Source organism: Molossus molossus, unplaced genomic scaffold (genome assembly GCF_014108415.1).
Source record: "Molossus molossus isolate mMolMol1 unplaced genomic scaffold, mMolMol1.p scaffold_m16_p_21, whole genome shotgun sequence".
Lineage (NCBI taxonomy): Eukaryota > Metazoa > Chordata > Mammalia > Chiroptera > Molossidae > Molossus > Molossus molossus.
In genome coordinates, this window is record NW_023425357.1 from 40,279,639 (window position 1) to 40,351,727 (window position 72,089).

The window sequence follows — 72,089 nt, forward strand, 5'->3', positions numbered from 1 at the left end:
CTTACAGTGGGTGTGTGTACATGTCAGAGGGAGGGTCTCTGCCCACCATTCTGAAGTCCTCCTGTGCAACAATGACAATTGAAAGAACAGACACTAACACGTCCACAGGTAAATCATTTACAAGTGTACAAAGCCTGATGCTCTTAGAAATAAGAGGCTGATTCAAGAGCACAGAGCAAAGGATACTTTACATACATGACTCCAGACGAGACAGTGAAAGCCAGATGAAAATCTATATTAGGATTGCTGAGCAGAATTAAAGAATTCTCATGAAAATGTTTTAAAAGCTTTGCCATAGTTTTAAGATAATTTGGGCGCAGATCTTGTTATATATGAGATACCTGGCAGAAAGGCTAGACAGAAGTCAAGGGGTCCCAGAAAACTGTGAACATAATTCTCTTCCAAAACATGTTTACAGGAAATTAGATAATATAATTAAAATGTATAAATATTTTATTTTAATTATGTTAATTCATTCACTAAGAAGTTTACATATTTAATATTCTGTGATTTGGATCCTTTAAAAAGTATGTTAAAATGCCCTGGCTGATTTTCTCAGTGGTTAGAGCATCAGCCTGTGAACTGAAGGGTTGTGGGTTTGATTCTGATCAAGGGCACATACCTGGGTTGCAGGTTCAAATTTTGACCTTGGTTGGGGTTGTGTGGGAGGCAAGCAATTGATATGTCTTTCTGACGTTAATGTGTTTTTTTCCCCTCTCTCTGTCCCTCCTTTCCACTCTCTCTAAAAATCAATAGAAAATATCTTTAAGTAGCCCTGGCCGGTTTGGCTCAGCGGTTAGAGCATCAGCCCGCGGTCCAGAGAGACCTGGGTTCGGTTCCCTCTGAGGGCACGTATCTTGGTTACAGTTTTTCCCCGGCCCCAGTTGGGGTTGTATGGGAGGCAGCCACTCAATGTGTTCCTTTCATGTTGACGTCTCTCTCTCTCTCTCTCTCTCTCTCTCTCTCTCTCTCTCTCCCTTGCTCCCTCTCACTCTATCTGAACAAAAATGGAAAAATGTCTTCAGGTAAGGATAAAAAAAATAAGAAGAAAAATATCTTCAAATGAGCAACAAAAAAAGTATAATAAACTAAAGTAAAATATTCTAGGAATTATTTTGGTGACAGAAGAATATTTTAGACACGGCACAAATCATCCCATTTAAAACTGTTAAGTGTACAAAATCGTAAATTAAATTAAAAATGGATCTTGGCTTTTCTGATCTTGGCTTTTCTGGTCATTATTCTCCAAGGGATGAAGTTAAAGTTGGATGAAGATTTAATTTTTAAGAGAAACTTTTGAAGCAATCAAAAGATGAATCAACACAGCTGGTGTGGCTCAGTGGTTGAACGTCGACCCATGTACCAAGAAGTCACAGGTTCAATTCCAGTCAGGGTACATGCCGGGGTTGTAGGCCCAATCCCCAGTCAGGGGAGTGTAGGAGGCAGCCAATTGATGTTCTCTCTCATTGATGTTCTCTCTCACTGATGTTCTCTCTCATTGATCTTCTCTCCCCTTCCCCTTCCTTTCTCTAAAATCAATAAAAAAAAAAAAAGAAAAGATGAATCATAATCACTTCTATCAATACTTGATAGATTGGACCCTCCTCATGGTAAAACTCTTCTGATGCAAACTCAGTGGAAATTAGACAATGTTGGCTGTTAGATTTTAAGTATTGGGTGTTTAATAGTCAAGTTATTTATCTTCTTTTCCTTGCCTTGAGTTTGCTAGGGACAAACCCTGCCATATACCCACGCTTTATGGGGAGAGGGGTGGAAGGACAGGCTGTTCAAGAAGGAACCAGAACCACACCTCCTGCTTGTACAGCACCAAGATAGCCAGCTTTTAAACAGGGTTAGGAGTGTCCTAGATTTTGGTTAATGCCATTGGCAACCCCTCCTACCCACATGGTAAACAAGGCAGAAAATGAAAAGGCAGGTCCGTCCTGGAAAAGGCTGATAATGTCTACCAGACTTTTAAATCCAGGGTCTGCTTGGGCTCTGACGTCAGTCCTACTCTTCTCTATTGCTGCTGCCTCTGGAAAATCTCATCCAGTTGTATGTTGTTCAGTATCCATGTCCTGTGACCCTCAAATTTAAAGCTTTATGCCCTGCTTCTCCCCAAAGTTCAACACTCAGATATCCAACTGCTAGGGATCTGATCATTGTCGCCCAAAAGAACTATTTGTCCTTCTCCAAGTTTATACCCCTCCAAGCTTCCTCTGTTTCAAAAAATGACATCATCATTTATCCAAGTTGCTCAGGACCAAAACTGATCATGTATTTTTACCTCCTCTATTACCTCATATTTCATATACAATTCGTCAAGAAATCCTGTCAACTCCATTTGCCAATCATATGTCAAGTTTGGCTGGTTCTCACCACTACCTCTGCATTTCACCCTAATCTATTGCTACAATTTCTACATAGGGTTTGGTCTCTATTTTTGCCTCCTCCACAAAACAGACAGAATCATTAGATGGCTCCTAAATACTTGCTAAGTCATTAGAAATGATTACAAAATAACCCAAAATTTTACCAAGGTATATAGCAAAGTCTTACTATATGATGACCAATCCCAGGTCTTCTTTAGAAGAATCCTCTTATTATTTTAACTTTATGTCTTTATTTATATTTTAGAATCATCTTATTAAGATCATAAAACCATAATAATATTTTGATTAGAATTTCATTGAATTTGTTGGATTCATTTTGTAAAATAGATACTTTTAAGATATCATTTTATTTTCCTTATATATAATTATTTTCTCATCTATTTAGGTCTTTATGGCCTAGAATACTGTGGTTATTTTAAGACAGGTATACACATTTTTTGACTGTCCTCTGCTAGGTGTACATTATACAGGCTGTTTTGAATGCTTTGGAGAATAGATCATAAAAAGTCAATAGAGCTTCTGACTGTCTCTCTATCTCTTTTTGGCCTTTGGCCTCCTCCAGGTGAGGAGTCCAGCTACTTTGAGCCTCCATGCTGGAAACACAACTTAGTAACATCGCATGGAGATAGAGGTGCCTAAGGAGCCTCTGCTCTCGGCCGTCAAGTCTTCCTAGCTCAAGTGCTGGGTAAGTCTTCATACAATTCCAGCCCCAACCCCATGTGACTGCAGCTACTTTAGAGAACCTATGAGAACATCTAGAACCATGAGACATAATAATAAATGACTTGTTTTAACACATTGAAGTTGGAGAGATTTAATATGCAGAAATAGATAATTTGGAAAAATTACATTTTTGTTGATGTTCCAAGGCAACTTAAGAGCTTGAGAATACTGCATATGTCCCTAATATTAAGTTTATTGATTGTGTTGATCAAATCATTTGTTGTAATATTTTATATTATATATTTGTCTGACAGTTTATCTGATATTGTTAATATGAGGCAAGAACACATAGTTTCATGTCAATGATTATAGAGAAATAAGAATGTAATTCCAACAGTTACTTTTCTGTTTTGTCCTCCCACAGATGGACCGTGGGAAGACAAATCAGAGCAGGGATCTATCATCTTTTTCTGAAAAGGGCTAGATAGTAAATATTTTAGGCTTTGTGGACCATGTAGCTACTGAATATATATCCTCCTCCTCCTTCATCCTCTTTATCTTTGTTGTCTTCTTGTCATCATCATCATCTCCATTCTTTTTTATTTGCTGTTTTCAGAACACTTTAAAACTGTGAAAACAATAAAAACCAACATTTTGTGAACAACGAGGGCTTTGAGCTGAATTTGACCTGCAGGACATAGTTTGGTTGACCCCTGCTCTCAGGATCAATTTGGGTGGAAGAAGTCATCAGGAGTTCAGCATCTTGGAAAATCCAATTCATTTTTGCAGCATACATAGGAAGATTATATTTCCTAGTCTTTCTTTTTGTTAGGCTGGTGCTGTATAACTGGGTTCCTGCCAGTGGAACGCAGGTGGGAGAAACATAACTAGTTTCAGGACTGACCTCTAAAGGATCTTGCATGTTCCTCTACATTTTCTTTCACCCCACTGGTCATCTAGATGAGGAGATACAAAAAGGGACTCTGAGGAGGACCTGCAGGAACAGTGGGGACCACTGAAGAGAGCCACCCATAAGAGTTACTCAGCTCACATTAGCATGGAAACATGAGGGAGACACAGACTCATCTTGGATGAAGTCAGTGTGATTAGGAGGCTGTCAGGGCATGAGTTACTGGTTCTCTAGACTATGACATTTTGTCTATTTCTGCAATCTTATTTGTTTCAGATTTCCTTCTCATGCACCATGTTTCAGTCAAACTGTGTATTTCTCTTCTTTTTTTAAAAAAAATTGTTTTATCCCCACCTGAGGATATGTTTATTGATCTTAGAGAGAGAGGAATGGTGAGGGGAGAGAGAGAAACAGAGAAACCCTGATGTGAGAGAGAAATCTATCAATTGCTTCCTACAGGTGCCCTGACCAGGGATCCAACCCGCAACCCAGGTATGTTTCCTTACTTGGAATCAAACCTGCAGCTTTTGGGTATGTGGGTCATTGTTCCAATCAACTGAGCCACCTGGCTAGGACAACACTCTTCTTTCTCTTGCATATGCTTAGATGGACCCAATTCAGGGGCTCTGCACTGTCTTTTTTTTTTTTTTTTTTTTTTTTTTTAAGTTTAAATCAATTTAGATTTATATTTAAAATTTTTTAAACTAAAGTTTGCACTCAATATTATTTTGTATTTGTTTCAGGTTTATAGCATTGTGGTTGCAAAATTATACTTTACTAAATGTTCCCCCTGATATTTCCAGTACCCATCTGGCACCACACATAGTTATTAAAATATTATTGACTGTTTCCTATGCTGCACTCTACATTCCCATAAGTATTTTGTAACTATGAATCTGTACTTCTCAATCCCTTCACCTTTTTTTACCCAGTCCTCCAAACCCCCTTCCCTCTGGCAACCATCAGTCTGTTCTCTGTATCTGTGAGTCTGTTTCTCTTTTATTTAGTTGTTTATATTCTTTAGATTCCACATATAAGTGAAATAATATGGTACTTGTCTTTCTCTGACTGACTTATTTCATTTAGCATAATACCCACTAGGTCATCCATGCTGTCACAAATGGTAAGATTTCATTCTTTTTATGGTTGAATAATATTTCGTCACCTTTTTTTTTCCCACTTGTTTATTGATGGGTCCTTGGGTTACTTCCATAGCTTGACTGAATATAGGGGTGCATCTATTCCTTTGAATTAATGTATTGCATTTCTCTGGATATGTACCCAGAAGTGGAATCACTGGGTCATAAGACAGTTCCATTTTTTTTTTTTTTGAGGTAACTCCATATTGTTTTCCATAGTAGCTGCACCAATCTACATTCCCACCAACAGTGCACAAGGGTTCCCCTTTCTCCACATCCTTACCAGCACTTGTTTATCAATTTGTTGATGGTAGCCATTCTGGCAGTTGTGAGGTAATATCTCATTGTGGTTTTAATTTCCATTTCTCTGATGAGTAATATTGAGCATCTTTTCATATTTCTATTGGCCATCTGTATGTCCTCTTTGGATCAATGAGTCACTTGTCTAATCTCCTTAGCAAACCCTTGTCCAGCCACAACCTTGGCCCTATTTTCAGAATATACTATCTGGATAAGCTGAGAATTTTTCAAACCTTCAAGTTCTGATTCCCTTTTGCTTACCAATGTTCCCTTTTATTCAGCTCTCCTCTCGTATTTTGCTAGAAACAGCAAGGACAAACCAGGACATGCCTTCAACACTTGACCTAAAAATATCTTCAGAAAAAGTATCCACAATTGTTGCTTACAAGTTCTACATTCTAGAAAACAAGAGAACAAAAATTAACCAAGTTCTCTGCCACTGTATCACCTTTCCCCTAGTTTCCAATAAAACATTCCTGGTTTGTATATGAGATCTTACCAGAAACACTTTAGCATTTAGTTCACGAAAAGCTCCGTATTCGCTAAGGTGACAGAAGGTTTCCCACACCTCTCTTCTCTGAGCTCTCGCCAGAATCACCTTCATTGTCCATACTTCTACCATCAGTCTCTTCCAGGCAACCTAAGCCTTTTCTATCAAGCACCTCAAATCACCCCTCACCAATTACCCAATCCAAAAGCCACTTCCATATTTTTAGTTATTTTTTACAGTAGCACCCCACTTCCCAGTACCCAAATCTGTATTCGTTTTCTAGGGCCGCCTCAATGAGTATCACAATGTGGGTGCTTGAAAAACAGAAACGCATAATCTCAGAGTTCTGGAGGCTAGACGTCTAAAGTCAAGGCATTGGCAGTGTGGGTTTCTCCAGAGGCTATGTGAGGGAAGGATCTATTTCAGGCCTCGCTGTTCAGCTTGTAGATGGCTGTTTTCATGTTCACATGGCATTCTCTCTATATATATATTTCTGAACCCAAATTTCCCCTCTTTATAAGCACACTAGTCATACTGGATTATGAGCCCACCCTAATGGCCTCATTTAAACTTGATTACTGTATCTCTATAAAGACCTTATCTTCAAATAAGGTCACATTCTGAAGTCATGGGGCTTTGAACTTCAACATATACCATTTTTGGAGGGGACACAATTCAACCCATAAATATGTAGAATAGAAGAAATATAGATGGTATTTAAGCATCTAACTTTGACCCATCAATTGTTACATTTGATGTACTCAAAATCCATATGTTACAAAATGGAAATCTAGACATAAATAATAACTTCATTCACATTTATGTCCAATCGTGGACACACTTACTTCAGAAACTGCATGATAAGACAATCTTAATTTTTTTTTTCAATTAGAAGCATCACTTGTATCAAACATTTCTCTTAGTCTATACACACCTGGCTGCAACTGAGCAGCAGTTTTAAATTTGTCTTGCAGTTCCTTCCCACCATTTCAGAGCCTTTGGTAAAGGAATACCACAGACTGCAATGTGGAAATCAGGCTTTGTCACATGCTGTTCAGTGTACACGTCTTAGCCTTATGAGTCATCCTCCACCTCTGTCAATGGTGATGAGCAGTGTCATTTCACATACAAGCCCATGATCATAATTTGCTTCAGGTGGATTGTAACACAAGCACATCAATACATCAACAGACTTGATTCTTAGGCAATTTCTCATATGTATTTTTAAAAGAAGACTTTTTTTTCTTAATTTTTTAAATTATTATTATTATTAATCCTCACTGGAGGATATTTTTTCCATTGATTTTTTAGATACAGTGGAAGGGGGGAGGGGAGAGAGACAGAAACATTGATGTGAGAGAGACACATCAATGGCTGCCTCTCACATGTGCCCCAGTTGGGAATCAAACCTGAGACCCTTCATTCTGTGGGCCGACGCTCTAACCACTGAGCACTCCAGGAAGGGCTTAATTTTCTTTTTAATTCTGCTTGAAAATGGAGGCTAGGGATGGACTCCGCATAACTGCTGACATGTACACAGTCAAAAACTGAAACACATGGTCTCACTAACTGGAGAACAAAGGGGAAGAATATGTGAAATCAGAACAGTATCAAGAAACTCTCAACATGTGATTGCCTTAGCTTTGCACCATCAAAGTGGAGAATAGACATAACTTTAAAAGCACGCATGTAACACAGAATGCAACAATATTAGCTAATTTTGTCATCATCAGGAGACAACTGAGATCTGACTTTCTGCCACCCTGTCAGTGGTAGGATGCCGATTACATCTGAATCAGAACCGCTCCAGGCAACACTGAACAAAATGTTATCTCTGAGGGTGAGTACAATTTTCTTGAGCTGAAAAAATGCCATGGTTAAAATATTTGCATGAGGAATTCAACTTGCATTCAATTTGATGCCTTTTTTTTCTTTGATTATTAAGTATTGATGAAAAATTTATTTTTGTTAAATTTTCTCAACTTCCTTATAAATCCAACCAAAAGCCTGTATGTTCATAATACTCTATTAAGGGTGGGAATATAAAGATTAATATTAGTAGTTACATTAAATAAAAAAGAACCATATGCAAAAATTGTTTTCTTTTACAGTAAAGTAATGTTTTCTTCATGTAAGAGTATTATAATTGAGAACTGATGTTATCAAGGATTTCAGGATAGTAATCTCTCAAGTATTCAAAAAACATTCTAACTTGAATAGTTGACTGAAAATCATAATTGAATTTGAATGGTAGCATCAGCTAATGACAACGTTCATGATGCAGATGTGTTGTCACCCACAAAAAAGTTTGCATTATGAAAGATAAAAAACACGAAGGCTTACTTGACAAGTGTTCATTCAAAAACATATGTTTTCAGAATTGTGAATTTTTTGCAGAGAATTATATGTTAATCATGTTTCTTTATAGAATTTAAAATAGTTCAACAGCATTTTGAAACAAATGTCTTACAAAAGAAATCTGCTGCTACCATGCCTAAGTTATCTCTATTTTTTTAAAAATGTTAAAATATCCTAAATAGTCTTTTTCTTCTGGGGAACAATGGCAACTAAGGACATCTTTCTAGATATCCTTTATATATAAAATGGAGAAAGTAATGGAACATACTTTTTTGGATAGGTATGAGAAGTAAATCAATTAATACAGGTGAGATAGTTAGCCTAGAATACAGTAAGTGCTTAATAAAAATTAACTGCTGTTTCACCAATGTATTGTTATATAATAAATAACATCTTATCTTTTAAAATTAATTTTGTTCAAAGTTTCAGGCAATAAGACTTATTTAATGGGTCATATTTGAACCCCTGTCCCATAAGACATGTGCATACACACACGTGTGTTTATATGTGTGTGTGTATGTTGAAATGTAGGTGGAAACAAGGAGCTTCATTAAAGAAAAAGGCTGTCCAGGTTTCACACAAACTAACAGGGTAGAGTTAGAATAAGAGCTTTCTACTTCAAACAAGAACATTTGTTAGGTTAGGTCAGCATGAATTCAAGAGAATCAAAGGCAGAACTTAATGCAGGCTCATTAAACAAACAGTGAATAAAGAATGGGCCAACAATGGGGAGTCAAAGAAATAAAAATACATCAAAAATTGAGGGCAAGGGAGATAATATAAAGTAAAAATAAATCCAAAACCTATTTTAGGTTGGGGTTCCCTCATCCAAAAATACATGTTACTATGTCATCTTTCAGCAGGAAGTTTACTAGGAAGTGTCATCTGAATGTACATCTATGGTGAGTGAAGAGTAGGTCTGTGAAAAGGGAGCTCTTTAGCTGTGATATAGTTGCAACAAAGGTTTCAGCCACTCATAGCTGGTATTATCCTTCAGACTTGGCCCACCTTATGGTAAGCAGGAAGAGCTTTCTTACCCCATACCACTGAGTAGTCATTGCACACAACCTACCCTTTGTAAGGCAGCTCTCTTCAACTGAGGGCAATTTCAGGGGAGGTACCAACACAGCAGCTGGGAGACTGAATCCCTGAGAGTTGAGGAGAAGAGCTAGTGTATGAAACAGCATCCACTACCCAATTAAACCAAACTCCAAAGTTTGCTTTTCTTGCCCTGTAGCCTTGAGTAGAGAAGGAGATTGCAGCAAGAAGTCAAGAATGGAGTTGAGAGATCACGTGGTCATCTTCAAAATATCTTTTCAGGTTCAAGAAAGTAAAATTTGAGCAGATAATCTAGAAACAGGCAGTGTTCAGAAATTTCCATTTTGATTATAAACTTAGAGTAATATCAGTATTATGAGTGGAATTTGTCAATGAAGATGTATTAATTAAACTGCTTTGAATTATATTGCTTGTGTGCACAGCTGTTTCCAATTACATGATTATAGCTTACAAAACCAACAATGGAAATTATGTTTTTTCCCCCATGCCTGGGAGAAAGTGGCACACTTACAACAACAACAACAAAAGCCCACATTCTGCAAGAGCCTGAAAAGCAGAGGAGGACTACAGTCTCTAGCCATGGGGGAATCCATGCAGAAATGTGCCCTCTGGCATGACACTCATTCTAAACAATAGAAGTTGTCTCAGAACTCCTTTCATCAAGCTGATCTTGAAATGAACCATGGGTCAGATTCAGAAGCATTCAGTTAGGAAGGAGTCAACACAAAACTGTTTCTTTATTTTATTGTCCCATGGCTTGCAAGTCAGGTGTCACCAAATCACTAATGATGCTGTGGAAAGAGGTCAACAGGGCTCCATCACCCTGGTTTTCAGTAATTCTTCTTATGTCCTTGGACTTAGAGCTAAGGAGAATAACATGTGAGGCTCTTGAAGCCAGAGAGTTAAAGGGTTTAGCTCTTGGGCTCTGTGCTCAGACAGATCTGGGTTTGAATCCCAGTTCTTCCACTTAGTCACTGACTTTTAATAATTTGGTTTAAAATAAAATAAAATAATTTTCATCCAAGAAAGTCATTGGAATGATGACAAAAGATATTTTAGACAAATTACTTCTCAGAGATGCTGTTTCATTCTATTAACCTATTAATTAATTATAATTTATATTACAATTTATTGAATGTCTCCTATGTAACAAAACAGTTCATTTTACATTCATTAATTAATTAAATCATCAAGTCAACTTTGCAACTGGGCACTATTATCCTTATTTCACAGATGAAGACTATGGGCTTAGAGAGATTATGGAAGGTGGCTCTGCCAGTAGGTAGTGGTAAATGTTAGGTGCTATGGTCTCTCTGAATTTAAACTCTACATTTCAGATTTCTTGTCTATAAATTTGGAAACTATTACATACCTGACTGCTAATTTAAAAAATAAATGAAATAGCCCTGGCCAGTTTGGCTCAGCGGTTGGAGCGTCCGCCTGCGATTCGGAGAGACCCGGGTTCGGTTCCCGCTAAGGGCACGTACTTCGGTTGCAGTTTGTCCCGGCCCTGGTTGGGTCGTGCGGGTGGCAGCCACTCGATGTGTTCCTTTCACGTCGATGTTTCTCTCTCTCTCTCTCTCTTCCTCTCTCTCCCTCCCACTCTATCTGTGCAAAAAATGGAAAAATGTCCTCGGGTGAGGATAAAAAAATAAAAAATAAATAAATAAATAAATGAAATAACTGTTTACAAAGTGTTTGGCCAAGTGCCTATAGTAATGCTTCAGTTGGGGTTTTTTAGAGACACAGAACCACTAAGATACATATGTCTATAAAGAAAGAGGTTTATTGTGAGAAATTGGATTGTGTGATTATGGAGCCCGAGGGGTCCCCAGATCTGCAGTCAGCAGGCTGGTGATTCAGGAGAGCTGATGGTGCCCAGTTTCAGTCTGAGCCCAAAGGGCGGAGCCCCAGGACTGCCAATGCTGTAAGTTCCAGTCTGAAGACCCTCAGACGTGAGACCAAGGAAGAGGGAATGTTTAGGTTCCAAGGTAGGAAAAGCCTATTGTCCAAGCTCAAAGGAAGGCAGACAGGAGGATTTCTCTTACTCCTGTGAAGGTCAGTCTTTTTGTCCTCTCCAGACCTTCAACGGATTGGATGAGGCCCATCCATATTAAAGAGTGCAGTCTACTTGACTCAGTGTACTGATTCAAATGCTAATGTCATCTAAAAACAAGCTTATAGTCACACCCAGAAAAATCTTTGACTAAATCTGTGGGCTCAGTGACCCAGTAATGTTAACACAAATTAAATCATCACAATTAAATTTCCAACATATGTAATTATAATAATTTTCATTATTAGCATTAGCATATATTGATATTATTAACATTAGGTAATAAGCATTTTGTTGGGCATTTAAATGTATATGATCTTTTCCTTATATCGCTCCTTCAGATTTAGTATTTTAATTATCAAATTGCAAAAAGGACTGCCCTAGCATCTCATCACATTACCTTTAGCATTAAAAAACAAAACAAAAAAACACCTAGAAAGACCCTATCATTTAACCCTGTATCCCTCTGCTGTATTGTACACAGTAGGGGCCATAAGAAGACCTTTGCTGGACATACTTTTCAAAAATCTAGGGCAGAACTCAGGGGCCTTATTCTGGGAAATGGAGTAGTTTAACTATTATCAGAGAAAAGCATGTACTATTTTAGCAAATGCTATTTGCTTTAATTTTTCTTGCCTCTATCCTCTACAAAGTCCATGGGTGAACATTTATTCTTCAAATAGTCAGAGGTCATTGTACAAAAATGACCTCTGTATGCAAGAAAAGCCACACAATGAAACGTCCATGGTTTGGACAGTCAGCATTAATGTAGACTGGAGAAGTAATTTGGCAAGTTCTTCCCCTTTCCTTAGGTAGTTGATGAATGACCATTCCCTTTATTCTGTGTTTGGGAGTTTTATGGGCCATGGAGAGTGCAAGATCAGAGTTATTTGTGCCTGAAATCAAGAGAAGTATTCTTCAGCCACACTTAAATAAATACAGTAAAAGATCTGGACAAAGCATTTTCAAGTACCCCAAATTCTCCTTTTCAGAGAAAATTTCATAGTGTTTGCAAGTAAGTAAGAAACAAAACTATATCTGCAGTTTTAAAGTAAGGTCAAAGCTCCTAGCATTGCAAATTGTTTTAGACACTGGTATTCACTTAGAGCTACACTGAATTAAATTCAAGAGCATGACAAATTAATTACCTAGAGCTCTAATTTGGAGACATTTCTAGATATTTTCAAAGACTTTTGGAAACAATGACATCACCACCAATTTGGTGAAGACAAATCAAAGTTTGGTATGTTCCAGCCTCTGACAGAACAACAGGCAGTTAGAAAGGGGAATGGCCTGAACTCTATGTCTGAGTTTCAAAAGTTCTTTTCACAAAATTCTAGAATTCTGGAACAATAAATATTTTATAAAGATCTCTTCCATTTTTAGACCACATATGTTGAAAACTGATTCACTACTTTAATACTCTCATTTTAACAATCATTCTTATACCTGGCTCCCCAGTGAAAGGTAATACCTTGATTCTTTTCTCCCTAATTTTTTTTTTTTTTTTTTATCCTTACCCGAGGACCTTTTTCCATTTTTTATTCAGATAGAGTGGGAGGGAGAGAGAGGAGAGAAACATCAATGTGAAAGGGACACATCAAGTGGTTGCCACCCACATGACCCAACCAGGGCTGGGGACAAACTGCACCCGAAGTACATGCTCTTAGCAGGAACTGAACCCGGGTCTCTCTGGACCTCAGGCTGACGCTCTAACCACTGAGCAAAAATTTGTTTTTGAACATGTGACTATATTTTGCATCATCTGTTTTTCCTTCTCTTCGATTCCTATATTCAACACATTTTGAAATACAAGTGACTTTGTCCCCTGAATTTCTCTGGAATCCACACTCTTCACTACCTCTCAGCTACCACCTCTTCGCAAGTATAGACCACTCTAAGCTTTCATCTGGACGATCTCCAACATTTCCTGCATAGTTCTCCCCTTGTCGCAGGGCAGCAAAGAGTGATCTCTCTAACTGAAGATGTGCCCTGACCCTGTCATTTCTCTGGCTAAAACCTCCCATGCCTACTCCATAGCTGGTGGTGTAATTCCCAAGCTCCTACAGCTGCCTTATAAGGCTTTCCTGGGGTGGCCACTGCTTGGCTCTCAGCCTCTTCCAAATCCTTGTGTTCCTCTGGACCCTTCAGCCACCCAAGCTTCTTCTGTGCTATGAAGCCACTCACGTTTACTCATAACCAATCACCCCCCCAATGGCATCCATACCCTGACACCTGCTCATGTTTCTGGCCAAAACCACTAGTTCTCTGATGCCTTCCAAGTTGCCACTTCCTTCTCTGATAGCCCAGGAATTGCTGTTGTGCTTTCTTCATGTGTTCTCTTTGTACATGTCACAGTGTAATGCCTGTGTTCTTTAGCACACTGAAAGGCCGATTGTTTTTAGCTGTCTTCCCAACTAGTCTACAAGGTCAAACAGTGACAACTTCATCATTGTAAATTAAGGCTTTATCATAGGCACTGAACATAGAAGTATCTCAATAAATATTTAGGGAAACAAGAAATAAGTTTTGCATAGGGAACAATGGCAGGGAACAAAACTTAGACCAATCTGTTTTCTCCTCTTTGTCACTCCCTTATCTCTGCCCCCTGCCACCTTCCTCTTGACATCTTCCTGAACTCTGTGTACCTTATTCCTTTCTCCTTTTCCATAACAGCATCTTTCTAATGAACTATTTCCAATGGCTTTTGGAGACAAAGGTGGAATAAAAGAAGAGGAAAAGAAGGAAGAAAGGAGAATATGGGAGAGTAGCAGGAAAAGACTTAACATTTGTGAAACACCTACTATGTGCCATACACTCTACCAAGCTCTTCCCTAGCACTTAGCATTACATCCTCACATCAGCACTATGTGAAAGACAGTAATTCTCATTTTATAGAGAAGGAAACTGAGGCACAGTAAGAGACACACCCACAAGGTGAACTTGTGTCTATGAATTCACCTCCCAAGTACACACATTTAATGAAACCATACAATTTTTCTCAATATTTCTTCAAATCACTACATTTGTCCATAGTTCTTGACTGAAACCTTTTGATCTTTTGGCAAAGGTTCTCAACCTGTGGGTCATGACCTCTTTGGAGGTCCAACGACCCTTTCACAAGGGTCGCCTAAGACAAAACAGTAGCAAAATTACATTTATGAAGTAACAATGAAAATAATTTTATGGTTGGGGGTCACCACAACATGAGGAACTGTATTAAAGGGTCACGGCATTAGGAAGGTTGAGAACCACTGCTTTAGACCATGAAGCCAGAACTCGAGATTTGGGGATATTCTCCTAGATGTGGGTCTGGAATTGCTAGAATAAATGAAAGCTTATCTAATTTCCTTAGCCACAGATTTCCCCTGCTCTATGCCAGTATTGTCCTCAGGGACTCTCCTTCCTAATGGCAGTGCAGTGACAAAGATTGGAAGACACTTTTTGTCCTACGGGCACATCACAACACTTGTTAGAAGCCAAAATCTGGGTCCATGAAGCCTCTTCCATGCCATAGCTTTCTCCTGGGGCAATTGCTGGGCTGCTTCATTTGACATTTTGTGGTTCCCCAGAATCTCCAGGGGTTTCTTCCTGTCATGGTTGATGGCTCTCCTGGCAGCTGACAGAGGACAGCCACTGCTACTGCGTCTGGTGGCTCTGAGAGCTGCTGTGGTTTTAGGTCCTGATTACAGTTCCTTCCTCAGGTGCTGTGTGGGAACAGAGCTCCCTCATTCACCGATCACAGGTGCTGCTCCTGGTGTGTTTGAACTTCGCCCTCTGATCCTCTGAGACCAGCACGGGCCAGTGCTGCAGGCATTGCCGGTGTGTGGTAAGTATGAATTATTCACTGAATGAGTGTGAAAATCTGTATAACTTTCTATGACCCTGTAGGAAGGCAACGAGTAGATATCTTTTTCCAGGTTCCTCACGTGCATCCACCTCTCTCTCCTTTGTGTTGACTTCTCTGATACATGGATGGACTTTCAGCTTCACTTTGAGTTACTCGGCTTGACCTAATATTTGAAATTCAGCTCAGAACCTCCCCTGTTGGATGAAACAAGACAAGGTCCACCTCTGATAGCTCACTTACTCATATGTGTGTGCAGTATTCAATTAGTCTGTTTCCTATTCAAAAGCAAGGACCATAGCCCCTCCATCTATTAGTATCTTGTGTTGTACTGGAATCAAGCCTTGTTTCAATATGTTTCAGGTGAGTGAAAAAATAAGAATTCTAAAGCTTTTTACTAAATTCAGGATTAGCATATCAATGCAACCACCTGACATCTAACAGTTTGGTTAAGGGGTTCAGGACATCTGGTTGTATACCATTCACTCAATGTCTCAGTTGTGCCAAAGAACCAAAGTTTGCTTATCCTTTGAAGCTTAGACTGTTTGTGATGTTCTCTCTACAACTGCTGCTTGGATCCAAATGGAGGAAAAGGTTAAAGGATTCTTCTCCCCTTTCCCCATCTGTCCCTCTTCCCCCTTCCTCCTCCTTCTTCTGCATGAAGGGGTGGATGGGGCAGCGATTTGACACACATTTTGAGAGCCGTCATTACCTTTGCTATGTTTTAGGGACTGTCATAAACTCTGATATCTTTTGTTTCTTCATCCCTAAAACAAAAATAGCAGTGCCTTATTTTTTTTTCCCCTCACCTGAGGACTTTCCTCCATTTTTGTTCAGGTAGAGTGGGAGAGAGAGAGAGAGAGAGAGAGAGAGAGAGAGAGAAAGAGAAACATCGATGTGAGAGAGACACATAGATTGGTTGCCTCCCGTACGATTCCAACCAGGGCCAGGGATGAATCGCAACCGAGGTACGTGCCCTTGGCCAGAATCAAACCCGTGACTCATCGGTCTGTGGGTCCGATGTTCTAACAGCTCAGCCAAACCGGCCAGGGCATAATGCCTTCTTTATAAAGGGTTTTTGTTATAATCAAAATATATTATTATTCACATTTCTGCTCCCTGGAAATACTTAAAAAAAAAAAATACAACCTCTCCTTCTACTATCTAGAAGACCTTAAATGTCTCTATCTAACATCTATGTGTGTATGTATACATGCATGTCTGTCTGTAGCTGTCTATCATCTATTTATCTGTATTACAGTTCCCAAATAACTCCAATTTTCAGTTATTAGTTGCCTAAACACAAACTACTGTACTTTAATTATGACCCACTCATATGAAGTACAAAAGTTACTTCACCAAATTGAAGTAAATTTAATTGATTTATAAATTTAAATACAAGTAGAGGGCATTTTAGTAGGATAATAGTATTGTAAAATTATGCTTTTCTTTTTTTTTATCCTCACCTGAGGGCACTTTTTGCATTCATAGAGGGAGAGGGAGAGAGGGAGGAAGAGAGAGAGAGAAACATCAATGTGAGAGAGACACATTGACTGGCTGCCACCCACATGACCCCAACCAGGGCCAGGGACAAACCACAACTGAGGTACGTGCCCTTAGTTGGAACCAAACCCTGGACTCTCTGGACCACAGGCCGATGCTCTAACCGCTGAGCCAAACCGGCCAGAGTTTGCTTTTCCTTCTTTTCAATTTCTTTCTTTCTTTTTTAAAATTAATTTAATTGTTACAGATGTTTCTCTTTTTTCCCCCATTGATACCCTCCTCCTGATCCTGCCACCCCTGCCCCCTGCTCCCCATCGCCTGACAGCATTGTTGTCTGCGTCCATTGGTTATGTATATATGCATATAAATTGTTTGGCTTATCTCTTTCCTCCCCGCCCTCTTACCCCCTAAAATTATGCTTTTCAAATACAGCTGACTCTCAGAATTATCAGCAGAGCTTAATAAAAACCAAACTGACGCCATTCCTAATTTTTTGTCCTTACTGTGACCTGCAGTGGGCCTGCATGACATATCTCCCTGCTGACTCTGATGATGGGTGATCATGTAACACTCATGTTTTGTACCAAAGGTTCTTCATGTTGGCTACAGCTAATTGGACCAGGGAAGTGCCTTCATTCAGTGGAGCTCATTTATAGGCCTCTCAGTGATTTTATTTCTTGGAAACATGGGCTAGTCTCGTTTATTAGGGATCTGGTCAGAAATATCCTAATCCTACCACTTAGTAGTGTGAACTTCATCATGTCACTTAGCCACTCCGAGCCTCTGACCAGAAATGAGAAAACTCAAAATGTGCTACATCTGTCCCTTTGCAAAATAAAGATAACAGTAGCACTTAAGTCACATGCTTCTAGACATTATGACACATAGAAAGTATTGAGACTGTGTGCATTATCTGATGTGTATAAAGGGCTTAGACTAGTTCTCGGTATCTACACTGTTTGAGAGGAGGAAATCATAGGGTGCTATTGTGATTTAATTTGACCAAACTCTTGGTTGTGTGCTTTCTTTCACTTTCTGTAACATGCATTTATAAATCACTGGACCTGTGTGTTCTCACACACTCATTTGGCAAGAGTCCCCTGAACAGCCCTTGTGTGTGAGCACATGCTAAGCCTCTGTGTCTAGAATGTCCTGCTCTGTGTGCTGGGACTGCCTCCCGCTCCCCATTCTCTAGGCCACTTTCCGATGTCAGCTCCACCTCTGCACCTTCACTGACTCCTTGGCCTCCATAGGAAGCCCCTCGTCTGATCTCCATTTGCCCTCTGGGACACACTCTGTGGCCTGTGCTAACCACAGAATATTAGCATCAGTTAGGATCACACAGAGCTACTGCATACAGTTGAGGAGGTTGTGCCCTGTACAAGATCCTATGACAAGTAAGTCATCATTCAAATGCATCCCTCTTATTAGTCAATACTTCTTAGTGTGAAACGGATGTAATTAGTTCTACGAGATCAAGCATGTTTTACAATTTATATGCCTGTATAAGTTGCATTTTATGATTTATCCAAACTAAAGGAGAACACCATTTTCTAACTGACACATTTGGCTGTGGTGGCCCTAAATACATTCCCACTAGCATACATTTCCAGAGGTCTATTATTACGATCATATTTAGAGTTGTTTATTTATGCATCCACTCACGGAATCATTCAACAAATATCTACTGAGAACCTACTTTGTGCCAGTCATTCTCCTAGATTATAGATCCTTGTCATTTTGTCTCTCACATGGTGAATAATATAAATGGCTACAGTTTCTGCATATAGCTGGTAATAATTTTGTTTCCATGTTTGGATGAATGTGAATATCTAACATGCTAGACAAAATTGCCTCTTTACCTTAACCTTTGTTTTCTCACCATTGACTAAAAGTGATTTCTGCATCCTATATGGAAATATTAAATAATAATAATATATAATAATAAAGATAGGTCATAGAAGCTCCAGCTACCAAGAAGTATGTTTATAATGTTGATTCATCCATGAATTCATATTCACTATTTATGTGCAACTACCACATGCCTGGCTTGAGGTTATACCTGGGGGATATATAGGCAATTAATTTAGGTTCTAGCTCTGTAAAGTTTAGAATTAGCATTTTAAAGTAACTAAACAATATAGATCTTTGAGAAAGGAACTTAAATACTCATAAGCAATGGTGATAGAAAGTTGAAGAAGAAACAATTTACACGACTCTAAATTGTCTTATCTCTGAGCTGAGTTTTCAAGGAAAGACAAGTTTACCCTAGATGGAGTTATAGAGACTGGACATTCAATGCAAAACCTGTACAAAAACACAGAAGAATGAAAAATTCAACAACAACAAAATGTGTCCGGGGAAAAATATATGTTTTGGCTAGAGACCAAACTACCTTGCTAGCATTCAAGAAACTATTGTATGGGACAGGGCATTTTTTAAAAATATGTTTTTATTGATTTCTTTAGAGAGAGAGGAAGGGAGAGAGAGAGAAACATCAATGCGAGAGAAAAACATTGATCAGCTGCCTCCTGCATGGCCCCTACTGGGGACTGAGCCTGAAATGCAGGCATATACCCCAACCAGGAATCAAACTGGGACCTCTCATTCCATGGGTTAATGCTCAATCCACTGAGCCACACCAGCCAGGCAGGGTGAATATTTTGTAGAGGGGTCCAAAAATCTCTGATATCTGAGGACTCCCATCAGGCAGAAGCTAGAGAGACAGATTAGTGTTGTTGAGCAGAAGCAAATAAATAGGATGTGTTCCATTTGAAAAGAGCTCTCAGTAACCTGGACAAGCCATGTTGGGATAATATTTTAAGATAACTTTCAACCTGTTTTTTTGTGAAATCTCTTTTTTAAAAGTTGACAACATATTAAAATGTCTATACCTATATTTATAGATAGATAGATAGATCAATCGATCGATCAATCAATAGATAGATAAAACATATAGTCCAAACTAAACATATCTTGATCTGCAGACCTTCATAACTTCTAAGACCAGGGTTCCTTTAGGAATCTTCATCTTGAAGAATTATGGACAAGGAGGGAGTGAGGGAGGATGGGGAGCAATATATATCAGCTGTGCATTTTAAAGCAATCTGACACAGCTTGGTAGTATTGCTCATAATAGAGACATTGGGAATGTGCATTCAAACCCTCAACAGTGCTTGATAAAGGGCTTGTTTCTGGGTCTCATCCATGATGTTTAGAATCAAAGTAGCTGGCGGAACAGGAACGGGGGTGTCACTGTGTGAGTGAAGCCAACCGGTTTTTACCAATCAGGGAAAAATATAATTTTATGCTCTATTATTCAACAGTATAAAATAATTCTTCCTTTCTGCCTATGTATAAAAGGAATACCTCTCCTTTAGGGAATAATGAAGTCTTTGATATATTGGGGACCATGAGCATTGACCTGCTCTGTAGCACCAATATCACTTATTCGTAAATCAGGGCTTTACTTAGTAACTTAATAACTCCTTGGTAATCACTGTCTGTCTGTCCTGGTACAGAGACCTCCTGATTAGTGCATCATTGACCTGGAAGATGATGCTTTTATCTTTCAGCTCAGGCCACTGTGAGTTTCAGCATGCTCGCTCCAATAATCTCCATATTTATTATAGACATCAGCAACACCACTCTCATTAAAATTAATGACTGTTATGCTTACCCATGAAAGGGAGACTCTGTCACTCACTCTGCAGCAGCAAAGGACAGCATCAGATCATTTGGATTGAATATATTAACACATAAGCTCTTACTTTTCCATTTACACAAATAATACAATTATCAAGTGCTATTTTAAATTCCTTCTACTTTTCACTCATGAAGCTTTCCTTTCTATTTCATCCTTTTACTCTATGTACCTACTAATAAAAATTCTACTACATAGCAAATGATGATAAACTCCAAGGTATGTAAAATGTATTTCACAGAATCCTAGAGCCCCAGAATATTGATATTGAGCAACCTTGGACTGGGGTTTCCATTGTCATCAAGTGAAATATCGGAAGGTTCAGGCTTATTGTGGAATCCAAACAAGCCTCAGTTAATGGTAAAGCTGGATGACATTAAGTATCTCACTTAAGAATACAATAACTGAGAAGCTGTACAATGGGAATATAAGATTCAGATATACTTGTATGAATCTTCTGCTTTTCATATCAACTGAGTTACAGGCAGACCAAGTCTTATAAAATGACCAAATGCCACAAAAGGCCTTTGCAAAATTAAAACCACTGTAACATGCATTGTAAAGCAAAAAGGGTTCTTTAGTGTCAAAGAAACACTAGTGGCTCAGTGGTTGAGCATTGACCCATGCACCAGGAGGTCACTGGCTAGATTCCTGGTCAGGGCACATGCCCAGGCTATGGGCCAAATCCTCAATGGGGCGAGTGCAGAAGGCAGCCAATCAATGTTCTTTCTCATTGATGATTCTATTTCTCTCTCTCCCTCTCCCTTCCTCTCTCTCTAAAAATCAATAAAGAAAAAAAAAATGTTGAGAAAAGTGCCTAAACTTACCCTAAAATGACCAAACATTATTGTTTAATTTAAAAATAGTGCCCATTTACAGACTGTCTCTTACTGACAAAGGTCAGATGAAAGGGCTCTCGAGGATGAAAAGATGAAGCAGCATAAAATAGAAACAAAACAGTTAGGCGAGAGCATGAAGCTCTAGTTGTATTTTGACTGTCATAGCATGCATTTCCTTTCACACGGGGAGGCCCACTGCCTAGAACTGACCTCATGAACCCAATAGGTTCCATGTCAGGAATGGTAAGATAAAGGGTAATAGCAAAAAAAAGGCAAAGCCAACTGCATTTACCCTGTCATTGAGACTTAGCTATAAGCCAGAAATTTAAATAAAGTCATAGACAGAAGCCTTTATTTATGCAAACATCTTTAAAACTGCGTTAAAGAATTAAAAGTGTGTGTAATGAACAAAGTATTTTCACGCAAGTTATCTCTTTACATTTCAAAAGTTTTATCTTCCTCTCAGATCTACACTTTAGGCTGATTGCATTTTTGACAATGTAGCTCATAAAATTTAAAAGGACAGAAAACAAAACTTGGAAACTTAGATTGTTCATTCTGTGCCTGAGGCTTGGGTTATAAACCAGGATTATAGGGTCAATGAACATGCGTCAGACCCTCAAGAAGCCTATGGCCTAGTGAAAATGTCTGGCTTGGCCACTTGCATCCCTGAGCCTTCAGGTTACTTCCACTTACCTTGAAAAGGCTGAACAAAATTTCAGACAGAATGTTCAATGAATACTCAAAGGGTTGTGTAGAATCTTTAGTTTACAAACAAAATATATAGATGTTCTCAGTGTAGGGTCAGTGAGGCTGTCGTGAAAATTCATTTTATATCCCTGTTAACAATGAACAAACCTTGCCTTTCTGGTCCTTCCCATGTGGTTAGTTCATTTGATATTCATGACCATTTTCACTTTTATTTAGAGAGTACTGTCTATGTACAGGGTGGTAAATGTACTGGGGCATTTAAATGCATTATCTTGAATTTGATCCCCAATGCATTGTTATTATCTAAACATTACAAATGAAAACAAAACAAAGAAACAAAAAAGCAGGGCTTAAGGAATTTGAGTGACATGTCTAAGGCCATGTAGGAGTCAAGTGACCAGACCAGGATGCTAACACAGAACGCTCAATATTGTATTATAATCATCAAATTCTCTAAGAGGCTATTCTTGCCACACACATAGACACAAAAAGTTATCTGATGTTATAGCGATGCTAACTATTGCTACAGTGGCAATCATATAATATAAAATGTATTAAATCAACAAGGTGCATACCTTCAATTTATACAGTGGTATATGTCAAATATATTTCAATTAAAAAAATAAATAATTCAGAGTGCTGATCCCCTTAACTTTATCATCATTGCATCAGGGCCCTTATTAAAAAACTGCTCCATCTCCCATCATGCTATTATCACTCTAGGAGCCAAGCACTGGCCCTGTTAGACGCATGGGCTCCCACATGTTCCAATATAGCACAGACATCAGCGACTCTAGAAGCATTTCCTGAGACCCCTCCCCAACTCGGTTGAAATTAGAACTTCCTTGTGCTGCTATCAGCATGTAACCATATCTGGTAGTTTTATATTTACTTGTTTTCCCCATTATATTTTTGTCCCCTAAAGAAACTGTTCAAGTTTTTCTCATCTTTATATCTCTAGCTCCTAGAATAGTATGTGACTATGACAAATATACGAGTATGTGTTGAATAAACAAATAAATGGCCATGTGAGCAAATGAATGCAACACTGGCCATTCTGCCTTCCTAACTCTAATTAAACCATATTATTTCACTGGGTCCTGAGATGTTATATTGAGGAATGAGTGAGCTAACTAGAAAAATATTATACTTAAGTTTTATCGGCCTTTATGATGTTCCAATATAATGAAAGAAAACAAAATCCAGAGAGCATAGTAACATTTGGTGTTCCTGGTCACACATTTTGTGGGAAATGACATAGAACAGCATTTCTCACACTAGGGTCCACCACAAGCAGCACCTGTGTCACTTGGAAAGTATGAAATTGAGAAATAGGGGGCTTATCAATCTAAATTTGAAATTCATTGGCAACCATTCCTAGCTCATAGGTACCAGTTAGAGGAACTAACCAACGATATTGTAGTGGCCTTTTGGTCCTTTGTTATATTTCCCTTTGCCTGTGGGGCTGAGCAGGCAATGTTGCTGGCTCTAGGAAGGCTCCTCTGAAGCACAGTCTGAGAGGAAACTCCTGGGCCGCCTGTGTGGACAACTACAGTCACACCGAGTGACATGTTGGTAAAATGTTCCTGGTTGTTCCCACCTGGTTGTTCCAACTACAGCCACACCGAGTGACATGTTGGTAAAATGTTCCTGGTTGTTCCCACCTGGTTGTTCCAACTACAGCCACACCGAGTGACATGTTGGTAAAATGTTCCTGGTTGTTCCTGGCAGTAGGCACTAAGTAAACACTGTTGACGGATTTGGCAATTGACCTGGACTGATGATATAAATCGTTTCAAGGAGTTTCTGTTCTGCTAATGGTTAAAATAATACCCTGTCAGATGAGGAAATGCAGTGTGAGCCTGGAGTCTAACAGCGGATTGTCAGAGTGCACCATCTCTGTCCTCACCCAGTGGACAATCTCCCTCCAGTTGCTTGGGGAAATTCATTTGTAATTATCTATTGGTTATTACCGGGTGAGTAAAACCATGTACCTTTTGTTTATCTTTATTGCTGTATTGTTTCTCCCCCCAAATAAACAAGAAAACAACCCAAAAGCACAGAAGGCAGCATCTGGACGATGTTCTTTATAGATGGATTGCACTGTTTTTGTGTTTGTGGCGAGCTCTATTGTGCAATGCTGGAAGGACTACGGGAGCTCATGCTTTTTATCTACACAGTGAGTGCTTTTATTTCCCTGTCTTCCTCAAGGAGAAGATGGTACAATCCCTGGTCAGCAATGCCAAGTCCGGAGGCGGTAGGAAGGAGAGGTGAACAGTTTGAACAGAACTTCTATCTGACAAGGGCTCTTTCTTCTTCTGCCTCTTTGTGGGTTCAACAAAACGGTCACTCCTGGCTAGGAATGCAACACCACTTCAAGCTTTATGTAAATTATATGTAGATATGAGGTGATGGTGCCTACAACAGCTGCCTCTGAAAGGAAGCCAATTTTCAGGAAATTTTCAGCTGCCACTCATGGCTGATAGAAGCATCAACTCATTGGTGTTAAGACATTCTGGTGATGGGTAATATTCCATTTCATTTTGGAGCATCAATATTGTAAATACATACTCTATATGTGAAACTGGCTAATGCATCTTTAATTTATTCGAAAGATACTGCAAACTATTGATTTCTTTTCTCCTTCCAGAACATAAAAGCAGCGTATCATGTGTTATTGGGCAATTGACATAACTTATGCCTTTCTTTGCTCTTCCGTACCAGGTACAGGTCTGTAAGCTCCTGGCATGGTTCATTTATTTTATAATCATGTGTTGAGTGTATAGTGAAGGTCAAACCACAAGTGAATAATGAGGATGGGAAGGGACAAGAAGGTGGCAGAAGGAACAGAGTGGGACAGGAGGCAAAGGGGAGATGCTCAATGTCAAATGGACAGAATATCCAATGAACACACACTTAAAATAGAAGGACTGCAGTGCAACAAGGAATGCATGTACATGCCAGGGAGTGGGCCATCACAAGCAGTAATAAATAACTCAACCTGAGGGTGTCAGAGACACAGTCACAAAGGAAACAGAAATTGAGTTACTGATGAGGAAATGGCAGAAATGGGACCTCTAAGAGTCAAAAGGGTGAGTGCTTTGTAAGGAGATGATGAGTATTTTCAAAAGGAGAAAACAAAAGAAGGTTGGACCCTATACTGCATAAGGGAGAGTGAAGGAAAATGAGCTTGAGAAATGTATCGTACATCTCTGCAGTCTTGTCCTCTTTCTCATTTCAATGCAGATGGTTAGAGAAAATGCACCAAAATATTAATAGTAATGATCTCTACTTGGAATTGTATAAGCTGATTTTATTTTATATGTCATAATATTTCGTATTTTCCAATTTTTCTGTAGTGAGCATGTATTGTTTTCTAATCAGAATATGTCATCTATGTTACATCTATCACACAGAGTCATGGTGCAGATTAAATGTGACTATGGATTCATTATTATAACCAATGTTTTTATGACTACTATGTAAAATACACTCTGGTAATTTTAAAACCTAAGAAGAAGAAATGAACAGTACCTGTTCTCTTGAAACCCATTATTTTTACACAGAGAAAGAAACACAACCAGATAAAGAGGGGACTCAAGTTTCATGGAAGCGCTGAAGAGTGTCTCCAACTTCAGAACAGAATGAACCAGGGCAATTTATTGAGGTGAGGATGGCCGACTCAACTGCCCGTCTGGAAGGAGAAGGCAGCAGGTACGGTTGCAGAACCGTGAAGTGGTGAGTTTGTAAAGTGTAGGAAAATAAATGTTTCAAAAAATGTTAAAAATAAAGTAGGCAGAGGGAGGTGACGTTTCTAAAATTTTGCTTCAATGACATCTTTTTGTATATTTAATCCCCAACCGAGCCTATGTTTTATTGAGAGACAGAGAGCAAGAGAGATCAATGTGAGAGAAAAACATTGATCAATTGCCTCCCATACATGCCCTGACTGGGGATTAAACCCCTTAACTGGGAATCAAACCCACAACATTTTGGTGTAGGGGATGATGCTCCATCTGAGCCTCCCAGCCAGGGCTCCATATCATCCTTAATCATCATTTTAATTTGTATATATATCATAGGATATCATGAGCTATTATGCAACAAGAGTGGGAATCAGAGAATAATTTAGTATCTTGGTATCTACCGTGTATCAGATGTCCATCTCTGGCCATTTGACTCACTGATTTTCTATGAGATTGGTCAGATTACCTCATTTTATTCAAAATTATAGAGGTTTTGTATCTAGAGAAGAATTACTTCTAATAGTACAGTCTTAGCTGGGCTCTTGAGTAATTTTAATATATGTATTAATTCCAGTTATGCAGTTCACAAAACCTCTCTAAATATCTGTAATTCATTTCTACAACAGGACAGTATTATTTCATGGTATTTTTGTGAGGACAAGTTGAGATAAAGGTAAAGCACTTAGCACAGAGTTTGGCACCTACTGAAAGCTCAGTAAAAATGAGCTTTCGTTGTTGTTAACGCAGAGCCATAAGGTTATAAGGGAAAACTGACTTGATAAGCCACTTCTGCCTGTGTCCTTTCTGTTACCTGCATCCCTAACAAACTTTAGAGGTGGTTTAGTCTACCTCTATTTTAAAAGTGGAAAAAAAAAGAAGAAGAAGCAAATACATATATACATCGAATACTCAAATACCTAATTTTTCACTATCATGAAGGATCATAACACAGATCAGGACTGCACTGGGTTTAACTGAGTCTAAGATCATCTTCTCAGGAGGGCAGTTTAAAACACAGACTGTTGAACTCTATCCCTAAGACTTCTGATTCAGTAGTTTGGGGTGGGGACTGATAATTTGAATATCTAACAAGTTCTCATGTGATGCTAATGCTGCTGGTCCAGGGACCACACTGGAGAACCTCTGATCTAGTGTATTCCAGCCACAACACCAGGCTCCACCTGTGGACAAGAGGTAACAGTCTGAGCAGGTGTGACTTGCGGTTGAACTTCAGATTCAAACTCTTGAGTACAGTGACTTCTCTTTGGGAGTATATGCTCCAGGCCAGAATGTAGTCACCCTACAAGCTTGCTGCAGCCGATGGGTCTGGCTCTTGTTGAAAGGTGCGCAAACTTTGTAAACTTATTGTTAGAGATGTGCTAGGCTGTTTCTCTATTTCCCCTAACCAAGCAAGTGGCCCATAAAAATCAGGTGAGTGAAAGCTACCTATGGTCAATCTTAACTTGCTTATATAGAAGAATTCAATACAAAGTGTGTATATTTGCAGAAAAATTAATTTTTTAGATCTCTCTAAAAAGCCAGATGTACTTTATTATGTTTGGCCTTTATTCAACATGTTTCTGTGAGAATTCCAAGTTTTTCCTCTGACACCCAAATGTTGCTCCAGATTATCCTTTATTATATACTAACACATCGTACACAAGAAATACATATACATTGACTATTCAAATACCTCATTTTTCACTAGCACATGCTCACTCTCCTTATAATATAACCACTGTCTGGCAATGGTTTCCTAAGGCTCTGATGCTGGAGGGAGGAAATCCCTATCTAACATTTAAAAATGCAGCCATTTAAAACACATCATTGCTCATTTATAAAACAGGTACATTTTTGGTTTTCTTTTGTTTTTGTAGAAATACATGTAGAAGCCATGTGTCTTACTAATCAATTATAAAGCCAAGAGTTCCTTCCATAGAAAATTGTTTCTGGATTTTTGAGCAATTATAAACATCCCTTTCCATGAATTAATTTTCTGTACTCATAGAGAACAAAAATAAAGATTGCCATCAAACATGGATATATAAGTAGAGGGTAAGCATTTATAGCATTTTATTCTATTGAATAAATATGTATCACTATTTCTGTCATAGAGAGAATGAGAGGGGAATCGAGAGTTTTTAAAAATATTATTTATATAAAAATGTATTTATGTCTACTCTATTTACTGCTGTATATCTAGGTCTTATAAAAATCCTAAGAAATAGTGGACTATTAAGAAATGCTCATTGAAAAAAATGCATGAATAAATGAATAGTTTTAGAATTTAAGATAAATAATTCTCTTTGGACATTTTGTCAAAAGATAGTATATAATTAAGTGTTTTTAGTATTTTTCTCATTATACTCTTGGTTGCAATATATATTGCTCTCCTACTGTGTACTAAAGACTGTACTTGGTACTGAGGATATAGTAGGGGCCCTGAACTTCATGGAGCTTTAGTTTAGTGGGAGAGGCAAACATAAATCCAAGAGTCACTGGACATACTTACTACATGGACATGACTGTTCATAAGGAGGGGTGGTGGCAAAGAGATTTATTCAGTAGGGCCTGAGAAGGCCCCCCTGAGAAAGTGCTCTGAGCAGCCATGTGAAGGAAGGGTCCAAGTTCACTAGGCAATGAAAGGAGCAACAGTAATCAAGGCAGATAAAATCACACCTGCAAAGGTCTAGTGCCAGAGCAAGCATAATCCTTCAAGAACCAATACAATTTACCCTCTGAATTTAATATAAAGTCAACTATATTATGATATCCACTGTAAACATAGAGTGGGATTTGGGCACCTGATGCTTACTGATTGCATGAATCATACAATAAGAAAAATATTTTTATTGCCCTTGCAAAGGAAAAAGTCACACCTTGAGTCAAATGAGAAGGTGATTTATGGTGCACCACTCTAGCTCTTTCATGGTTCAGAGTTGTGGGCTAAGCTAGTGGAATGCATACATATAGGGAGTATTTGGGAATTAAACCTCATCTTACACTTCTGCATAGGAAACACTCCCATGCAATCTCATGCAAAACCCCTTCCATAAGCAATGTGATTTATCTTTCCAGCTAAGGAGCTGGTGTGGAAGCAGTCGCTAATGACAGCACATTGGTGAGAGTTCACACGGCGCTTATAATGGTCCACATGCAGACCTCCAAACCACCGTTACTGACCTAATCAAAGCCATGGGTACCATTGGGAGGCTGTGCTCCCACTTCTACTCTGTAAATTTAGCCAACCAAGAAGTTTATTACTACCCTGAGACAAGCTGATGATGGAATTGCTAGTTCAGTTAGTGCCTCGGCTCTTTCGATCTATTTCCAATCACTGTTGGAGGGACCAAGACTGTAATGTGTCCATTTTTATTCAGTTCATGTTACTGAGATGATATGATAATGCTCCTAGAAGACACTGTGTTAGGCTTTTAGAAAAATCTCAAAGGGCTGGTGAGATTGGTGTGGGGGACAGGGAGATGTGGCAGGAACATTAACTCGAGATTCTTTCGGAAAGATGCAAACCAATCAGGAAGCACTGCGAACCTGACCCTGGTTACATCATGGCTAAAATTTACAGCCTGTTCAAGCAGGGGTATTTTAAGTGCAATTTTAGTATAACACTAAGCTGTCAAGGATCTGGTGATAGCTGCTTTAATTCAAGCCGAAGTCTATTGCATTTAGAAAAAAAAAAAAAATCTGGGGATAGTTTTTTTTTAATTTCTATGACTAGATCTGATTATACAACTTAAGCCCCAGTTTAATTTTAGCTCATTAACCTTCGTCTGTAAGAAAAGAAGGAAACAATTAGGACATGGATGTACCGAATAGAAGTTAAGACTGCATTTCTCATGGACTGTGTGTGTCTAAATTCAAACTGCACCACTTACTGGCTGGGCAGTTTAATAATACACCGAACCTCTATATGTATAAAAATAATCACACCATATACCTCAAAGCATGGTCATTAGGACCAAATAAAGTATTGCACATAAAGTATTTAGCCCAATTCTTACCACAGTTGATCCCGTAGTAGAGCAGAAATTATCCACGATGGTGCCACAATCCACTAAAGTATGACACAAAGAAGAAGAGGTCAGAGTCACCATTGCTCTGGGAATGCCTGGCTTATCCATGCCACAGAATGTAAACCACCCGAGCATCCCATTGCACTGGTCTACCAACATAAGACCTTGTGCTCAGTGCCATACCTTGTATAAGCAAGGTATCAACAGGTATTAGACAGGGCAATGGCCAGACCCAGTTTTGCACTGAAGAACAATTGGCCTGACATCATATGGAATATGGGTTGGCCTGACTGAGACATGGGACAAAGTTTTATTACCAATATCATTGTGAAAGTAATGTCTATGGCTCAAGGTTATGGCAGTGGGGACAGAGAGGAGGGTCATTTAAACATGATAATTATAGGATCCTCTAGAATTGGTGGCTGGCTGGATTTGGGACTTTGAACCAACAATTACTCTGATGTTCTACTTTCAATGTTTTATTCTCTCTTTTTTTACCCCCCCCCCCTTAATTCTTCTTTATGTTTTTATCCTTTACATGCATCTTTCTTGTTTTGGGGGTACCCATGGGACTTCTCTCCCCAAGATGGAGAAATACTAAAATAGAGCTACTGGTGGTCTCACAGTACAATGTGTGTGTGTGTGTGTGTGTGTGTGTGTGTGTGTGTGTGTGAAAGAAAAGGAGAGGGAGAGGGAGAGAGAAATAAAAGCAGAAAAGAATAGACTAAATGGCAGCAGAAGAGCCTCTGAGCCCAGGAGATCTGAATGATAGGATGATGCTCTGTGCTCAACACATTCCAGCCAGACACAAGGACACTTGGTAAAGGATGGTGGACATTTCCAGGAATCCCAGGATTCTAAAAGAACTGCAGCATGACTACACCAATAGTATCCTAGAAACTAATGCTCAGAATAGAAAGGTCAGGCTGTAGGTCATCCAGTTGGGCTAGAGCAAACATGTTGGGCATGATTCAGGAAACATGTCTCTGTTTCTGTTTAAAACTGAGAAACAAAATGCCAGTGCATTTGAAAGGGAATTAGCATTTGTTACAAAGTCTTGATTGGAAGACTATAAGATATTTAACATGGTCTACAGGGTGGATAAGGTTGGCCCCCATATTGCTCTTCAGTCTCAGCCCTCAGCAGTCCACCTCGCATCAGTACCGTCCGACACACTGCCCACTCGTTTCCTAAGCCTCCACCCATGCTAAGACTCTGGGGCCATACACCCGGCTGGTCTCTGTGTGAAACATTTCCCCCACTCCTTCTTCATCTGGAAAGCTTCTTTTTTATTATTCACATCTTAATTTGGTTGAAGGCAAGGGGTCTGCTGTGGCATGTCATCCAGGTCAGCCTACTTGGAGAATGTTCTAAGGGAACAGCTGATATTCTATAGAATCGAGCTCTTTTCTCCAAGCCCATCTTGGGTTATAAATGTACAATTTGATTGATTTTAGTTTTTTTCAAACTAGACCAAAGCTACACAAGAATGCCCATCAATAGATGAGTGGATAAAAAAGCTGTGGTACACTCACACAATGGAATACTACTCAGTGGTAAAAGAAAAAGAACTCTTACCCTTTGTGGCAGCATGGGTGGGCCTGGAGAGCATTATGCTAAGTGAATTAAGCCAGTCAGAGAAAGACAAGTACCATATGATTCCATTTATATGTGGAACCTAACATACAAAATGAATTAAACAAAATAGAAACAGAATCATAGAGAGAACAGACTGACAGCTGTCGGAGAGGAGGTGTATTGGGGGGCTGGGTGAAAAACGTGAAGTGATTAAGCAAAGAACAACAACAAAAAAGTAACCTCGTAGACACAGACAGCAGCATGGTGATTACCAGAGGGGGAGTAGTGAAGAGGGTAGATGAGGGCAAAGGGGGATACATGGTGATGGAAGGAGACTTGACTTGGGGTGGGGAACACACAGTACAATATACAGATGATGTGTTATAAAACTGTACACCTGTAACTATGTAATTTTATTAACCAATGTCACCCCAGTAAATTCATTTAAAAAAAATAAAGAACGGGTTTGGTCTGTTTTGGGGCTTTTTTTTTTTTTCCTTACCATTACTTCCCTTTTGTCTGGAACATTATAAATGCTAACACCGGGGAATAAAGAAATGAATGGATACATTGGCATTGTAACATTTTATTTTTATATAACCTTCCCAAAGAAAGTATTACCTTCATTTCTTCAGGTGAAGAAAGGGGGCCGGAGAGGTTATGTTCACCTTGCAAAGTCATAGATGCTGGATTTGCCTTTTACTCACGACAGTTTATTTACTGATCTGTTTTCTAGTCTCTGTTTTACCTTTCACACAGATAAACTCCACATAGGATACACACAGAATTCTCATAGTCCTCATCTTGGGATCTTGGGGGTATTTCTTTTTTTTTTAAATCCTCACCTGAGGATGTGTTTATTTTTATTTTTAAAAATTTATCTGTATTGTTAAAACTATTACAGATGTCCTCTCTTCTTCCCCCATTGACCCTCTCCAACCTGTCCCCCCCACCCCTGGGCCTGTTGTCTGTGTGCATGGGTTATGCATATATGCATATAAATTCTTTGGTTAATTTCTTCCTGCTCCACCAACCTCCACCAAGCTCCTTTTCCTCTGACATTTATTAGTCTTTCCATGCTTCACCAATTTTAGAGAGAGCAAGGGAGAGATGGAGAGGGAGACAGAGAGAGAGAGAAAGACACACACGCAGACACTGATGTGAGAGAGAAATATCAATCAGTTGCCTCCAGCACCCACATGGCCAAGGATGGAACCTGCAACCTAAGTATGTTCCCTGACTAGATGACGCTCCCACCAACTGAACCACCAGGGCAGGGCCCCAGGTGTATTTTGTCCTCAAACCTCTGACACTGTATTTATTTAATTTAACCCAGCAAATGTTAAATTAGAGCGAATGCCACAAATAAATAAATAAATAACTAAACTGTGAATTCCTATATACCTTCTGGTTAATATTCCCTGAGAAAAATAAAACAACCAAAAAGAATCCCTCTCCAACTTTCACTTGAGTGGCTCCGAAATGTTGACCTCAGACAGAGATGAAGGGATAGGGAGAGAGAGATAGAAACATCGATGAGAGAGAATATGGAATGGCCGCTCCTGCACGACCCCCACTGGGGATCAGGCCCACAACCTGGGCATGTGCCCTGACCGGAAATCATACTGGCGACCTTTTGGTGCTTGGGCTGATGCTCAACCACTGAGCCACATCAGCTGGGCAGTTTTCTGTTTAATTAGTCTGCTCATGTTTTGAAATCTTGAACACTGTTCAGTATACATTCATTTCAAACTTTTGAGTGCTTGACATATACCACACTTCTGCTAGAAATTGGGAAAACAAAGATGAATAAATCAGGATCTTTAGTCGGAAGTTTTCGCTAAATTGAAGGAAAGAAAGCTTCAACGAGTGACTTTCAGTATAAAGTGAGGACGCCATGAGAGGGGTACTTTCAACATTCTGGTACTGCAGAGAAGAGATTGCAGAGATTCATTATTTATAGTTCTTTGGGCCTTTTTTTTTTTCTCACACACAGAAATATTGTAGTATTGAAGTTAAGACTAACACTTAACTATATTGCTGTTTTTTAAGTGAAATCAGATTCAACTGACATGGTTTAAACACTGGTACCTTCTCAGGTCATAAACTACTTTAAGTTTGAAAGTAACCTGTAGGTAGGTAAAAAGGCAACGCTCAGTCACCTTCTTGGGTTGTCATGTTTGGAACTCCAAAACTGTCTGCCTCACCTACCCCCGTGTGTGCAAAGATGCCAGTTCATCTGCCCTGAGCACAAAGCAGAAGCATATCAGTAAGAAACTTGTGAACATCCAAGGTAGGTGTTCATGCCATAACCAGCTTACAGGGATGACGGCTTTGAGGATGGAAACTGCCTGAACGGTGAGTGTTAACAGCGTTAGACAAGAGGATGCGTTGCTGGGGCACCAGGAGCTGGCCTGGCCTTCGGGAATGAGGCCAAGCAGGTTCCATCTGGTCCCTCGTGGTTTCCAGGGCCACAGGTCAGTGCAGAGGGAATGGAGGGAAACAAGGCAGAGGCATCGCGAATTTCTCCCGTTATTTCATGAGTGACCTCATTTGACTCTCCTCCCGGCTGCTGACATGTCCTTTCCTTTAAAATTACACGTAGTGCTAAACAAATGCGTTTCTTGAGAGTCACTTAGCAGAACTAACCAGCACAGCAGCCTGGTTTTGAAATGAGGGTCCAGTCCGCGGAGGAGGAGGGCGATTGCTTTCTTATCCCGCTTCAGAGGTGAGGTTCATCGGCAGCTCCGACGGAACTGGTGGCCTGTTCCTCCATCCAGGGAAAGAAATCGTGCCTCTCTCACAGTGAAGGCTCGTTCTTCTGCCTGAAAACCCATTTCCCGTCAGTGTTTCCTTGCGGACTTTGCCCTGTGCAGACACAGATATTAAGCGCTCATGCAGCCAGGGGCAGCCTGTCCGAGCATTGCAGGGTGTGAGGAGCAGCGAGCTAGAAACCCGCTTTGATAAGCCTTCATGGGATCACAGAGTCTCCCTCTCATCAGTGGGAGTGGAGCCACTCTGCTCTCCACCACAGTAACTGAGGCCCCTAAGCTGGTGGTGATGGGCTGGGCACGGGATGGGAAAGGCAAGGCATTGAATTTTGCCCTGTTAACCACAGATTTCTAAACCAAACCTTCTGTTTAATGCCCATGTAAGAGGCTCTGGTTTTTAAAAACCTGTTCTAATTCCCTGTAACTGCAGATACACTAATATAAAACCCAATTTGATCTCCCCACAATCACTGAATGGATCCCAGGGCACCAAGTGACTTGAAGCTGGGATCTCATTTTATACCCACAACTATCCTGTGTGCTTGGAGATGTTATTCCCATTTTACAGATGATGACACTGAGGCTCAGAAGGGTTAAGTAGCTTGTTGCCAAAAGTCAAAACACAGTAACCCAGGAACAAGGACTGGAACCAGGTTTCCTGGCTTTAGCCCCAATGGACTAAACTAGTCATTTGTAGTTTTAGAGTCAGTGCCCCGGCCCTTTTGCACCCTAGAGCTATGATACTTTCCTCCACTCTAGAGATGGTGGGGCAGGAAGTCCTGGAAGGGAACTCTGTCCTGCATATGAGCAACAGGAAACCATATGGTACCAGCACCTGAAAGCTAGGGGAGGGGCGGGGTGGTCCCAGAACATTTGTCTCTTACTGGTGCTGGCTCATACTATGAAAAATGTCTTACTTTATAAAGAGGTGCTGATATGAGTGCTTTCATATTTGTAACAAGTGCCTAAATACATTTTTTTCCAAAGCAACTTACTACAGTGAAGTTTTCAACTACATAATGTTCATCTGTGAAAATCACATGCCAGTCTCCAATTAGACCTTTAAGAGGCACTGTCCAAACCAGACTCTGCCCGTGCCCCTGAACCTGGTTGTGCCAGAATAGGTATGTTTCATATGGGGATGAGCACTATGCTAACTGCTCCATCTCCTTTAAACGGTGACAGGAGAAAAATCCATTCAGTCTTGTAAAGGATGGGGTAACTATCATACCTTCAAAAGCGATTAAAAACGAGATACCATGAACAAGCCAAGCTTGCTATCTGTAGCACAACCTATACAAAGAAAAGACATGTCCATTAAAGATTATCTTTGTATTCATTCTATCAAGTATGTGTAAACGTAATGGGGGAAAAAAAAAAAACTATGCTCAAAATTATGTTGCCAAAATCTGGCAGCAAACCTATGTCTATTATAATTTATTTCCTGTAGGGATAGTCAAAATCCCGGATAGGCAAACAGGTACTTTACACATATTCATCTATGTTTTCTGAAAGGTACATTCAGAAAAGTGAGGATTCTTGGCAAAGAAGGACCACAGCAAGGAAACAGTGAAGGCAAGTCTATACATTTCCTAGAATGTTGTAGGCATCTGATTTAAGCAATAGGGTAACTTCAAACCCTGATTCTGCTCAATGAATGGGCTGTTAAGAGTTTACTGGATAAACAATAACTTACAAATGTTACTATGCCTTGCAAATGAATAACAGGGTATGCAAGAATATGTTCAATGGTATCTTATTTTTTCATTACATTATAGGATTAACAGCAGTATGTAGTTATTTATCTGAAGGTAAAAATGAAGATTAATCAGCAGCTAGACTAAATTTCTCTGAAGACTACTCCCAAGACACACCTCAGTGCAAAAGGGAGAAAAGTTCTCTATTATTTTATATATTAAATCTTTTCATTTGTTAACATCTTCATTGAAGCTGTCAGAAAGGTTCTCAAATATGAGAGATGAATTTTATAGAGAAGAAAAAAACAAATTTTACCAGGGATTTTGTTTTATTATGTTTATATATGTTATTTTATGATTCTGAAAGTTTCTGTTACTTGGGTGAAAGCAGAAAGAGAGAGAGAGAGAGAGAGAGAGAGGAGAGAGTGTACTTTTTATTTGTGCTTTTATAAAATAAAATAAGTACATATGTTTGTGGTAGAAATTTGAGAAATACAGGAAGGAAAAAGATGAAACAAATTACCAATAATTTCACAAATAATTGGAAACCACTGGCACTATTGTGATTCCTTTCCAATAATTATGTATAAACTTCAACTATTTATGTTTATTATTAAGCATACTAAATTTTCAATTTTTTAATCTTTATGTCTCAGTCTCAATAAATATACTAGTTAATGAAATCACAAAACTCCATAGAATATGTTAAGCATAAATTATTTACGTCGAACATTTCAAGCAATTTCTGATCATTTTTTAACACATTAACTATAACAAATATTGTTTTATATAGAGATTTTCTTATTTTATTTTGGGCAAGTTTCTAGAGGAGAATTACTGAGTAAAATGGACTTTATTTTTAAAGTTCTAAATGCACAAGCCAAATGAATGTTCAAACTGAATATGACTCTCACTGGGAGAATCCCTTTGTTTTCCACTTTCCTTCTCTCTCTCCTTCCCTCCCCTATTTCCTTCTCTCTTCCTTCCTTTCTTCAGAATAGAACAGGGCTGCGGTTTCCCCGTGAAATGATGCCGCTGTCCCTGCTGGTGTAAGGTGAGGCAGGTGAGCGTGGGAGTAGAGTGCGGCCACTGACTGCTAGGCGCACGGTGGGAACATCGCCCGGTGCTTCAGCCTGGAAACGTCTTGCAATCCCACAGCAGGACAATGTCTGGGGTCCACACAGGTTTCATTGAAGAATTCTACTGTGTGGCCATTTCTTTCCATGACTCTTCAAGTTTTGGGAGGCACAGCTTATTGAAATATAATAGTTAAAAATGTGCTGCATGCTCACATCAGGTATTTTGTTCAGGGCTCTGTGAGTATGGCTTCACTTGATGTATACAACAGTGTTATATGGAAGATACTAGTATTTTCTTCTCATTTTACAGATGAGAAAATAAAAAAAAAATCAGAAGTTTTAGTAACTTCCCTAGGTCATGCTTCTATTTTAGTATGCTCACAATTTCATGGGTTAGGAATGGAAATGGGTACTGTAGGAACAACTTATTCCTTTTTTCATCACAGCTAAGGCCTCGCCGGGGATGGCTTGAAAAGCCACGGTTTCACTGGGACCATAGGTTGAGGGCTTTTGTCCTGGCTGTCTGCTGAGTTCTTCATTTCTTTCCACATAGTCTCTACCAGGTTGGACATGTCCAACATTGCTTTCTCATTTACATGTGTGATGTGTGGGCAAGGGTGACTGTCACGGCCAGGGATGTCCTGGCATCTCCTGTTCTCCTCCATGTGCCTTCCCACATGGCTAGCTGGGTCTCCCTCACAGCAGAGCTGTCTCAGAATGCTCAGACTTTGTATATGCTGCTGGCTTCTCCCAGACTGAAAATTCCAAGATTCATCATGCAGCCTCAGAGGACACACAACCTGATTTTTGCCATATTCTGTCGGTGAAGAGGGAGTCATAAGCCCAGTCCAGAATAAAAGGACAAGAGATATAGACTCCAACCTCTTAACTAGAAACATGTCAAGTAATTTGTGATCATTTCAATTCATTCTACAAGGTCTGTTGGACTCAAAAACTCATACTTTGCAACACCAATCTAAAGACACACTTGACTTTTTTTTTTTTAATTCTCACCCGAGGACATTTTTTGCATTTATCTTCAGATAGAGCGGGAGGGAGAAGGGGGAAGAGAGAGAGACACATCGACTGGTTGCCCCCCACACGACCCCAACCAGGGCCAGGGATAAGCTGTAACCAAGATACATGCCCTTAGCAGGAACCAAACCCGGTCTCTCTGGTTCGTGGGCTGACACTCTAACTACTGAGCCAAACCGACCTGGGTAACTATTTCTTAGTAGAGAGAATTTTATAAAACTGCAACTTTCCTTAGACAGTGGCCACATACAAACTGGAGTTTTGTGGGAGACAAAGGGTTTGTGGGAGACCTTTTGGACCCAACCCCATTTTCTATGTTACATCTCCCAAGAGGGAGAAGTGTTAGGATAACCCTTTCAGCTTCTCTACCCTCCTCTATTCTCTCACGTTCTCAATGTCTCTTCTTTTTACAAAATGATGGAAAATTGTTTGTTGAGAGCTCATGAGAGGTTTTCATTCTTGGCTCCCACAAGCCCTGCCTTCCCACTGGTCTAACGTAAGAGCTGTCTCCTCCTGCAGTCAGTCTACCAAGATGCTGAGAGCTGTGGGTGGAGGCCACTTTCCACTGTGATTGGCAAGGAGAGTTGAATTCAAGGAGAAACTTCCACATGTGTTAGGTATAAGCCAGTACTTGCATTTTGGTGTCTATGTGGCCTTGTATTTCTGTTTTAATTGATTTGGAATCTGGAACACAGAGTGATGCAAACGATTGCTCCCCCCCCCCCCCCAGGTTCCATTACACAGTGACTTGGCCCAGTGCTAAGCTCAAGCTCTCTTGTGGTTAGAATACCAAATTTGAATGTGTTGGGTTTATATTGATATTTTTTTCTGTTTTACAAATATAACAACAAAAAAAACCCATAAAATATTTTATAAATACTAGTACTATGTCTTTTAAAATTAGTTTGTTTTACTTGTTCATTTTTAGACTATATTATTCAAAATTTCCAGAATGGTGTTAAAAATAATACTGGTACAAACTTGTTTTTTATTCTTGACCTTCCAAAGGTCAATATTGTTTTATTATTAAGGAGTTAAGTTATATATATATCATTTTACATAAAAAAGAACCTATGAGCCCTGGCCGGTTTGGCTCAGCGGTTAGAGCGTCGGCCTGCGGTCCTGAGAGACCCGGGTTCGGTTCCCGCTAAGGGCACGTACTTCGGTTGCAGTTTGTCCCCGGCCCTGGTTGGTCGTGCGGGTGGCAGCCACTCGATGTGTCCCTTTCACGTCGATGTTTCTCTCTCTCTCTCTGTTCCTCTCTCTCCCTCCCACTCTACCTGAACAAAAAAAAAAATGGAAAAATGTCCTCGGGTGAGGATTAAAAAAAAAAAAAGAACCTATGAGAAATGCATTCCTCAGCTGAGATGGCCATGAGCCTTTTTCTTCTATGTATACTTATAACTAGATGGATATTTATGGACACATTTAGAAATGCTAAAGTAGTCTTTGTTGGGAGAAGGGTTTTCATGCATTTTCTTTATATTAATATATGTATTTTCACAAATGAGATTGTGCTGTAGTTTCTTTGTGTTTCCTATCTTGTCAGCTTTTAGTAGCATCATTTGCCAGCTTCCTAAAATGAATCTGATAGCTTCCTGCTGAAAAGAACTGCTTTGATTAGACTTTTAAAACATATTAAATTGACACGTTAATTTTGGTGACTATTTTATTTGTCACAAATTACTTTAGTCAGAAGGTCAATTAGTAGAAAAATGGATTGTGTAAAATATTTAAATATACAGCTAAGGGACTGGGATGTACGGGTTGAGAAACACAGGCAGTATCTCTTGCATATAAACATTTCAGTGAGAAAGGAGAGCTTATATATTTGTTGTTGGTTTTGTAAGAGGATAAAAGAAATCAGTGCTGTTCATTCTGAAGGGACATTGGCCACACAAGCCTCATTTGGAGACAGGATAAGTTCGACCACACACGGGCTACATACAAATGCTCTATTTACCATGTGAATCAGAAATAGCAGCATTCAGTATCTTCATGGCAGTAGCATAACTGGCTTGCACTTATGAACTCAGGAATAGAAGAAGAGTTCAATCCAAGCCCAAATGTCCTTGTTCAGCAAAAGTCTAGAGAGTAATGGTTAATGAAGTCAGGTACAAACCTAGGCACTAGGTCAGAGGCAGGAGAAAACAGAAGATGGTTATTATGTTTTTAACAAAGTGATAAAATGGTTACCAAGCTCTCAAAAGGGCAATGGTTCATGATGCTCAGTCACCAAGATAATTAGAGTAATGACTAATGATTCACCTCATAACATGTACACAAAGGTTTAGGGGGAACTAGGATCAGATTGCATCTGTACCTTCCTTCTTTTCTTCCTGCTGTCAGTTGAGAGAAGAGAGAGAGAAAACACAGAAAAGTCAAATTTAAGGCATCGCACTACAATATTCTTCTTCTTCTTTTTAATCCTCACCCGAGGATATTTTTCTATTTATCTTCAGGTAGAGAGAGAGGGAGAGAAAGGAAGAGAGAGAGAGAAACATCAACATGAGAGGGACACATCAACTTGTTCTTCCTGCACAAGGGACCACAATCGATGTCTGTGCCCTTGGCTGGAATCGTACCCATGACTCATTGGTCAGTGGCTGCCACTCTACCAGTGAGCCAAACCAGCCAGGGCTACAATATTCTTGTGCACTTGCTGTCTTGTCTGCAATTTTACATAACAACATATGGTGTTTAATAAATGAGGGTAGTGCCCTAGCCGGTTTGGCTCAGTGGTTAGAGTGTTGGCCTGTGGTCCAGAGAGACCCGGGTTTGGTTCCCACTAAGGTCATGTACCCCGGTTGCAGTTTGTCCCCAGCCCTGGTTGGGTCGTGCGGGTTGCAGCCACTCGATGTGTCCCTTTCACGTTGATCTCGCTCTCTCTCTCTTTCTCTCTCTCTCTCTCTTCCTCTCTCTCCCTCCTGCTCTATCTGAACAAAAAATGAAAAAATGTCCTCGGGTAAGGAAAAATTAAGTAAATAAATAAATGAGAGTAGTAATGAAAACCCTTAATATCAAATATGCCCACTCTGCAAACTTTGCTATCACCGTTGTCTATACTTTGAAATCCCATTCGTATTTCAGAATAAAATTCAATTGTCCAGCTTCCTTACAGGAAGTCTTTTGAGGACATCAAATCACCTCCTATAAGACAAGCGCTCTGCTAGCTTCTCTGCAAATGTCTCTCGTTCAGTCCCCAGAACAATTCTTTACACCGACATTGTCTCTCACTAAATAGTTCAGAAAACATAGACAAGGAAGGGCAATTGCATCGCTCAAAGTCATCAACCACTCAATAATTAGTTGATGGATTGAAACCTGTGTCTACTTGAGTAAAAAATAATCCTATTTATTCTAAATACAAGGCAGTAGTTCCTTTGAACTCCCACACAAGTATTTTGAACTCCCACACTAGTATTTTGGCCTGCCTTAAAATGCTTAACACGTTACCTTGTCTTATTTATCAACACAGGTCTTGGCATGTGAAACCACTATTAAATTTAGCTTAGATTTATTTGTATACATTAGCTGGAAACTAGGTAAAGGTCACATTCAGTAATTCCTAAAGTACATGTAATGGGCACATTCACGAATGGTAATAGACAAGGACACCTTTGAATTTATGCCTGTCAGACAGAAGAGGGAATACATAAAATGTGCCCACTTCAGACATATTTTACACCTAAAGAATACAACTTTTTATTGCAGTATTTTCTGATGCTTGTCTATCTTTGGAGACCTTATTTTCCTTTAAAGCCTTATTCTAAAAATTCCTTCCAAGAGGAAGTTTCTGTAGGTGAGCAAGATACATGAGATACTTATCTGTGAATATGCCACTCACCTTACAGTTACTGACAGAATGTTTTATTAACCATTAGCACAGATATTTACTAAAGCATGTGGTTTATATTGGACAATAGAATCAATTTAGTCCTCTCTTAGATGGAGAAAAAAAATCCCCTTAAGCCCCCAAAACAACCCCAGGAAATGACAGTTACAAGCTAATAGGGTCATTCATTTTTGTGTTTATATTTTTAACTGAAAGAATGATATTAACTACTAAGGGACACCCCCAGAGAGTGTGTAGGAGCTAAAAGAACAGTTTATTCTTTCATCTACAAACAAAACCATGAGCCAAAACAACCAAGGCATTAGCCAGACAGCCATCCCTACACAAAGGCAGGGGAGGAGAGATGCAGAGTGAGAAGCTATGAAGAAGGAATGACTCTGAGTCTGAGATGCATTAGAAAATCACAAAACACCTTTCAAGGCTAGTTCAGAAATGAACAAATGTTCCATCAGAGCAAGAGCAAGGCACTCTGCAGGCACTTACGGAGCTGAAGATGGAAAGGTAAGTCAATCTCCACCTCCAGAGTTGGAAGCAAAGGAGATCCTGAGATTCAAAGTAGCAACTCTGTGCCACAGTGAGGGAGACAGCATGCACACAGATAAAAACCCACACTTCTTGAATGTTAACAGGCAATGCATGCATACATTTTGTTGAATCAATGGCAGGATGGATAGAAGAAAAAGTGTCCAAATGTACAAACTACTGCTTAGAAAGAGAAGCACCACAAGCTTGTAGAAGGTTCTGTGAGAGGGAGGGGGCAGGGAGGAATGTGGGGGAGTGAAGAGCAGAGCCATCCTGCGGAGGAGACCTGAGTGATATGTAGGGTGGGGCCAAAGCAGGTTTACTGGTGAGTGCACAAAACACAGAGTTTATGCTTGCGTTATGTATGAATTATTTTATTCTTTTCCATACGAACAACTGAAAACCTACTCCTGCTTCACCCTGCATTTCCTTTGTAGGAATCTGAACTGTCCTAATGGAGGCTTCACACAGAACCCAAAAGATGGAAACAGAGAACTGAATGGAAGAATTCAGGAAACCATGGACTAATATGATTATATACATGAAAGTGCACCTGTTCCAGTATGGCTGCTTCGTACACAGGGTTTGGAAAATGCAACAGAATACTTTAAGGGCACTGCTAAAGAGCCAAAGCCATGCAGAAGTCCCGACTTCTTGTGAGTGGAACCGTCAAACCACCTATCCGAGCTTGGGGCCACCAGCAGGTACTCAGCCTCTATCTGAAAATCTTGCACATCATAGATTGTGAATATCGAATGGGGTTGGTCAGATGAAGATCCCACACCTATACTTGGGATTGAACTGAATATGGAGAGGGATCCTCTGACTCGAAGACTGAGGTCCTGATGCCTCTATTAAAGGTGATAGACAAGTACCTGAGGTGCTAGGCTCTTGGGTCACACAGACCTGATTTTAGGTTCTGATCCTTTCTAGGTTGTCAAGTAGCTGGGTCATTGGGTGATTTTGAGAAATATATTTGGAAAAAGATATATACACACACACATATAGAGAGAACGTTTGAACTGTGCTTAGAATTGTGTTTGGAAATGGTCAAGTACTCAGTAACTAGTAGCTGTTTTTATTTTAGCAGTGTTTTTTAAGAGAGCAAAACATGCAGTTCACTAACTGGCAACAATTTACCCTTTCACTTGTAATGTTATATAAGCCTAAAATTCTGTTCCATAAATGTTAAATTTTATTTTCATCAAAAAAAAAATACTGTTATGAGAGAGAAATTGTAAAATCTCTCCTAGGCGATGCCTTTTGTCTCTCTATATCTATAACATTACATTCCTTTGATTTTTTAAAGAAGTTTGGCCAACAAGAAAGCGCAAATAAGATCAACTCTTAACATATAGATATAGATATAGGCATAGATATAGATATATAGATAGATATAGATAGATATTTATCGATATCTATTTATAGATAGGTAAATAGATAGATAGATATTTATAGATATATATCTAGATCTGCTTGTCTAGGAAACATTTTATCATTATTTTGTTTGATCCTGTCTGGTTCCCAAGGAATCAAGGATTGGACACTTAAAAAGTAATATAGGTTTATAGTCCATTCAGCTCTCATTAAGGCAATGGGAAAAATCAGATTAGTATTGAACTGAAACAACGGTGCCAATGTGCCCGACAATAGCTGGTGATGCCATCACTCAATATCTAAACAATATTCCACATACTGTATTGCGGGCTTAGGATACTCTACCCATCCAAGGAAAATTAAAGCTGTTGATGAATACATACTTGAAATACTCTGCAAAATATTATCCCTAACTACTAGGGGTTCATCAAGGGGGCAAAAGAGATGATGGGGAAAAGTATAGGATTTTATAACAGTAAAATGAAGATAACTATACACAGTGATCACATAGTACTTATGATTTCTTCACTGATACTTGCCTGTATTTAATAGAAAACAAGTTGAAATGATCTCCAGATTGACATGTATCCTACAAAAAGATACCTTCAGAGCCTGTTATCATCTTGGCTTATTCTTTTGAAATACTGTAATAAATGTATCAGAAGTTGTATCTCAGTACTACAAATTTGGTTAATTGAAATCCCCTTTATGTTCTTTATGTTATAATGATTATATTGGTGTCAGTGACACCTAGGACCCAATGTGGTCTGGTAGGAAGAAAATGACAAAAATGCTCCCATTAGCATTGGGGAATGAACCCTCCTGAGTATTCTATTCTCACTTCACTTAAAAACCCTCTGATTCATCTTTTGAAATATATACCAACATTGTATTCTATTATGGTCTTTCCATCCCAGTGAGGGTAAAAGAGAGTTACTTATCTAACAGTCCACATATGTAAGAAGTGTTAGTTGGCAAGTGGTTGTATAAACAGTCCCCTTTCACACATCATACAGCTATAGATGCAGTCTGCCTCTATTGGGAGAATAAAATGAGTCTTGGCTGTGATAATTCCTTCATTTTCCAAGATATAAGAAGGGGGAGGGAATATTTGAATAAAGTGTCTCTATAGGAAACTGGAAATAAAATAGCTCTTTTTATCATATCTCTGAATTTAAGGGCTCCCCCCCCCTATTTTTATATCATAAAGATAAATATGAACCATCAAGAAAAATATGGACTCTTCATAATGGAGAAATGGGAGAAGATAATCATGTTTGAGATTCTACCTATATTACTAAGGGCTACAATAAATGCCATCCAAAATTTTTCTCAAATTGTCTTTGAAATAACTCTATGGGATATAATTTATCACCTTTCATTTATAAATATAGATACTTGGAATTTAAGTAACTTCCCCAAATTTTCAGAGTTCCTCTAAAGTCTTTCTTACAGTACAAAGTGTGTCTCAATAATCAAATCAGAGCTAAGATTCATTTTTCCTATGTGACCGTTTCTTAGAATGAGGGAGAGTGAGAAAACAAGATAATTCATTGGATAAATTTAATTTGAAATCAGTATCTGGACCATGATGAAATACGTAACAAAAGTTTAATACATGTTAACTGCTATTAGTAGCAGTGTTATGGAGAATTATCACAGTGAAATTTTATTTGTCAGAATCGCTTCACTATCCTTGAAAAAACCCATAGGCATCCCTAAATAAGTAAATTTTAAGAATATTTATACTTTCTAAAGTAAAAATATGATGAGGTATATATCCAACCTAAGTTCCTGTTTTTCAGCATTAACAGGTGTTTCAAAACTGATTTTGTTATTACACAATCAAAACGATTTATCCAATCAATGCAGTTTCTTTTGCTCAGCATAATATCTGTAGTTTGCTCCTTATTATTGCTGAATAGTATTCATTCAATGAAGATACCACAGTTTGTTTATCCATTTACCTCTTATTGATATTTTATTATTTTGGACTCATAAATACATCTGCTATGAACATTTGTGTACATGTTTTTTTATAGATATGTGCCTTGACCGTGTATTTCGCAGCGGGTGTAGCCGCTCCTTCCACTGCTGCTGCTTGGTTTTCAGGTTTTCTCCATGCTTGTTGAGCCCGTGGCGCATGGCGCGTGTTTTCTTGGGCCACAGATCCAAGGACTTGTACTTCTTGCCCTTGTAGAATTTCCTGAGGTTCCCTTTCTGAGTCTGGTTAATGACGGTTAAGAACACCAGCAATAGATTTGTGAACAACTTAGATCTTTAAAAGTTTGGAAGCTGCGCCGCCTGACACTTTGGCGACGTGCAGCTGGGACAGGTCATCCAGCTGCTTGAGCAGCTCCTCCTTCTTGCCCCCAAGATCTCCAGCCTTAATTTTGGCCTTTGCTGAACAAGCAGCTGCCTCCTGCTTGGAGAGAAAGAGGAAGGGCGAGGCTAACCTTCACAACTGCTCCTGTCCTTTTATGGCTGTAAAATTGTATCTTATTTTTATTTTAATTTGGATTTTTTGGATAATTAATGGCATTAAGCACCTTTTTACTTATTAGCCACTTGAGTATCTTCCAAGATAATGATGGTGATGATTCCATGTTGCACAGCTATCACATCAGAGCATTACTGAATAGAAATGATAAGAGGGGGGATTCTTACCTTATTTCTGGTCATAGGGGAAAATGATTAAGTTGTTTGTTTGTTTTTACCATTAAGATTGGTGATAGGTACAGGTTCACTTTTAATTGTGTGTGTGTGTGTGTGTGTGTGTGTCAGATTGTGAAAGTTTCATTTTATTCCTAATTTGTTGATCATTTTTATTTTGATGTATAGGTACTGAATTTTATTAAAAGCTTTCTTCTTTCTATTAAAATGATCATATTTTTCTTTTTTTAATCTGAGAATATAGTATGTTTTATTGATTTATTTTCACATTTTGGACCAATTTTGGTGCAAACCTCACTCATCATCATGACATGAATATCTATCTTTTTCAGAAAAAAATATTTGAGTTGCTAATATTTTACTCCAGTATTTTTTTTTAATCTAGATTCCTGAGGGAGATGAATTTTTTTTTTGTCTTGTCACTATCATACTTCATGTGTGATGTAATGCTGGCCTCATGAGTTGGAAAAGTGTCCATTCCTCTTTTATTTATTTTTTTACCTATTATTTTATTAGCACTTTAGAATTAGAGTCTAATCTTACAATTTTCAGTTTGCAAAATTTTTTTAAATCTTTTTTTTTTATTGATTTGAGAGAGAGAGGAAGGGAAAGGGTGAGAGAAAGAGAAACATATTGGCTGCCTCCTGCATGCCCCCTACTGGGGATCAGCCTGCAATCCAGGCAGTGCTCTAGCCTGAAATGAAACCAGGACCTCTTGGTGCACACACAGGAGGACTGAGCCACACCAGCTGGGCTCCATTTTTCTTTTACTTTCTGAAAAAGTCTGACTGAAATTGGTACTACTTCTTTCTTGTTTGCTAAATTTACATTCATTCAGATTTCTTCATGAGCAATTTTGTTAATGGAAATTTGAATTATTTAATACACTTAGGACATTCAGATTTTAGATTTTTATTTCTTTTGCCATCAGTTTTGGTAACTTGTTTTTTAAGAAATTTCTTCTTCCATCTACCTTGTCACATTTATTAATATACAGAGTTCATAGTATTTCTGTACTACCATTTCATGTCTGGGGATAAGGACTGATTTCTTCACTTTCTTTTTTTTTTTAAATCCTCACCTGAGGACATTTTTCCATTTTTTGTTCAGATAGAGCGGGAGGGAGAGAGAGAGGAAGAGAGAGAGAGAGAAACATTGATGTGAAGGGAAACATCGAGTGGCTGCCACCCGCACGACCAACTGGGGCTGCGACAAACTGCAACCGAGGTGCGTGCCCTTAGCGGGAACCGATCCCCGTCTCTCTGTACCGCAGGCCGATGCTCCAACCACTGAGCCAAACTGGCCAGGGCTGATTTCTTCACTTTCATTCCTGATATCGGTGATCAGTTCTGTCTCTGTTTGTCATAGTAGTATTAATTATATTGTTCTTTACGAAGTTTCAGCCTTTGGCATTTCTAATAGTTGTTATTAGTTTTGCTCTCTATTTAAATGATTTGGGGGGTTATTTTCTTTTGGCTTCTTAAGGTTAAAGGATAGGTAATTGCTTTAAGCATTTCTTCTTTCCTAATATAGTCCTATAAAGCTACACTTTCCCCCTCTAAGCACTGTTGCAGCTATAGCTCACAGCTTTTGATATGCTTGCCTTTTCATTTTCATGTAGTTCAAAATACTTTAAAAAGTCCATTTTATTTCCTCATTTGGCTTATGAATCACTTAGAAATTTGATTTATAAATAGCCACAGATTTTGAAGGTACTTTAATATTACTGATTTCTAATTTAAATTATCACAGAAAATTCTCTCTAAGATTTCAAACTTTCGAAATTATTTAGATTATTTTATGTGCAAGAATATAGTCTATCTTCAAGAATATTAAATGGGCCCTTGAAAAACATATGTATTCTGTGCATTTTAATTGGGATGCTCTATAAATGCCACTTAGGTCAAGTAGATTGGTGATGTTGCTTAGCTCTTCCATATAATTAATTGACTTTTTATGGGGGGGGTCAACTAATTTCATTAATTACTGAAACAAGTGTGTTAAAATATCTAAATATCATTGAGAATTTATCCATTTCTTTCTTCAGTTCTGACAGTTTGCTTAGTGAATTTTTATTACCTTTTATCAGGTAAAGCTCTGTTGTCATGTCTTACTCATGGACATGAATAACAGTGTGGTGATTGAGTGGGAGTAGGGGTGGGTGGAGGTGGAAGAGGGTATAGGAGGATAAATGAAGACAGAAAAAATAAACAATTGTCATGTCTTCCTCGTGAATTGATTCCTATATTATTGTGTACTTTTCCTCTTTGTCTCTCTTTATTACTCTGCCATAAAGACTGCTTTGTCTTTTATTAACATATATTTGCCCTGGCTGATTTGGCTCAGCAGTTAGAGGGTCAGCTTATGAACCAGAGAGTCCTGGGTTCGATTCCTGCTAAAGGCACATACCTTGGTTGCTGTTTGTCTCTCTCACATCAATGTTTCTCTCTCTCTCTTCCTCCCTCTCTCCCTCCCACTCTATCTAAAGATAAGTGCGAAAATGTCCTTGGGTGACATACAAAAACAAAACAAAACAAAAAACTTTATATATATTAGAAGAAAGTTGAATATTTGACTGACACAGGCATATAATGGTATAAAGCTATAAATGTCTAATATTTGAGACAGAAATAATAAGCTTGTTTAAATACAAATTTAATTATACTGCTGCTCTCAAAAAATTAACAATACATGAGTTTTATTTGTGTGAATGTAGCAAAAAAGATATTCTCAGAAAATATATAGGGAAAAATATTGAAAAAGAAGGTTTTCAACTTTTCAAATAAAACAAAAGTATGAACCTGATTTTCAACCCTGATAATATTTTATTAAAATTTTTTTAAAATATATTTTATTGATTTTTTTACAGTGAGAGGAAGAGACAGAGAGACAGAAACATCAGTGTAAGAGAGAAACATCGATTGGCTGGCTCCTGCACACCGCCTACCTGGAATCAGGCCCGAAACCCAGGCACATGCCCTGACCAGGAATCGAAATGGGACCTCTCAGTCCATGGGACAACACTCAATCCACTGAGCCACATCGGCCAAGCCCTGATAATATTTTTAAAAGCTAAACTAGATTTAAGGGTATAAGAAGAAGGAAAAAAATGTGATGATGTTAAGTATGATGATGATTTTAAGATTATAATAATCATTAAGAGCTTTGGGCGTGCCACTTTGTGTATTAAGCTATTAACATGTCACATACCATTTTATTCTTTCAAACCCTGTAAGGTAGGTGAGCTTATCAACATCATGCAAGCAAAAAAGTGTGGAAAAGAACAGATATTCCTCCCAGGTGAAGATGACAAAGTTGACAAAGACTAAGATGTGCAGGAGAGGACACCAAATCTATAAATCAAATACTAATTTTGAAAAATAAATAAAGTTAGATGCTAATTTTTACAAAAAATTTAAAGATAATCACCAGTGATAATAAAATCAAGATGTACAAAGTATCTTCAAACTTCTAAAGAGATAAACAGCAACCAAGCAGGACGTGCAACAAAACATAGGTAATGAAAACAAGTAATATAGTCAAAGGTAAAATATAGCATGAGTAATGAAAACAGAAAGGGTAGTGGTATATTAGTTACAACATGTTGAAGTAAATATAAATTACTGAAAATCTTCTCCTAAAGTCCAAGACCCTGAAATCTGGTAAAAATGATTTAATTAAAAGTTGCTTATAAGAGATACAATAAAAATATACAGCCCTGGCCAGTTTGGCTCAGCGGTTAGAGCGTTGGCCTGCAATCCAGAGAGACTCAGGTTCGGTTTCCTGCTAAGGGCATGTACCTTGGTTGCAGTTTGTCCCCGGCCCTGGTTGGGTTGTGTGGGTGGCAGCCACTGAATGTGTCCCTTTCACGTCGATGTTTCTCTCTCTTCCTCTCTCTCCCTCCTACTCTATCTGAACAAAAAATGGAAAAATGTCCTCGGGTGAAGATAAAAAATAAATAAAAATAAAAATATACAGGGCATTAAAAAGTTATAGAAAATTTTTTAGGCAATTGCAATAAGAGAAAAGTTATGCAAAAGTATTTTTGCCAAAAAGAAAAAAAAGTCAAAGGGCAAATGATAAAAGAAAAACATTATTTTGTAAAATTTATAGATACCAAATGACAATATAACATTTATAAAATTTTATTTGCAATTATTAAATAGAATTCAAGTAGATTTTAAAATAAAAACTTTTAAATAAGGTAAATTGATAGAAATACATTTCTTAGAAATTTTAATTTCTCTAATATAGTTTTGAAAAGTGAATACATTATTACAATGATTAATTTACAAATATCTAAATAAATAGAATAAAATAAAAAGTTATCCTTTAGAAATATTTTTATATATAATTTTTTCCAAATGGGTTTTTGATAATTATTTAATAATAAAGATTTCAGATTCATAGATTTTATATTGGGGAATTGAAGTTCTAATTATTTTTAGTAAAAAGTAAAGACAAATAGAGCAGATATATGCTGGGATTTAGGAAGTAGCCATTTCCATGCTGAATACACATCGCTGCTCATCCACTGCAGCCGCTCCTCGGCCTGTTCCGCTGCTCGGCTCTCCCTCCTGCATGCCCGAGACAGCCCCTCTCGGATCACCATGGACCATGGACGAGATCCTGTGCTCGTCACTGACAATGGCGCTGGCATTTGCAAAGCCGGATTTGCTGGGAATGATGCCCTGGGTCCTGGTCCCTTCCATCGCTGGGCACCCCTGACACCAGGGCGTCATGGTGGGCCTGGGGCAGAAGGACAGCTACACGGGTGATGAGGCCCAGAGCAAGAGCAGCATCCTGACCCCATCGAGCATGGCATCCTCACCAACTGGGATGACAGAGAGAGGATCTGGCACCACACCTTCTACAATGAGGTGCGTGTGGTCCCTGAGGAGCACCCAGTACTGTTGACTGAGGCCGCCCTGAACCCCAAGGCCAGCTGTGAGACGATGACTCAGATCATGTTTGAGACCTTCAACACTCCAGGCATGTACGTGGCCATGCGGGCCGTGCTGTCCCTGTACACTTCTGACTGCACAACTGCATGGTACCGGGCTCTGGAGATGGCGTCACCCACACTGTGCCCATCTGCGAGGACTACACCCTGCACCACACCATCCTGCATCGGGACCTGGCTGGCCATAACCTGACCCACTCCTCTGTGAAGATCCTCAGGAGCATGGCCAGAGTGGGAAGCTGTGGGTGACATCAAGGAGAAGCTCTGCTGTGTTGCCCTGGACTTCAAGCAGGAGCTGGCCACCACGGGAGTGCAAGTGCTGAGTGTGGGCTGGCGGCTCCATCCTGGTCTCACTGTTCACTGTCCAGCAGAGGTGGAGCACAAGGAGGAGCACAGCCGGCCGGGCCCCCACCGTCCACTGCAAATGCTTCTAAACGCACTGCGGGCAAATGAGCAGCATTTGCTGCCTGAGTTGATCTGAGTTTGCCCTGGCAATGTAGACACTCCTGCTGGTCTTGTGAAACTGGGATAGGCCTTCAGAAAGAAATTGTCCTGGCAGCTTGCATCTGATCTCAGCACTGGATTGTAGACCCGGTTGCTGATTGTAACCTTGCATTCAAGTTAACTGTCCCTATGGTACATGTTTAATATCCTATACATATCTTTGATTTAAACCCCTGTACATGCAGTCAGTCATTTGGTGGTCAAAATGAGAACATGTTTCTGCAAGAGAAACCAAGTGGCTTGATGAGCATCAGCGAGGCTGTGCGATCTTGCTGTGTGCAGGGTGCTCACACATGGGAGCTGCCCAGTCCGGGGTTTCTCAAGAGGCTGGCACAAGTCCTGAACCAACTGTCATTCCTGTCCTGCCAGTCTCATGAGGTTGGGGCAAATTAGAGAAAGACAAATACCACATGATCTCACTTATCTGTGGAATCTAAGGAACAAAATAAACTGACAGCAAGATAGAACCAGAGGCGTGGATAGCAGAAACAGACTAACTGCTGTCTGAGAGGAAGAGCACTGCGGGGCTGGATGAAAAAAGGTGAAGGGATAAACTGAAGACCATATTTATATATCACATAGATACAGACAGCAGCTTGGTGATAGCCAGAGGGAAGGGGGTGGGGGAGGCAGAGGTGGACAAGGGGAGATCGATGGGAACAGAAAGGTTTTGCTTGGGACGATGTGTGTATCATGCAGTGTGCAGATGACATTTTGTTGAGTTGTACACTTGAAAACTGTATCGTTTTGTGAACCAATGTCACTCTAGTAAATTCAATAAAAACAAATAAGCAACAAACAAATGTCCAGGGATCAGCCAATGAGGTGGCCTCCAGGGCCTGGTTCCCAGAGGTAGAGTGAGCTCTGCCTAGTCTTTCTGGACGTCAATCAGAGGCTGAGGGAAGAAGCCAGGCTGAGGCCACCCCGGACATTCCAGGCTTCTGTGGTAGCAGGTGGAAGGACTGCTTAGTGTGTCCTGGGGCCCCGGGTCCTCCTCTGGCTCTCAAGGCAGGGCCAGTTTGGATGTTTGGCTTTTATGCTGTCTCAGTGGCCTAAACATTTGCAATCGAAGGGGAAGGAGCCTCTGCTGAAACCTGTGCTTGGGAACACAGACTTCCTGCAAAGTATGGACCCTGGAGGAGAGACCAAAAGGTAGGGGCCACATGCTCTGGCTGCTGCACAGTGTCACCTAATATCCCAGGCTGAGAGGAGAGCCAGGGAAAGGGGGAAAAGGGTGGAGGGGAGGGTATTTTATATACCAGAGCTGTGTGTATGTTGTTTTATCAAATTCTCAGAACAATCTCAGAAGGCAGGTTTTGATTTTACCATGTTGTACAGATGAAGAATCAGAGGATCAGAGAGGTTAAGTGACATGCCCAGGTCATATAGCCTGAAAGGAATGGAGCCAGGATCTACTGTAGGTCTTCTTGATCCCACACCTTCTCCCAGTGGCTGTGGCCTACTTCTTTGGGCAGCAGCTTGCCAAGGGTCTCTCTGGTACCTGAGAAGTGGGACAGATGGGGGTTCTCACATGGCTTCCTCTCTCTTCCCCAGGGCTGCCAGGAAGGGGTACAGAAACTCAGACACACAAGCCTTCCATGGCTCCTTATCACATCTGCAAATACCAATGGCTCCTGGGCTTGTTCTGCCAGGTCATGGCCGAGCACGTCCCCACCACTTTCGGCCACATCCTGAAACTGCCAAGAACACTGTGCTCTTGCTTGAGGGACCCCTAGCCCCATTTCTGGTCTCTGGGTCCTCGCTTTTGGCCCTTGTGGTTGGCCTCACCCTCCTTGCTGCCATGAGGTTCCTTGCCAAATACCCCTGGAGCCAGTATGTGGTCAACAGTTTGCACACAGACATATGTGACATCACCGAATCCTACTTCAGAGAGTGTGGCACCTGCTTTTGGGTGGCTGAGTGTGAGGGGCAGGTGGTGGGCACAGGCAGAGCACAACAGGGCCCTGTTTGCATGGGACCGGGCCATAGTGAAGTTGTCCTCCCCACTCCCCACTGTGCTGCAGCATCCTGCCCTGGCCCTCTACCGCACATCGGCTTCCGGAAAGCCCGCTAGTACTTCTTCACGAGAGCTGGGCACTAATCGTTGTCCCTGTATTGCAATCCACCTACTGGCTCCCCTCTGCGCAGGCCTTCCTGGCACCACACCAGAAAGGGGGCCTGTGATCTGGTTCCTTGTGGATTAGTCAGGATAGGACAGGCTCTGCAGCAATAACAAGTTAACCCTGAGATCTCACTGTGACAGCACAGTAACAGCTTTTGTTTGTTAAGATCAAAACCCATAACAATGGTGCGGATTCTGCTCCTTTCAGTCCTTTTGGGTTGTCACTGTTGCATTTATCAATCACAAACGAATAATAAACATTTACTTAGCTCATGAAAAAAACACACTATGATTAAATTGCAAATTGTTTAAGTTTATGGTAGGTAAAAAAAAAAATGCAGGTCATTCTGAATAAAAGAAACTTCTCCCATCTGTCATATTTTTTATTATTAATATAGGAACATGTTCTGCCTCTTTTAAAATAGTGAGGCAGTAACTTAAATTTTTAAACATAATCTAATATGGGATAATTGAGGATAAAATTGTAATGAAGGCAATCTAAAAGTGGCTAAGACTATAAATATCAGCAGCTTCCTAATACAAATGGATCACCTTTTCACTTTTGTCCTTGACAGCAAAAAAAACAAAGTAAGTTTATTGTTTTCATTTCCTGAATGAGGGGAATGTTACAATGTTACTCTTTTCTTCTTTTTAAAAAAATATTCTTATTAATTAATTTATTTTTGTTACAGATGTTTATCCTTTTCCCCTGAAAGACAGCCTCCTTCATATCCCACCCCCCAGCCAAGCATTGTTGTCTATGTCTATTGGTTATGCATCCATGCAAATAAGTTCTTTGATTTATCTCATCTCTCCCCTTTCCCCTCACCACTGAGGTACATCAGTCTGAACTGTACACCTTTCTACATCTCAATCTATTTTGTTCCTCAGCTTTTTTTTTTTTTTTTTTTGAGGTTTTATCTCTTTATTTATTTTTGTTACAGATGTTTCTCTTTTTTCCCCCACTGATTCCCCCCTCCCCATTCCTCCTCGCCCTGTCCCCAGCTTTGTTGTTTATGTCCATTGTTCATGCATACATGCATATAAATTCTGTGGTTTATCTCTCCCCCAACACCCCCTTTTTTGGGGATTATCAGTCTGTACCCCAATTTCAAGTCTCTGGGACTACCCCATTATTCAGACTGTTATGTTGATTATATTCCACAAATAAGTGAGATCATATGATACTTGTCTTTCTCTGTTTGGCTTGTTTCGCTTAGGATAATACTCTCCAGGTCCCTCCATGTCATCTCAAAGGATAAGAGATCTTTCTTTCTTACAACTGCATAGTACTCCATTATGTATATGTACCACAACTTTTTTATCCATTCATGTACACAAGGACATTTGGGCTGTTCCCAGATATTAGCTATTGTAAATAGTGCTGCTACAAACATGGAGGTACATATATTCTTTCTCATTAGTTGAGGATTCTTAGTGTATATTTTTAGAAGTGGGATCACTGGGTCAAATGGCAGGTCAATGTTGAATTTTTTGAGGTGACACCATATTGTTTTCCATAGTGGCTACACCAGTCTACATTCCCACCAGCAGTGTACTAGAGTCCCCTTTCTTCACACCCTCACCAACATTTGTTGTTTGATGATTTGTTGATTGCATCCATTCTGACAGGTGTGAGGTGATACCTCATTGTTGTTTTAATTTGCATTTCTCTGATAATGAGTAGCATTGAGCATTTCTTTATATGTCTTTTAGCCATTTGTATGTCCTGTTTGGAGAGGTGTCTATTTAGTTCCTCTGCCCATTTGTTAATTGGGTTCTTTGTCATCCTTTTGTTGAGTTGTATGAGCACTCTATATATGTTAGAAATTAACCTCTTATCTGATATATGATTGGCAATCATGCTCTCCCATACAGTGGGTAGCCTTTCTGTTTTGATGATTGCATCTTTTTGCTGTGCAGAAGCTTTTGAGTTTGATGTAGTCCCATGTTTTCATTTCCTCCTTTGTTTCTGTTGCCTTAGGTGATGTATCAGTGAAAATTCTTCTGCGTATGATGTCTGAGATTTTGTTGCCTACATTTTCTTCTAGGATTTTTATGGATTTATAAGTCACATTGAAGTCTTTTATTCATTTTGAGTTTATCCTTGTGTGTGGTGTAAGTTGATGGTCTAGTTTCACTTTGTTGCATACAGCTGTCTAATTTTCCCAGCACCATTTGTTAAAGAGGCTGTTTTTACTCCACCGTATGCTCTTGCCACCTTTGTCAAATATTAATTGAGCATATTGTCTTGGGTCCATTTCTGAGTTCTCTATTCTGTTCCATTGATCTATCTGCTTGTTCTTGTGCCAGTACAAGGCTGTTTTGATTACAGTGGCTTTGTAGTATAATCTGGTAATGTGATTCCTCCAACTTTGTTCTTGTTTTTTTTTAAGATTGCTGTGGCTATTAGAGGTCTTTTTTGGTTTCATATGAACTTTTATAGTATTTGTTCTAGTTTGGTGAAGTATGTCCTTGGTATTTTGATGGGCATTGCACTGAATTTATAGAATGCTATGGGTAGTATGGACATTTTAATGATGGTAATTCTTCCAACCCATGAACAAGGTATGTGCTTAGACTTTTTAATATCTACCTCTATTTTGTTTTTCAATGACCTGTAATTTTCTGTGAATTGGTCCTTTATTTATTTGGTTAAGTTTATTCCTAGGTATCTTAATTTTTTTTGCTGCGATGGTAAATGGGATTATTTTTTTTAGTTTCTCTTTCTGTGAGTTCATCATTGGTGAATAAGAATGCTATGGATTTCTTGATGTTAATTTTGTATCCTGCTACTTTGCTAAATTCATTTATTAAATCCAGTAAATTTTTGATGGAGTCTTTGTAATTTTCTACATATAGTATCATATCATCTGCAAATAATGACAGTTTCACTTCCTTCTTTCCAATTTGAATCCCTTTTATTTTCTCTTCCTATTGTTGTGGCTAAGACTTCCAGTACTATGTTAAATAAGAGGGGTGAAAATGGGCATCCTTGTCTTGTTCCTGTTCTTAGGAGAAATGCTTATAATTTTTGCCCACTGAGTATGATGTTGGCTGTAGGTTTTTCATATATGGACTTTATTATGTCGAGACATGATCCCTCTATTCCCAGATTACTGAGTGTTTTTATCAGAAATGGGTGCTGGGTTTTGTCAAACGCTTTTTCAGCATCTATTGATAAAATCATATGATATTTATCTTTCATTTTGTTCATGTGGTGTATCACATTTATAGATTTGTGAATATTGTAAGCCTTGCATCCCTGGGAGGAATCCCACTTGGTCATGGTGAATAATTTTTTTGATGTATTGCTGGATTCTATTTGCTAGTATTTTGTTCAGGATTTTGGCATCTATGTTCATCAGGGATATTGGTCTGTTGTTTTCTTTTTTTTTGTACTGTCTTTTTCTGGTTTTGGAATTAGAATTATGCTGGCCTCATAAAACAAGTTTGGAAGTCTTTCTTTGTCTTGAATTTTTTGAAATAGTTTGAGGAGAATTGGTATTAATTCTCCTTTGAATATTCGGTAAAATTCTCCTGTGAAGCCATCCGGGCTTGGGATTTGTTTGCTGGTAGAGTCTTGATTATATCTTCCATTTCTTTTGTTGTTATTGGTGTGTTCAAGTTTTTTATCTCTTCCCCGTTCAGTTTTGGGAGACTACGTGTTTCTAGAATGTTGTCCATTTCACTTGGATTGTTGAATTTGTTGTCATATAATTGTTTATGATATTTGTTAATGATCCTTTGTATTTCTGTGGTGTCAGTTATTATTTCTCCAATTTCATTTCTGATTTTGTGTATGTGGGCTCTCTCTCTTTGTTTCTTGGTGAGTCTAGGTGAGAGTCCATCAATCTTGTTTATCTTTTCAAAGAACCAGCTTTTTGTCTCATTGATACTTTGAATTGTTTTTTAGGTTTTTTTTTCTTGGTCTCCATGTCATTTATTTCTGCCCTGATCTTTACTATTTCCTTTCTTCTACTTGTTCTGGGGTTTTGTTTTTGTTTGCTTTCTAGTTCTTTAAGTTGTGAGGTTAGATAGCCTGTTAGAAATTTTTCTTGCTTTAACAGGTAGGCCTGTAATGCTATGAACTTCCCACTCAGAACTTCTTTTGCTGCCTCCCATAGATTTCGTGTTGTTTTGTGTTCATTTTCATTGGTTTCCAGGAATTTTTAAATTTCTTCCTTGATCTCCATGGTAACCCATTCATTGTTCATTAACATGCTATTTAGCCTCCATGGTTTCAAATATTTTTGCATGTTCTTGATGCTATTGATTTCTAGTTGCCTGCCATTGTGATCTGAGAAGAGGCTTGATACGATTTCTATCTTCTTGAACTTGTAGAGACTTAGTTTGTGCCCTAACATGTGGTGTATCTTTGAGAATGATGCATGTGCATTTAAGAAGAATGTGAATTCTGCAGTTTTGGGGTGTAATTCTCTGTAGATAACTATTAAATCCATTTGATCTAGCACTTCATTTAGAGTCTGTGTTTCCTTGTTAACTTTTTTGTCTAGAAGATCTATCCAGTGATGTCAGCGGGGTATTGAAGTCCACTGTTATGATTGTATTGCTGTTGATTTCTCCTTTGAAATCCTCCAAAAGATATTTAATATATATTGGTGCTCCTATATTGGTTGCATATATGTTTACCAAGGTTATATCTTCCTGTTGGATTGATACTGTCAGTATTATGTAGTGGCCTTCTTTGTCTCTAGTTATGGCCTTCATTTTGAAATCTACTTTATCAAATGAGTATTGCTACCCTAGCTTTTTTTTTTTCTTTTCCATTTCCTTGAAAGATTCTTTCCCATCTCTTCACTTTTAAGCTATGTGAGTTTTTTGTTGTGAGGTGGGTCTCTTGGAAACAACATATATGGGAGTCATGCTTTTTTATTCAGTCAGCTACTCTGTGTCTTTTTATCAGAGCACTCAAACCATTCACATTTAAGGTGATAATTGATAATGTACTTATTTATCACCATTTTTGTTTAGAGTGGCTCTATTTTTCTTCCCATTTCTTCTACTAATTACTGCAGTTTTTTTAGCATGTCTTGCAGTGCTGGTTCGGTGTTAATATATTCCCTTAGCCCGCCCCCCCCCCTTTTTTTTTTTGCCTGGAAAGCTCTTTATTTGACCTTCTGTTTTGAATGATAGCCTTGCTGGATAGAGTAGTCTTGGATTCGGATACTTATTTTCATTACCTTGATTACTTCACGCCACTCCCTTCTGGCCTGTTCCTGTTGAGAAGTAAACTGAGAGCCTTATGGGGTTTCCTTTGTAGGTAACCTGTTGCTTATCTCTTACTGCCTTTAAGATTCTCTCTTTGTCTTTAAATTATGGCATTTTAATTACTATGTGTCTTGGTGTGGGCTTGTTTGGGTTCTTCTTAGTTGGGGCTCTCTGTGCTTCTTGAACTTGAATGCCTTCTTCCTTCACCAAGTTAGAAAATTTTTTGTCACTATTTATTCAAATATATCCTCTAACCCTTACCCATTTTCTTCCTCTTTGGGGACTCCTATGATGCAAATGTTATTACGTTTCCAGCTGTCCCACAGTTCTCTTAAGCTGTCTTATATTTTTCAATTGTTTTTTCCTATTGGTTTTCTGATTGGTTGATTTTTTCTACCCTGTCTTCTAATTCACTGATCTTGTCTTCAGCTTTCTCTTCTTTGCTGTTTAGTCCTTCCAATGTGTTCTTAATTTCTACTATGTCATTATTCATTTTCATCTGGTTTGTTTCAATGTTTCTATATCTTTATTCATGGTGCTGATGTCCTTACTTAATCTGTTGAGCTTTCTCAAGATCATGGATTGGAACTCTACCTCTGATAATTTGCTTAACTGCATTTCATTTATCTCATTTTTGATAGAGTTATCTTGTTCTTTCACTTGGGATTTGTTTCTTTGTTTTACCATATTGGCTATCTCAGTGGGTTTTGGAACCTGCCAAATTTTTCCTGTGGGTATTGGTTTTCTGCTGTTTGTGGCTACTTCTACTGGGTTTTGATGAGCCTGAGTGGTCCCACATTAAACACCACTGTCAAGTCTTACTTTTCTGGGTAGATTTGCAAGCCCAGAAAAGGTTCGGTTATCCTCCAGCTTTTTCCTGGTGGCTAGTAGTGTCAGTTACTAAGTGCCTTGGAATGTATTCCTGGTGTTCTGCATAAGAGGATTTCCACAGGGTGGGATAGATGTTGGTTGTTAATGAGCCTCAATTTGCATTTCTTTGCCTCACATAGGAAAGGCTGAATCTCTGAGGTGGGGGGCTGCTGCTTTTCTCCACAGCTCTGGGAAGGAGCACACTGGCCACCGTCCTTTGTGGCCGCAACTCAGCAAAAATGCTGAGTGCCCTCCAAATCCCGTGTGTCCCCACAGAGTTCCAGCCCATAGCCTCCCTCTTCCATAGCCTCCCTGCGAGTGGCTGTGGCTATTTTAGTGCTCTGTCCTGGCTCTCTGTGCTGCGGAGAGGGCTTGGTCTTTTTCCCCCAAGGGTGCTGCTCACATATAAGACTGCTGCTCTCAGTTGGCTCCCTGCCCGCCACCCTCTTGTGCCTCCGCACAACCTACCAGTGTTCCTGGTTATATGGCCCTGTCCTGCTGCTTTTCTATTGCTTTTTTTCCCCACAGGATTTGTCTTTATTTTAATTCTAATTCCCGTTTGATCCTGGGAGATCGTCTACGTAGCTTCTATTCACTCCACCTCCATTGTCACATCCTTTATGCCTATCTTGTGTGCAGCTGGGTCGCACAGGCCTTTCTGGTGCCCTGACACTGTGCAGATATTGCAGGTAATTGGATCAGACAGTCCCTGTGGGGACAGGGCTCTATGCCTATGTTATGGGCTACTGGGTCGCACAGGCCTGAGGTGTTTCAGCACCCTGCACATCCCACGGGTAACTGGATGGCACAGCCCTTGCTGGTCACACAGGCCTGTCTGTTGCCCCCGCACCCTGCAGTTCCCAGGGCAGGCACCTGAATTGCATCAGTCCCTCTTGGGCTCAGGCTTCCCACTTCACTTGTGAGCTAAGGGACTGTGCTGGCCTCTGTGGAGCCCCAGGTCGGCTAGGGAGTGCTGCTGCCCCGTGGGGCTCAACTTCTGGTCAGGTTTTGCTAAAGTTTTTGGGGATGGGTTTCAGCTGCTGGTCTGTGCTTCTGTTGCCTGGGGGTGGATGTCTGCTCCCCAGCCTCTGTTGCTGGGGGTATATCTGGACTCTGATTGGGCTGCTACTATGGGGGATGGTGCTGGGCTCTGGGCTGTCTGTGGCTTCCACCACCGGCACCTTGGAAGCTCCACTACTGTGCACTGGTCTGTGTTGACACAGAGTGTCCGCTGGTCTGATGGTGCCAGGTGTGCTGATGGTCTCAGGTTGCTGGGCCCTAGCCTATTCCACTGCCTCCTCCCAGGGAAGACTCGAAATCTTCCAAAATGGTGGGACCTCTCCAAGGCATAGGGAGAAGGGCCACTTACCGTGGTAGCTGGCTGCTCCATCCACAGCACAGGAGCCTTCTGCTCCATGTCTCTGCACTACTCAGGTTTGGTCGTCCACCTTCATGTCCACTCACACTTTCTCACACACGAGCTCACTCTCTCATACACTCACTCTCCCTCCAGTCCTGCCCTCCACCATCTTCTCAGGTTTTTTTTTTTTTCCCATTATATTCCACAATGCTTTTTGTTGTCTACAACTTATTAGAAATTAAGATCCCTCTTGGACATGACAGGTGTTATAAGAATTTGTGGACTATTTGATCAATTTTAATTATTGATTAATGATCTATAAAATCTAGGGTGAGAATCTTTCAAAACTGTTTCTATTTATAAACTTTAGGAGAATAAAATACTCATATAATTTGCATTAATCTTCAATTCTTATGATTAACTTATTTAATTTTATTACAATGGATTTGGACAAGTTTTCTACAAGGTTTATACCAGATCAAATTCTAATGACCCATGGTAATGCTAACTTAGTCAGGGAAATACTGTGATGCATCTAATTCTCCTCCTCCACGGGCAGAAATCTTTGGTAGGTTACAAATTATGTAGGTTTAACTTCTTGGTCAAAAGATGGAAAACTACACTCTTAGCATTTTCTGGCATTTTGAAAAGGTATCTACCATCACCCCTTTACCTTAGAAATATTCATTAAGACAGATTGTATGTCTTTGACACTTGTGTGATCAGTGCCATTCATAATGTTGGTGAGAGATTATCTTCTTTCCACAGATATTTTCTATGGCTTCTCAAATAGTATCAACTACCTGACTATATATTCCATTAGGCTTTTGGGAGTAAAACTCCAGGGAAGAAACCCATGTGTGACTGCCCTGCAAAGCAACCAGGCTTGTGTGCTGAGCAGCCAGGGGCTAGAGGTGCCGAGGAGAGTTAGATGTGCAGGCAGTGGGCTCGTGGTATCACAGGTCATGTTGACATGAAATCAGTTGGTAACAGCTGGACTGCAAGGTTCGCTCTCTAATTTGTAATTGTCTCAGAGATTCATAGCCTTTGTATTATTCTTTGGCCCCTGACTTCCTTTTTAACATGAACTAGCTGTTTTGCAAAGTGGGCACCTGAGTAAGCTCAAGTACATATATCTGGACACATCCATTTTACAAATCAGAAAATACAGGACCTTCTGATTGTGGTGGATTAAAGTATTCCTGTATGAACCATTCTTCAATTATCAAGGGCTTTTTTTTTTTTTTACTTTTTTGGTGTGCTTTTTTGTTGTTATATTTTTTTTCATTTATTACTTATTACTCTCACTGGGCTCTGTAAACATTTATTTGGCTTTTCATTCACGTTATAATTGTGAATAAGAATCTATACTAATGAAAATAATGTAATGTGCATTTCATTGTTTTGATGAACTTTTTCTAATGTTGTGAAGGGTGTTTCACAAAAAAATTAAAGTTCTTGAATGTATAGCTCATAATCTATAGTAAAAAAAAAATACATTCATATAATACCACCTGCACAGGTATAGGAATGAAGGATGCCATGCAAACTGATAGACATTTAAATGCTGATGGTCATAGTAACTCACATTATTTGTTTATTTTGTGTCATATTCTGTGGCAAGCATTTATAAAATGTTATTTATTTACTTTCAAAATAACTCTTTAAGTTTACTGATATTTTTAATTCTCCTTTTACAAAATGAAGACATTAAAGCAGAGACTAAGTACATTTTCCAAGGTGCTGAAAAGTGAGTTTGTAGTGATCCCGGGTCTGTTTGACTCCCAGGCCTGATGTTCCAACCCTCTGGCATGACCAGTCCTGTCCAATATTTCCTTACTATGCAAAATAGATGAGGAAAGAGAAGTGCAAATAAAATACCTGTCTCTGAAGATGCGCCCAGACTGCCACAACCACACACTTCCTCCTCAGAAAGGAAGCTGAATCTTCCCCCAGCCATCTGTGTTGGCTGCTGTCCCTCTTTCCTTTCCTGGTTCACAATCCGTTTCATGCCATATCCTCTTATCATTTAGGTTTCTGATTCATCCTCGCATGATGAGACATAGTTTTGTCAGCTGAACTCCAGTTCACACTTTCTGGTAGAGACCCTCCAGAACTTCTCCAATGGGTGCACTCACTAACCCGCCAGATCCCCCCTTCTGCTCTCCAGACAATGTCAGTAAGAAGCAGGACTGATGGTGGGATTCAGAGAACATAAAAATAGCACCAGTCTCCATCACCCTCTTTTCATTTTGAAAAAAAAAGTATCTGAAGTCATTATTCTGAAACATTTAAAATATACTTACATCCACAGAAGGAATCCAGCTTGGCTTGAGAATGAGCAAATGAAAGGTGGTCACATTTCTTACAATAAGATAACCTGTCACTGTTGTAATCACTCTTTGAATCTATGGAGCAAATGACCTCTCTAAGTAAAGCCTCAGATTCCCCAAAGCGAAGTGCTCCCATGGGAGAGCCGTCCTCACATTCCCTGAAGTGACATCGCCACAGATCCGCCAGTGTGGGAGGGCGGCAAGTGCTTTAATTACTGAATAGGCTCTCCTTCCCTAAGGTCTCTTTGTGAAACAATTCTCTTCAAATTGATTCTTGAAATGTGTCATCTCTGCACATCTTTTCATTATTTGCACATAAGCAGAGAGATGGATTCTTTTCCAAATGTATTTATTTGGGTAAGATCCTGGCAGCTATTTTTTTTTTTTCTTTTTCTGGTCTTTCTTTTTTTTTTAAATCAACTTTGTTACTAGTTTCCTTTGGCAGGGGGAGGAGGGGAAGGGGCAACTCGGCAATCACTCTTAGAGCCAAGCTTACCTGCTTGTGAGTAGAAATTGTGGTTATTCTTCACTATTGAGTATCTGTTTTCCTCCAGCATGCCTTGGTGCTTTAGGTGATTCTTTTGCCTTTCTTTCTCCTTCCCCTCCTCGGTGGGCTTTCTCTCCCTCCCTCCCTCACTCTCTTCCTCTCTCATTTTTTTCTCTTTCCATTCAACATATTTATTATGTGTATACTATGATCCGAAAACTGGAAAGGACATTAGATATACAAATAATAGCTCATGTAAAAGGCAGATTCTATGCATTTATATTATCTTATATTTAATTTACACAACCATATGAGGTCAGTACTATTATTATTCCCATTTAAAGGTAAGGAAATTGAAACATTACAACATTGAATAAATTGTCTGTGTTCACATGGCTGAGAAGAAACAGAGTGAGAATCTGCACCCAGAATGTTTTGCTACAGAAACTACAGCCATAAACACTATTTTGCCAGTACAGATGCTCAGCGATTTACAAGTTTATCGGGGTCACGTCCTGATAAATTTGTGGTAAGTTGAAAATACCGTATGTCAACAATGTACATAATATACCTAACGTACGAAACATCATTGCTTAGCCTGACCTACCTCCAATGTGCTCGGAACACTTGCATGAGCCTGCAGTTGGGCAAGATTGTCTAACACAAAGACTACATTATAGTAAAGTGTTGAACAGCTCATATAATTTACTGAAAACAATATCCAAAAAATGTTGGCAACATAGCACACTGTAGTGATCAGTTGTTCACCCTGTGACCGCGTGGTGAACTGGGAGCTGCTCACTACCACACTGTCCTACAGCACAAGAGTCTCTGACCACATATCCCCAGTGTGGGAAAGATCAAAGTGCAACATTTGAAGTAGGATTTCTACTGTACATCACTTTCCCACCATCGTCAAGTTGAAAAATTGTAAGTTGGGGACCATCTGTATGTCCTAGTATCTAAGGAAATAGAAAAAAAAAATCTGATATATTACTTTGAGGGTTCTTTCAAATAACTCTCAGGACTAAGTTTATCAGTTAAAATATAGGACACTCCATTGAATCTGAATTCCAAATAAATGATAGATTTTTATAGTGTAAGTGTCCCAAATATTGCACATACTTTCAACATTTACATGAAATTCGAGTTTAACAGTATGTTCTATGGTTTGTTTGTTTTTTTTTTTTTTTTTGGTAAAATCTGACAGTATTACTCATGGTAGTTGTGAGAAGCAATTATTATTTTTATGCTGCATATATTTTTATATTATTTATTATTTGTATTACATACTTTACATATAAAGAGTGGGGATCAGTGTTCCCATGACCACACAGGTAGCAAGTGATAAAGTAAATTCTTATCTCTGACTGCAGCACACTGTGTCACTATTTTAAATCCAGCTTTGGAGGGACATCATTTAATGGTTCCACCCACAGACACAAACCAGCATTTTATATACAAAACTAATACATTAAGCTGCTGAATTGGTTGTGAAAATGATCACTGCCATTTTCCAAAACATCTCTAAAGTGCTCTGTTAAAAGACTCCAGTGATCCCCACCTCTAGGAACACAAAGATATCTTCTTATAAGTGAGTGAGAGAAAATAATTTATAGGTACTGAAGTTTATTACTCAAAATGCTGAAATAAAAAAAAAATTCACCATATATTTTGTAGAGGTTGGGATGCTTAGCATCAGGACTTAATAGACACACAGGTCTCTCCGTCCTTCTCAGTCACTTAAATCAAGCTATAATCTGTTCCCGAGCTCTATGACAATCTCCTGAATTATTTAAACATTTATATTTTTTCAATAAAACCCTACTCCTTTGTCATACTCTTTTCTATCAATATCTTCACAAATCCAGTAAATAAAAATAAAGGATTTAAAAAGATTATTACCCCTATTATTTGGACTGGAAAATATGGTATTTAAAGAAGTTCAGCATGCAGGCCTTTGGGAGAAATGCCATATATTTTGGAAACAGACTATAACACAAAGGGTATTTTGGTGTTGCTGATGTCAGTAAGAAGAGATCAGGACATAGGATGCTACACTTGAACTAATCTGAACCCACTAAAATTTCTTTAGGCTGTATATTATTACCTAAAATATACTGCTTATAGATATGTTTACTTGAATATTTTCTGTTTCTTCAGCAAGATGTAGTCTCCATGAGGGCAGCTGACAGATTAACAACACTCATTTTGGGATCCCCAAATTATAGAACAGTAAAAGTATTCAAGAGCCTCTTAAAACTAGAATAAATTAATTGATCAATGAAAGATGTCAGAGAATTTTGAGTGCCATGAGCCATGGAAAACTGGTCTTTTGACCCTGATGTAGGTCAGGAAAGGAAAGCAGAGGACAGGTAATACTCTCTAGAGCAGTATCATCCAGCAGAAGTTTCTGTGGTGATGAGAATGATCTATATCTGTGCTTTCCAGTATGGTAACCACTAGCCAAATGTGGCTGGTGAGTATTTGAAATGAGAAAAAATTTTCATTTATTTAAAATTAACTTAATTAAAATGTAATATAAAATTGCTACTTAGAAATAATGGCTGCCATATTGGACAGCACAGCTTTACTTTAAAAAGGTTTCCAGCTCCCCCACACTAACTTCAATTTCTCCCTCCAAATAGCCTGATTGTTTTATACAACCCTATTTCCGGATTCCCCATAATTCAGATAACTGATTCTTCCATTCATAAATGGTCCTTAGTTCATGGTCTATGTTCTAAGTCCTTTCCTGATAATGAGATTTTTGAGAAGCATTAATAATATAGCTCAGGGGGCTCCCAGTATTCATCCCCACCCAACATCATCTGAATTCTCCTTCTGTAGCCGCCCTATCACTCACGTGTCTCTCTCCGTAGACCACAATCCTTTGAGTAGAATGATTAGACACTGTTTATTGTCCACCAAATGTCTAATAAGTAGGGTGAAGTAGCAGCTCAGTATAGGTTAAACAGATAACTAAATAGAAGGAGAGGGTGAGCAGCAGATCGGCCCACCGTGAGTCCCATCTGTGTCTTCTTCCTCATGACACCTGCGATCTGCCTCATCCAGAAGACACTCCAATCACTGCCTCTAGTTTCTTCAAGATTGCCCAGCTTTGCCCCATAACTCTGTTCTTTTTATAGCGAAGGCCTCTATATCTCCTTATAAAGGAGACATTCCTCTGGGGGACATCCATTTGTTTAAAACATGTCACCCCAAACCTAGTACACCCCAGGCTTTATTCTCTGTGCTGGAAATGTGTGCTTAGTAAGACGGACAAGCTTCCAGCTCTCACTAAGCTTACTTTCTAGTGGGGATAAAGATAACTGCCAAGTAATTGTAGACATTAACAAGAAGTTTCTGATATTGGAAAATACTCTGAAGAAACAAAATCGAAGATGGTGAGAAGCAGGGGAAAGAAAGTATCAAGTATGCAGAGGGCTCTGAGAAAGTTGCAACAGTGGGAAACAAAGGGGATTTTCCCTGGTTACAAGTGTGAGCCCAGGTGGTTCTGGCAAGTACACCCTCTGCCCTTGTATTGTCTTTTTAACCCTTCCTGTATCTTTCATAAATATCGTCCCCACTGCGCTTTCCAGGCCCTTTTGGCATCTGATCATAACACAGTTTTTAAAAGTTCTATGATTCTTAGTATAATACAATGTCCTTGATTTTTCATGCTCTTGGAGCCATTGTTTTTTAAATAAGAAGTTATTTATTTATTTATTTTTTTCCAGCCTTAGGTTGCTTGATTTTGACTTGCCAGCTGGTGCTGGTGAAGTTGAGGATTGTGTGTTCTTACGTCAGCATGCTCACATTGTCCTCAAATAAGGGGACACCGTGGGCTGAGCACCCTCCTCCCTGCTGGCAAAGGTCCACACATCTTATTGGAAGCAGATTTAGTTCTCTCGTTCTTTTGCCATCCACCCTATTATTTCAACCTATTATTTTTTTCCTAAACAGCTGCAGTTAGTCTTATGACTGTGCTTCTTTTATTAAAAGCCTATACTTAACAAAAACCTGAGGTTTTTTTTTTTGTTTTTTTTTTTGTAATTAGTATGTTGCATACAATTTTGAGGAGTGCTGTGGTTAAGTCATGTGTCTTTTATAAAGAAAATGTTTTATTGTAAACTGCTTATTTTGCTAATTTCTTTTAAGAACTTAAAAAAAATCATTTTCCTAGCACCAGCAGGTCAGAAAGAGGCGTTCCCTTCTAGGGAATGAATGCATGTGAAAGGGAGAAGGCACACTCTATCCTCTCAGTGTCTCTCTTTGTCAAGTCTAAGGGAATTTCAAGATGGGTTTGGCCTCATTTCTTCTGTTTCCTTATGAACGCAGTCTTGATTGGCTTGAAGAAGCTGGCAAATCTATCTGTTTCTTAAAGCTACTTTGTCAGTGATCAGTGGCCTCATCTGACTGTTTTGTATGCACCTCTTTCTCTGAGATTTAAGGTGTTGTAGGGAAGTACAACACTAAAACATCCAGTAAAATCACTCTCTTATATCCAGAGACATCTTTAAGGTATTGTAAAGAGGCTCTGTCATTAATTATTGGTGAGCTGAATAAGCACCAGAAAAAGGCAAAGCAGCAGAGTAGCAAAGAGTTTGGACTGTGGGTCTGGGCTGCCTGGGTTCAAATCCTGGCTCTGCTGCTTATCACAGGGCCTCAGGCAAGGCACAGGACCTTGTGGGGTCTCGTTTTTCCCTCTGAAATGGGAGTTTTCAAAATAGAAACATGGGAAATAGAAACCTCATAAACAAATTGTGAAGATCAAATCAGTTAAATATAGAAGGTAATTAAAACAGTGTTCGACACTTGGTAAGTGCCAGGTGAAAGATAGTTTTACAGTCATTCAAACATATAATTAACATTGTGTTAGCTTCTGTATATATGGGGTACACACCCAAAGAAAGTGCTAACAAAAGGCTGGCGAAATGTCGCACTGAGCCAGTCTATTCATCTACATCACTGATAAAACCCGATGCCTTCTTTTACGACTTAGGTGTCATGGGAAACCCTGGCACTCTCTGAGTGTCGGGAGGTAAGAATGCCGTGTAGCTGGCACACCCACACTGCGTGCACACAAGCAGTTCGCTCATCGCTCTCCTCATCCCAAGCCCATAGCAGACGTTATTAACGGAGCAGGCATACTCTGCAGGAACAAGGTACAGTTTCAGGCTTGTTTTCAACTTTCTGACCCAGACAGTCATGTAGGCAAAACTTCTTGGGAGAACCTGCCTAGATTATTTCTAAGGTTCCTTCGAGCTTCACAGTTGATCTAGAGACATGGAAGCAGGGAACTAAAGAATCTCAGAGGGAAGGGGGGGGGGGGGGTTGGAAGTGATTAACCAAAAAATTTATATGCATATATGCATAGCCAATGGACACAGACAACAGTGTGGGAAAAGCCTGGGTGGGGGATGGGGACAGAATGGAGGGGGTCACTGGGGGGTAAAAGGATGACATCTGTAATACTCTCAATGGTAAAGATAATTAAAAACAAATATAAAAACAAAAGTCTATGAGTCCAAGATTATAATTAGGACTTGAAAACACAGTTTCAGTTGACCTTACTGGAAAATGGTATCACAGTGACTCACTGACTGTCTGGTGGCCTTGAGTGATGTCAGAGCCAAACCCATTAGGCTTGCATTCAAGGTCATCTTGGCACTGAAACTGTGCATCTCCCCTCGCTCTGCTATATAAGATTCCCCAGCCCCCATATTGTGAACAATAAATATTTAACTTCTGACTCTACTGATGGAGGATTCCTGCCTTCTCAAGTGTGACATTATACCTTCGGATATGTCTATTAAAGCCTTCTTTCTTGCAATAGACCCACTTCACTTCTAGTGCTCCTTCATCTGCCTGCCAGATTAATATAAACTGTGACTGGATTTACTGAGGTTACACATTATCTGTAGACAACTCTGTTTTTTCTGCTCTTACTTTTCCTCACCAACAGTAAAGGTGTTTAAGTCCCCCACCACTTCAGCTGCCCTTCTCGGGTACCATCGGATTTGCTGGCTCGTGTCCTTTAAAGTTTTCATTTCTTAGTCTTTCTTTTCTGTACTTGGTAAGTATCTTGTTTTATCTTTTGCCTTATATGTACATAGATTGATTTAGGGAAATAATACTGTCATGCATCTGGTTTCTTAAAATAACAATTCAAACTGGTCTCTGAGAACATTTTTTAAATGTCAGTTTGTCTATGAGAAACATGAGTCCAATCCAGCAAAAGTGTCCATTGACGGGGACACTGGTTTTGAACAAGGTATAAGCACCTATTCCTTCTCACAAGGCCTTTCCGGGCGCACAGCTCACGGGCTGCAGTGAAACACTGTGCTGGCTCACTATGGACTCCAGGCCCATCTATATGCCATTGCTCCCTTCTGCTGGGAACTGCCAATAGGACGCGGGCCCTTCATGAATGGAAAGAACAGGGTTGTGTACCAATTAGTAAACAGTGCTATTGCTACCAGTGTGCTATTTCTTCTTCTACTGCTACCACTTAACCATGAAAGCTGCCCTTCTAGATGCCAGCCTTTATGTTAAGGAATTTACATTGATATTTAATTTCTCATCAATTCTGTGAGGTCTGTATCATTATTTACCTCTACCATTAAACGAAACAAAAACTAAAAGCCAAAAGTAAAACAAGTTTGGAATTTAACCAATAGTTATTTGGCAGGGTAAACATTTGGGGCGGGTTTTTGCTTTGTTTTATTTTGTTGTTGTTGTTGTTTTGCTGAAAAGGAGACAGTGTTAAAGGGTAAGGTTTTAAAATACTGGCAAGTATGTCAAGTATGTAAGAAAGTTTGGTCTGATTTCAGAGTCTGAATTCTGCAGAACTCCCAGCCACTACAGAATAATTCCTTCTATACTGCTAGACTACTTAAAACTGCAAAAAGACAGAAGAGATAAAGAACATTTGAACATTTTAGGGCTTTAATGCTCAGGTTACTGGGCATGAAGTGGGTCCAGTTAGATTTAGACGTTACTAAACTTTCCTGAGCACATATGGCAAACATGCCCGGATCCTTAGAGGGGAGTTGCGCGGTGTCACTTTTGATGATCACTGCGTCCACGTCTTCCCATTTCATTGTGCAAGATAATTTCCCTCTCTGTGTTGAGACACAAAGATCTGTGCAGGTATTGTTCAGAACAATCTTCAAAGTTTGTGCACAATCACAGTCTGGTATGTTCATATATACCTTCTGACTTTTTGTAATTATACTGACTTTTTGAGAATGCAGGCTTATTCCAGGAACAGAAGTTCTATGCGCAAAGACACATTTTTCCATGCACTTATATTACAATTTTAACCTGTTTTAAAACAGTGGCCCTGTCCAAAAGAATTTCAACATGGTTGAACCTGCAACATTTTAAGTGCTGTTAGTAATGAAACATGCATTTCTCTCTCTCTCTCTGTATGTGTGTGTGTGTTTATATTTGAAGAAGTATCAGTTTGTGTGCTATTTGCAGTACTTTCTAAAAAAATATCTTATTTTTCAAAATAAATCACAAGCAGGAACATTCAACATGTTGATGGTTTCGGCAGTAAACACTATCTCTTTCACTTTAACATAAAAGTCAGTTTTCCAACAACAGAAACCTGCAGAGCGTTAAAATATAAGAGACCATTTCCAAGAAGTACTACAAGGTTACTTCGGTTTACTGGATTCTCTGAATCAGAAGGGCATGTCCAGCGACCTTCAGTGGAGGGACCTTAATCATGAGGAAGGAATCAGCATTGTTAACTAATGTTGATGATGATGGCTTGGTATTATTGATGAAAGAAATGCCAAGAAAGCCCTACACGGGAACCACTACTACACCATATCTATAAAAGAACATCTTATGACTGCTAAGTCTCCAC

At 39.4% G+C, this 72,089-nt stretch overlaps 2 pseudogenes; one reads left to right on the forward strand and one right to left on the reverse strand.

The window, feature by feature from the left end:
• Window positions 1-29,486: 29,486 nt before the first annotated feature.
• Window positions 29,487-50,948, reverse strand: LOC118639597 (annotated as a pseudogene).
• Window positions 50,947-51,780, forward strand: LOC118639598 (annotated as a pseudogene).
• Window positions 51,781-72,089: the final 20,309 nt, after the last annotated feature.